The 60,948-nt window shown below is 34.7% G+C and overlaps 4 protein-coding genes across 12 annotated transcripts in view; 1 reads left to right on the forward strand and 3 right to left on the reverse strand.

Annotated features, from left to right (window-relative positions):
- Window positions 1–5,679, reverse strand: part of LOC118645861 — a 5,767-nt gene extending 88 nt beyond the window's left edge. Inside the window, exons 1-4 of one of the 5 annotated variants that reach the window (XM_036287659.1) lie at window positions 2,916–3,095; window positions 2,652–2,804; window positions 2,334–2,441; window positions 1–2,238 (exon numbers count right to left, since the gene is read on the reverse strand). The exon at window positions 1–2,238 is cut by the window's left edge and continues 88 nt beyond it. In XM_036287659.1, coding sequence (XP_036143552.1) covers window positions 2,006–2,238; window positions 2,334–2,441; window positions 2,652–2,804; window positions 2,916–3,063 — 642 coding nt within the window. In that variant the 5' untranslated portion in view covers window positions 3,064–3,095 and the 3' untranslated portion in view covers window positions 1–2,005. The other 4 variants (XR_004963495.1, XR_004963494.1, XR_004963492.1 and 1 more) reach the window with 4 other exon arrangements.
- Window positions 5,680–13,399: 7,720 nt separating this feature from the next.
- LOC118644810 lies at window positions 13,400–19,168 on the forward strand. Of its 2 annotated transcripts, none has more exons than XM_036284418.1 (6): window positions 13,400–13,822; window positions 14,447–14,530; window positions 14,609–14,668; window positions 15,218–15,474; window positions 15,664–15,754; window positions 15,845–19,168. In XM_036284418.1, exons 2-6 carry the CDS (start codon window positions 14,452–14,454, stop codon window positions 16,015–16,017), a joined length of 660 nt encoding a protein of 219 aa, XP_036140311.1. In that variant the 5' UTR covers window positions 13,400–13,822; window positions 14,447–14,451; the 3' UTR covers window positions 16,018–19,168. The 2 variants fall into 2 exon arrangements, with proteins under 2 accessions (XP_036140311.1, XP_036140309.1); XM_036284416.1 differs by having other exon boundaries at window positions 13,401–13,814.
- Window positions 19,169–19,421: 253 nt separating this feature from the next.
- Window positions 19,422–21,569, reverse strand: LOC105840757 (putative nuclease HARBI1). The gene is made up of 4 exons (XM_012687811.3): window positions 21,285–21,569; window positions 20,469–20,612; window positions 20,120–20,387; window positions 19,422–19,783 (listed from the first exon to the last, which is right to left on the reverse strand). The coding sequence occupies exons 1-4, from the start codon at window positions 21,317–21,319 to the stop codon at window positions 19,565–19,567; spliced, it is 666 nt and encodes a 221-aa protein (XP_012543265.1). The 5' UTR covers window positions 21,320–21,569; the 3' UTR covers window positions 19,422–19,564.
- An 8,381-nt stretch (window positions 21,570–29,950) lies between these two features.
- Window positions 29,951–50,162, reverse strand: LOC114253886. 4 transcript variants are annotated; one of them, XR_004962589.1, is made up of 4 exons: window positions 31,241–32,725; window positions 30,982–31,148; window positions 30,706–30,883; window positions 29,951–30,596 (listed from the first exon to the last, which is right to left on the reverse strand). XR_004962589.1 is itself a non-coding variant. In XM_028188935.2 (2 exons), exon 2 carries the CDS (start codon window positions 49,405–49,407, stop codon window positions 47,629–47,631), a length of 1,779 nt encoding a protein of 592 aa, XP_028044736.1. In that variant the 5' UTR covers window positions 49,408–49,550; window positions 49,793–50,162; the 3' UTR covers window positions 47,230–47,628. The 4 variants fall into 4 exon arrangements, 1 of the variants encoding a protein (XP_028044736.1); XR_004962582.1 differs by lacking the exon at window positions 31,241–32,725 and adding an exon at window positions 49,793–50,162 and having other exon boundaries at window positions 29,951–30,883; XR_004962583.1 differs by having other exon boundaries at window positions 29,951–31,148.
- Window positions 50,163–60,948: the final 10,786 nt, after the last annotated feature.

The following is a 60,948-nucleotide window of genomic DNA, read 5'->3' on the forward strand; positions in this document are numbered from 1 at the left end:
TTACTAAAGTATGTTTGTTTTTTCTCACTTTTTCAGCAATTGTTTTAAAAATTTTGGACTTTTTACTGATAAATAAACCATGAAATTTTTTAAATTCCGAATTCATTATTTCTGCCGTTTTAATCAATTCAATGGAAGGACTAATCAGTCCACCTTTCGAAATATAATTGATCCAGTCTTCATTTGAATTAGCTAGTAGTTTAGTAGGAGTTCCTAAAAATGGGTATTTATTTCGGAATCTAGATGCTGCATAACCGGCAATATATTTTAAACCTTCTTTCTGTATAACGTCGGATACATTTATAAAATTTTCAAACTGTTCTGGAGGAGGATGGGATTCTTGACGATTGGGTAAAACAGCTTGATATGTTATCTATGATATGTTATCAGAAACAGTAGTATTGACGATTATAATTATGATTAACAGTAAACAATATATGAATAAAAGAGTAAATATTAATACAATACATATATTTCAGTATATGCAGTCAATACAATTACAAATTTAATAACTTACCAATATTATTGTATTCAAATTCGTCGAAATCAATATTATTATCTGTCTGATTTTGTTCAGTGAATTCTTCCGAAATGTTGCAAAATTGTATTTCTTGAATGGTTTCGTAATCCAATTGATTATTGTTTTCTGCATTCTCTTCATTACTGTTAAATAATTCATCAGACATACTAGTAAGGTAAGTTTCATTGTCTGTCAAATTTTGCACAACAGTGTTACTCCCTTGAGTAAAAACGTCTGTCGAATGCTTTCCTAATATGTACCATCGAAATCTGTATCTAAGATCGAGTGCTGTCGGTCTGTCATTACAAGCTCCCATTGCTCGTATATACGCAAACAAATTTTCCACTACATCCTGATTGAGTCGAGTAGTCATTATATATGTAACGGGATACTGAGTATTTTCAAACATCATTTTCATATCATTATATAAGTTTTTTTAATGACTCATTACTTATTAAAATTCCTTTTTGAAATGGAAGTAAATTCTTCTTTTTTTCAATCCTCATATCTTTAACAAGTAACGAAACTTTAGCCAAGAGTTCATTTTGTTTCTCAATATTTATGCCATATGCATGCATTCCAGAATGTGAGCCGAATTTACTCGAAGAATTGAATAAATCAAACCAATCATTAAATAGTCTGATAAATTTTGCAGTTTCAGACCATTCTAAACAATCCTCCATAAATCTTTTCTCGCCACACCATTCTAAAGCGGTAGCATTTGTATTAGAAAAAACTTGTGTGGCAAGTTTGACGTTTTGTCGCTGCGTTCCCTTCACGTCTAAATGAAATCGTGACAATTTGTGTACAATTTTTAAATCATTGCCATTAATTTGAATTAGCCTTTCTAGACAGGTTTTACTTATGTAATGACCATTTATGTAAAATCCGGAGTCAAATAAATTACGTAACAATTTTATTAGGTGCGGTACATCAATAAATACGTATATTTTTATTTCTCCATTGCATGGATGTAGAAAGTATGTTTTACCTTAAATTTTGCACTATCAATATCCAGTTCATTGAGTAATCTTTGATTCGTTGGCCCTAAATCACTGGTTATCGCAACAACCATGTAATTGATTTCATACAATTTAGCTATTATAGTTGTTAATATATGTTTAGTCATGTTTTGATCAAATTCATAATAAACAGGTTGCTTCCATTTAGTAAACAAACCTCTGGCAACAGCAACCTGACATTTATTATGCGGTTCTATGACTCTTTCCTTTCTCCGTTTAATTCCTGCTTGATTGGATAGATGAATTTCATCAAAACATAACGTGGTTATTTTATCCATTTTAGTCATGTTCTGGCTTTTATGCTTCATAATAATAAGGAAAACATGTTCCAAAATACCATTATCAACATTGAATGTAGCAACCCATCTACGAAGTGTCGACAATGCAGGGAGTGGCACATTCCGTGCATTCTGTAAATATCTGTAAGCTTTAGGACTTACAGTGCGTAGGGATATTGCAGCAACTATATCCTCTGCAGACCAATTAGTTTTTTTTTTTTATTCGGATTTAACAACAATTTAATTTGTTCGGGAGTAAATATTGAACTTAAAATTTTTCGTATTCTTATGTCTGAATTTACTTTTACGCGTTTTTGTTGCTTAAAAAGTTCCCTTTCTAAATACTTATTTCGGGCTAATAATTTTTGGCACATTCTTTGTATATTTTTGTTCTGTTTTAAAGTTTTTTCTTTGGCATCTGAAATTTTATATAAGAAAATATAATATAAGAAAATAGTGACCCTAAAATCCTAATAGAAAATCGGTTTTGTGTATTTTTTTTACAATTCTTACTGGTATCATATGATTGAGAATAAGAAGAGTTATTATATTGTTCTACAATTTGATGTTCTACATTCGATTGCTCTTCTGTACAAATTGACTGAGCAGTTTCATCGGGTACTGAAATAATAGGAGATAAATAATATTTCATTAATACTATAAATAATTGTAATTAAATGAAGGAATAAACTTAATATTAAAAATATAGATGTATAATGTATAACATATATAAAATATAAAAAAAGTTTAATAGATAGTAAAAGAATACTCACATGTATTTTACGTGCAAAAATAAATACATTTAGAAACATACAAAAAATAAATTACTACCTTTATTTACAATTAATTTAAGATATTCTGTCGGAATTGCATCTGCTTTTAATTTTCTGGTTTTTTGGGGCGAGTACCCTTCTCCCAGAATAGATCGCATCCATGAAGCCTCTTTATATGCACTTGCATCAAAATGGATCAAACAGATCCGAGCTATACACATACAAAATCTTTATTATTATTGTTTTTGTTATTATTTCTTTGATTAAATACAATTAGTATTAGCAAATACAACGAGATAGAATAAATGTTTCTGTAACATACCATTTTTTACATTAAGATTTTCATTTTGGCAAATGACTTTCCACTGATCACTTAAAATGGGATCTATAGGAAATCTAAAAAACTTTAGATTTCCGGATCCCCTTTTCCCTGTATAATTTGAGCAACTTTTCACTGCACATGAAGGCATAGTGCTCCGATACTTAAACAGTATAAACCTACCTACAAACGTCAGAAATTAAGGTTAAATGCCTTCTGATTGCTTCTGACAGTTCTGACATAAACACAAGAATTTAAAAATGAAGGCCGCTGGTACAATGCGCAGAACGATACGAAAACGCGTCTTCAGTATGAGCACACCTTACTTCCTTCCACCATGGGGAGAACGCTACGTTACTATCAGACTGTTCGTGAAGTTCGCAAACGCTATCAACGCTAACGCTACCCATGCACTACCTCGAAAGGAAGTGCGTCGGTAGCGAGCAGTTATGACGTATAACGCTACCAGCAATGACGTCACGACAGCGCTTGATAGCGCTATCCAGCGTCTCCGCGAACAGCGGTAGTGCTGCGTAGCGCTAATAGCGAGCTCCCCGAACGCACCCAGAGAGGAACCTGAGAGCGGCCACTGCGGCCTTTTTCGTGCGACCTGTTACGTGTGAGATGCACGTAATGTGAGAGATGGATCGCACTGGTATTTTAAAGTGTTTATTCTAACGTTTTACAGACTTTCGTCTAACTTCTAGTGGTTTAGTACAGAGACTGACTCTAATCATCGAAAGGGATCCTTATATTAAAGTCGGAATAAGTTAGCATCATCCAATCATAGGAAGTGCTCGTAAGGCGGAAATAACTATTGGTTGATTTCTTAAAAAGGAGAGAATTTGATAATTGATATCTATGTCATAAAGAATAGTTTGGGTGGGATGCAGGATGTTTACAGGACGAGGAAACAAACAAATATTAAGTTTAAAAAGACCGTAGATAGAAAAGGTTATCAATAAGTAAGGATCTGGTATGATATATCGGGATAGTTTTAAGACATAGTTTGTACAGGGTGATTAGATAGAAATATTTTAAAGAAAAGAATTTTTATCGTGTCTAGGCACATAACACCTTCTCCCTTAAATTAAAGATCCTTCTTGATTTGACAAATTCTTATAATCTAGCGATATTACGATTACCCCAGATAGCCACAAATGTATGTATGAGCACAAATTGTTCTCATGTTGCTAATAAAGATGTTAGCATCTTGCTATGCATTTACGTCGTCCCTTGTGCTGTTATTTGCTAGCATTCGACACTGATCTTAAATAATGCTAGCATAATGTTTGAAACGTGCAAAGAATTTTATTTCCGACATCGAATGCTAGCAAACAACAGCACAACGGACGACATAAATGCATAGGAAGATGCTAATATCTTTATTATACCAAACTGGCTATCTGGGACGGTGACATGATAACTTAATCTATTAATGTTCATACATAATGCAGTTACACCATTTCAGATTGATACATAAATGAAATTAAAATTGAAAAGACTAATATATGGTCTTACGTACTAAAATCGCACGCAATAAAATTACACTAAATTTGTAAGTCGGCTATTACGGGAACGAGATCGACGCCTTCCACTATTCTTTTCACATTTTTCAGTTTCGTCGTTCTGGAAAAGTTCATCTGCCGTAGGTACTGCGGTGAAAGTCACTACATGTCGCGGGTCATTGTGACGAGTTGTAACATTATTGTTCAAACATTTATAAAAATACTGAACGCATCCTTCTTTTGGTACGCAACATAGTTTAAGAATAATAATAATAATAATGTCGATACATTTTGTTATTAATGAACATTTCGCAATTATTTATAAAATTACTAGGCCTGCAATGGTATATATTACATAGTAAAACCATCCTATAACTTTATGGTACAGAGTTTGAGTACGATGATGTTTGCCTAACTCTTCTGCTTCTTTAGAAATTTCATCTAGAGCGGAGCTTGCGGTTTTTAACACTTGCATGTCTAAATTAGGAGTTTTATCAATATTTAGTAAGTGAATATCTGAAATATTTATGTTATGTTTCTTGAGATCTTTGCATAATTTACTAGTATTTAATTTAACATCGGGAATATAATCCTTTTCGATAGTATTTATAACGCCTATGGTTTGACTGCGTAACAATGCATTATCGGAAATAGCATCACAATCTGCGGAAAACTTAATAAGTCCGGTTGAAAATAATTGTGTTTGTCGCGGCTTATTGTCTTTACATAAGATGTGAAGAGTTTCGTTACGAGGAGCTGTGTATATCCAAAAATTCGTAGTTTTTAATTGATACCACACTGTGTTGTGAATTTTCATAACTCGAACATCACATTCTTTTAATATGCTCTCTAATCTGGCTGACTTCAATAATTCTGATTCACAATTATGAATCGCTGAGACTTGGTATAGCAAATCCGTTTGTTTACAAATCATTGCGTTATTAATCTTTTTACATTTATCTATATCGCGTTCTGTTAAATGAGTATATAATTGTTTATCAGATCTAAGACCTAAATAAGTATAAATGAGGTTTATGAATGCATAAATGCCCCTCTCAACCTGCTTGATTGGTAACGGAATCACATGATATAAAATAAAGTTGTTTTGTTCGATTAGAGGTATTTCGATAACATAAATTAATCGGTGATTCTTATAAAATATGTTTATATCACTAACGTCTATTAGATTAGAATTGATCAGGTTCCAAAGGTACGGGTAACTGTTTATCATTTACTGCGTAACGGGTCTTTTTTAAATTATTAAACAATTCTTTGGGTGTAAGAATTTTTGGATGAATTAACCCTCAACGTGCTAATAAAATAGCATCGGTTAATATTTCTAATTCTAATCCATATTCAAGTAACATTTCAGAACATTCTATTAGATATGAATTAACCATAGTATTTAATTGTGCTTCATTTATTTTTTCTTCTTCTTCTTTTCATATAAGTTTGTGAAGTTCTCCTAAATTAAAATTTACTTCTTTAAATTTTTGGTTATTTTCCGCAAAAGCATTTTAAAAATTACCTATGGTTGCTTGAATAATACTTATTTGTTTTTTATACAAGTTCGTTACTTGTTTTGAATTATTATACGCAAGGTCTATCTGTTCGTTATAATATTCGGCATCGGATTAGTCTAGTGTACTAAAAAGAATTTTCGCTATTTGACCAACAAAATCAAAAACGCCCCGTTTCCATCTATGCTCATCTTTTATGTTATTAAATCGACCTATTAAATCGTTAATGGTTTCTCTATCAGCCTTTAAGCTTGCCAATCCCCGCTGTAAGCGTTCTAATTCTTGCAATCCTGAGCATGTTATATCATATCCGTACTTACTATAACATAAGAGGTCAATTTTATTTAAATAAAATTTTAATACTTTTTCTGTTTCTTCTAACGGTGTAAGATTAACATAATTTATAAATTTCCAATGGTCCCTAAAAATGTGTAGGTCCGCCAAATTTTCAAAATATATCCCAGCCAATCGTTCAAGTGGTTGGTTAACGAAAGTTTCTACCAGTTCTGTATTAATCCGAATCATCCTGTAACGGAAAATATGCGCATTTTAACTTGTTAATGTGTAAAATTTGATTACGCCTGCCTCTTTTAATCTCATAATTGACATCGTTTATCCGACGTATTATTTCGAATGGACCTTCATATTGATCCGTTAATTTTTTGCTACCTGTTCTAATTGTTTCATGCAATACATAAACATACTTTCCCGGATCTAATATCAAAGGTTTTACACGTTTATCGTAATATCGTTTAGAGGATTCCTTAGCTTTCTGAAGATTTTCCTTCGCATTTTTCTTTAAATAAGATAATCTATTAATTAAATCTTCGAGAAATTCTCTATGTGTAACTCCCTGCCGAGGTTCGACAAATGCTGAAGGTAATCGCGGTTTTCGACCGAATATTAACTCGTAAGGGGATATTTTCGTTCCCTCATGATATGAAGTATTATATGAGAACATTGCGGCGTCCAGAGATGAATCCCAATTATTCTGTTGTTGATTAATAAAAGGCTTCAAATATTCGGCTAGTACATGATGTGAGCGTTCCAAAGATCCATTTGATTGTGGATGATAAACGCTAGTTTTAATTTGTTTTATTTGAAAAATTCTAGCAACTTCTTTCATTAATTCTCCGGATATGTTATTACCTTGATCAGAGAGCAGTTCTGCGGGTGAACCAAAAGTGTAAATAAATTTATTGATAATTATATCGGCTATTGTTGTGCTACTTGTATCTGATAATGGATATGCCGTGCAAAATTTCGTTAGCTGATCTTGCGTAGTTAGTATATATTTATTTCCGTTTTCCGTTTCTGGTAGAGGTCCTACAATATCTATTGCAACTTTTTGAAAAGCTTCGCTCGGCGTATCGGTAATTAACATAGGAGCTTTCGTTTTTTCACGAACTAATTTTTGTTTTTGGCAATCGTGACAGGGATTCTTACATAATTCTTAACATCTTATTTCATGCCGTCCCATGAATAATATTGTTGTATTCGCTTTAAAGTTTTAGTGATACCTTTATGACCGCCAATTTTTGAACTATGTAATTCCTTGAGAATGTCCTGTTTCATTTTTGGATCAATAATTTCCTTGGGTGTGGACTTGATTAAAAATACTTGTATTGACGTATCCTTGAATAAATATTTAATCATTTGAGTTATTTTTGATTTATTAGTGATATTTCCTATGGGTGCTATTGATATTATTCTTTGATTGTGCGAAATAACATATTTTTTAAATTTAATTAAACAGTTAAATATTGTTTCTAAATTTATGGGTATTTGATTATTTTCTCGCGTAATAAAATTTATTTCAGTTGAGCGTTTCTTTTTTATTACGTTAATATTTCCTGGCGTAAGTGTTATATTTTCTACTTTATTTCTGTCTGTTTTTGATAATTTAATTTTAATTTTTGGAGAAGAATTTGTCTCTGTTACTAATAGTCCTTGTACTTTGCCTGAAATTTGTAAAATTATATTGTTTGTTTTTCATAATTCATCATTTAAAGCATGTTGCAAAAATAAACTGTAACTAGGATTTTTACTACTGCTAGTTGAAGCTGTGGCTTGTAAAATTGATATTTGTGGTATTCTAGAAAGAGCATCTGCATTAGTGTTTTGCTTTCCCTCTTTACATAAAACTTCGTAATTGTATTCCTCTAATTTTAATCGCCATTGCATTAAGCGAAATGATGGGTCTTTAACATTAAAAAGCCAAATTAATGGTTTGTGATCAGTAACTATTTTAACTTTTTTTCCATATAGGTACCCAGTGAACACATTTTATAGCGGCAATATAACATGGAAGTTACATGTAATTTAACATTGTTATTCTTGTGATATGTAGGTGCTATATGACATGGAAATAACCTGTTACGTAATATTTGTTATACGCAAGTGATATAGCTGTTATACATCGTTTTGGCGTTACAGTTATTCAACAAAAATTGTATAATCGTAACATAACACGTTCGTATCAATGTTATTACGGAACGATGCGTCGTAGTTGACTCAGAAATCAGACAACATTATAACATCCTAAATGACAGATCTATTTAATAATAAAAAAAATTATTATAAAGATAATGTTTTCAAAAATAACGGTTTGTCTACAATTACTGCATGCGCACAAAAAATGCACAAAATCTAAATTCATCATGTGCTGAACAAAAACAGAATAATAAATCCCAGCAAACACAGTTACATAACATCAATGTTGGCACAATAAAACGGGAAGTAACACGCAATATAATATGTAATTACAATTAACATAGACGTTACATGTAACGTCTATGTTAATTGTAATTTCCCACTCATACAATATTATAGTTATATTATATAAATATAACATGTAACTGAGATAAAACATAAATGTTATGCAACAATTATATTTTAATTATATGACTGTAATCTTATATTGAGATTAATGGTTTTATTAAATTTGCTATAAATTTGCAGACTAACCTCAATTTTGCAAACTGAATATCTGGAATGATCAATTACATATTATTGAAAATAATTACAAAATATAGCTGTACAATATTTTCTACTGCCAAATTGTAAATTTAGTAAAAATTTAATGGAAAAATAAAAAGGATTGCCTCGGATAAAATAGATCTTGTGTCTCATGCAGCAAGATACAGCGATAAGACTTCCTTGGGCTTGGTGGATGGTCTGGATCGCGCTGAAACTCAAAATCGTCGCACCGTCGCATTAATCACGATCACACTTAACAATTAAGTCAGCACCGCTCGAGTACACCGGCACCATCAGACTCGTTTTGCCAGAACACCGGCAGCGGATATGTATCGCGTCACGAAATGGCACTGCCAAAAGCTTTCTCGCGTAATTTAAATATAATATTAATATAATAAATCTGTATTGCGCAATACGAATATTATATAAAATATTATATAATATCAATATAACTTCAATATAAAATCCGTTATATAAGTGTTGTTATGTTACTATTATTTCAATATTGCGAATAAATAACAAAAAAATGTAAAAATTAATATAAAACCGTTATATTGTACTCGGATAACAATCTAGATTGCATTAACATGATTATAAGGTAACATTTGTTATCTCACATGTTATTTCTGTGTAATGTTGCGTCTATATTCTGTGTTTGCTGGGATGTATACTATTCAATTTTTCTTAGAATTACGATCTATATAGTTAACTATCTAATTAATCATTTGAACGCTTCAAAGATTAGTGCTAAATAGATTGCAATTTTCATCAAATTATTAAAGTTATGGAAAAAGATAAATTTAACAATGAAATTAATAAGTAAATAAATTAATGCTATTTATTTTTAATATGTTTTGTAAAATTTAATTGCTTTTATAAAAAATAATATAGTTGCGTCAGTTTATAACATATAGGTATATGTAGACAATAACAAGTACCCATATCGATGAGTCAAATTGGCGTAGCAGGTGGAGTACAAGGTTCGTAATCCTATTAAGTGTTAACCATCGCCAACGTTGCTTGACATCGATATGGGTACTTGTTATTGTCTACATATACCTATATGTTATAAACTGACGCAATTATATTATTTTTTATAAAAGCAATTAAATTTTGCAAAACATTAAAAATAAATAGCATTAATTTATTTACTTATTAATTTCATTGTTAAATTTATTTTTTTCCATAACTTTAATAATTTGATGGAAATTGCGATTTATTTAGCACTAATACTTCGAAGCGTCCAAATGGTTACCCAGTGAACAATATGTTGTCAAAAAGATCTCTAAAAGATATCTTGTTTCTGAAAATGATAACATAAAGAGACTTCTAAAAGATAACATAATGATGTCAGAATGTTAACCAATGCGCTGTTTTTTGAGAACAGAAAGATATCATAAAACTGATATCTAAAAGATTTCTTAAATCGGATATCTAAAAAATTTCTTAAATCAGATATTTTTTAACTGCAACTAAAGATAAAAAAATAAAATAAAAATTTATTTTTTTTTTTAAATTATTTTTATCAATAGTAACATACTAAATTTAGGACAAATTTTTATTGATTAATTAAATTTAAATTAAATTATTTTATTTTATTCTTACTTGCCGCTGGTAGGTTTGAACCCGGAACCTTAGGATGACGAACCTTATACTCTATCTGCTACGCCAATTTGACTTATCGATATGGGTACTTGTTATTGTCTTATACATATAATATGTTATAAACTGACGCAATTATATTATTTTTTATAAAAGCAATTAAATTTTGCAAAACATTAGAAATAAATAGCATTAATTTATTTACTTATTAATTTCATATTGTTAAATTTATTTTTTTCCATAGCCTTAATAATTTGATGGAAAATGCGATCTATTTTTAGCATTAATAGTTTGAAGCGTTCAAAAATGGTTAATTAGATGGTTTTTATTATTCTGTTTTTGTTTAGTACATGATAAATTTAGATTTTGTGCATTTTTTGTGCACAGTAATTGTAGGCAAACCGTTATTTTTGAAAACATTATCTTTATGATAATTTTTAAATAAATTTCTCGTTCAAGATATTATAATGTTATTTAATTTATGAGTCAACTACAACGCGCATGGACGGCTCAAAAATCGGACAGCATTCTGATATCTTTTATGAGACATCAAGCTGATATCACTTAGCTAATGTTATAAAGATAACATTTTCAAGAAACTTAAATGAGACTCTTTAATCAGATATCTCAAAGACCTCTTAGTGTTGTCTGATTTCCGAGTCAACTACGACGCGCATGGACGGCTCAAAAATCGGACAGCATTGTGATATCTTTTATGAGATATCAAGCTGATATCATTTAACTGATGTCATAAGGATAACATTTTCAAGAAACTTAAGTAAGACTCTTCAATGAGATATCTTAAAGACCTCTCTTACTAGACGTTTCTGGTAAATGTTACCATTTTGACATCATTTCCAAGATATCTAAATGTTTTCTTTAAAAAGTTCTCTTAAAGTTTTCATTCTGACAAGCGTGTTGTCTGGGTAATTAGATAGTTAACTATATAGATCATACATTCTAAGAAAAATTATAATACATTTATTATCCTGTTTTTGTACAGTACATGATGAATTTAGATTTTGTGCATTTTTTGTGCGTAGTAATTGTAGACAAACCGTTATTTTTAAAAACATTATCTTTATGATAATTTTTTTTAATATCTCTCATTCAGGAGTGTTGTCTGATTTCTGAGTCAACTACGACGCGCATGGACGACTCAAAAATCGAACAGCATTGTGATATCTTTTATGAGACAATAATAAGCTGATATCGTTTAGCTGATATCATAAGGATAACATTTTCAATGAGATATCTCAAAGACCGCTCTTAGTAGACGTTTCTGATAAATGTTATTATTTTGACATCATTTCCAAGATATCTAAATGTTTTCTTTAAAAAGTTCTCTTAGGCCAGTATTTATAATCGGATCTTAAATTTAAGATCATCTTAAGTACTGTCTTAAGATGCCATCAGCCAATCACAGAGTTGTATTAGCATCTTAAGATATTGCTTGAGACGATCTTGAAATAAGATTCGATTATGAATACTAGCCTTAAAGTTGAATCTAATATGCTTATATAATATACTTATGCCTTACGCCTTAAATCTCATTGTAGACACCACTTTAGACCGTGTCTAAAATACGTTTTAATGACGTCTTTATGTCCCGATCTTGGATGCGTGCTGTCTGGGAAAATAATCGTCAGATCATGACTGAAATATGATTTCGAAATGACGTCACATCATGACGTCAATTTTAGGCCAGGTAAAAAAATGATCATTTTGACGACATATGACCAGATATGACCATTTTGGGACGTCAAAATGACGTGGGCTTGCTACCTGGGCATGTTATTTCGCATATGTAAAAATCAGGAAAAAAACTGTAAATTTATATTTAGAGTGAGTCCCAGATGCGCACAGTAATAAACGGACACAGCAAGCTGAGTGAAACGGACACAGTAACAAACGGACACAGACAAAACGGACACAGTAATAAACGGACACAGTGCGAAACGGACACAGTACAAACGGACACAGACCAAATGCGCACAGAGCAAAACGGACACAGACCAAATGCGCACAGAGCGAAACGGACACAGTGCGAAACGGACACAGACCAAATGCGCACACTGCACATGCGCACGGACCAAATGCATACACGGAAAGTCGCAAACCCATGTGATGCAGTGAATGCTTTGCACGCACACACACACACGGGGGGGTGCAAGGGGGGCCTTTGGCCCCCCTCCCGCACCCACCCCGTCCAAGTCGCTAACCTATGTGTTTACTCTGCTTGCAATGTACATGGATTGCATTTGGTCCGTGCGCACGTGTAGTGTGCGCATGTGCAGTGTGCGCATTTGGTCCGTGTGCATTTGGTCCGTGCGCATTTGGTCTGTGTCCGTTTCGCACTGTGTCCGTTTCGCTCTGTGCGCATTTAGTCTGTGTCCGTTTGTTACTGTGTCCGTTTCGCACTGTGTCCGTTTCGCTCTGTGCGCATTTGGTCTGTGTCCGTTTGTTACTGTGTCCGTTTGGTCTGTGTCCGTTTGTTACTGTGTCCGTTTCACTCAGCCTGCTGTGTCCGTTTATTACTGTGCGCATCTGGGACGCTCCCTATATTTATTTATAAAAATATTAGTTAACTACAAGTTTCATGTTTCTAACATCTATTAAACTGATCTATAACAAATATATATGTATTCATGAGCATCAAGTGTTTAGGGATCATCACGAAGTGCTAGGTTACGTACGATCTTCGAAGTCAAGCAACGTCGACGGCGGTTCAGAATTAGATAGGTGACCGCGAAAATTAGGCAATCCCAGATGTGACCATGGTGTGGTGGGTAACGATGCTTGTTGAGAAACAACGTAAATTTTTTTTTTAGATTATAATTATGTTATTTCAATATTTTCCCAATGCAAGTACTGCATATGTAGAACATATACCCGAAATATTTTCTAAAACGTCAAAATAACGGCGACTTTTACTACCTGGGATAGTCATAAAAATGACGTTAAAATGTCGTCTTTATTGTGACGTCAACGGTCTGTGACATTAAACCGTCATTTTAGGGTGCATTTCGATATTCACTGCCAGTACTGACAGTGCTGTGAGTACGTTCCAAAATGCGCTGCAGTAAACTTTCGATGAACTTGTGAAAGGGTGTGACGTCATAGATTTTGTCATCACTTCCTGCTTTCGTTACTGCGGTTGGCGAGGTAAGGCATTCGCAGTAGAAAGATGGCGGCGCCCGACAACATGGAATGATTATCTTTAATAGACATTGAAACGAAGGAGGAATATGAAATAAAAGTAAGCAGCAAAGATGCAGCCAGAGCACGAGAAGGTAAAAAAGTAAATAATTTGATTAAGTAAATATTATTATGCAAAAGGGATAATAAAGGAATGTGACAAAAAATGAAATAATCAAATTATTCACTAACATCTATGCAAAATAATACAAACTTTACGCGAAGTTTGCAAGAAACTTAAGTCTTTGCAGAAAAATTGCGACAAGGTGTGTCCACATTAAGCTTTTAGTTTTTGTTGACAAGGCTTGTCGCAATAGCATGACACAAAATTTATGCAAATAATAGAGTAGGTACACCTTGCCGTATTCGGCAAAGCAAGCTGTTATTTGCGTGAATTTTGCATCCTATCGTGCCCTCTTTTTGTCACAAATTTGTAATTATGTGCAGCAAAGCTTATTTTGTTATTTGCGTGAATATTGCATTTCGTCGTGCCAGAACAAACATTGCTATAAATTGTATATAATAGCAATTTTTATATAATAGCAAGGACAAATCCTGTCATACTATGCATGGTAGGATTTGTCCTGTTTTATCTCAAAATTGCTATTATAGCGTGTATAACAAGATTCGCATATCTGTAAACTTGTATATACAATTGATAATTTGTATGTTTTTTCTTAGTGGAATATCCTAAATGTTAAAAACTATACATGTGTTTTATTTCTAGATATAATGTTTGCTACAAAATTGCTGGAAATAGCAAAACACTCAACCAAAGATAAATGTGTGTCACAATGTTCTTTGCCACAAGGTATGAATGATATGAATCGTGTTATAAATGTAAATGAGTAAAAAAACAATTAATGTAACATAATGTTAATAATTTTAGCAAGTACTAGTAGCAGTCAGCTTGAAAATGAACAATCGACAACTGAACAATGTGCAGAAAGTAATTTATTTACGTATAAATTTACATAGAATCTAAATATTTGTATACATAAAGAAAGTTGATTAAATTCGGGACTACGCTACAAAAGAAAACGTCCTTTGTGGCGCGAACCCTAATGTGGTCGACTTCTTCTATTAATTGAAGAAATATCTAATTCCTATTTACCCAGATAGCCAAGCGAGATTAAGCATATCGGGCAAATTAATGTACTGCATGTATGTTGTGAACTTGCCTACAATTTGCTGTCGTTGTAATTTAACGTGGAACGAAGTTAACATTAGGAGAGCAAATGACCTTCATGAGTTTATATAATTATAAGTGCATGCATTGAGAAATAATAAATTTGTCACATTGACAGCAATTGTGCATGCATATTGACAACTTGCCGTCAGTTTGTTGAATTCTAATGTAGAATTTTACATGATGTCAGAACAACAGACAGTTTGAAGAAACACCTTGGCTTTAGTTTGATAAAATTAATAGGGAATAAGTGACAGCAAAATAACAACACATTGCCTTTATTTGGCTATCTGGGTAATTATATTGCAGATGCACATGCATGGACAAAACAGGAAACATTATTATTATTAGAATTGTACCGTGAACATCAAACGAAATTTGTTGGTGGAAAAGGTACTGTAAAAAAACATTGGGACAATATTGCAAAACTCATGCAACAAAAAGGATATAATATTGACGGCTTCAAATGTTCAACAAAATTTCAATCTTTGAAGCGTACATACAAATGTATTGTGGATCACAACCAAAGAAGTGGCAATAGTAGAAAAGATTGGGAATTTTTACAGGTTACATTAAAAATTTTTTATATATACCTGAATTTATTGCAATATCTAAAAAGATCATTGGCCAGTCAAGTCGAAGAAAATGATTCGTTTATGTTATATATTTAATGCAATATGTTTAACGAAATTTTAACATTTCGGTATTATCGTCATACATAGATAATGCAAGAATTGTTTGGTGATAAACCATAGGTGAAACCTTTGGCAACAGCAGGATCGCACTTAGGTGAAACAGAAAACGACATCAATGTACAAAACAAAAAAGAAAATCTTCCAGAAAAAGGTAACTATATATATATATATATATATATATATATATATATATATATATATGCTTGTAGTAGATTTAATGTAATATATTGTATATTTACAGTTTCAGTCACTAAAAAGACCGAAGTAAATACTTTGATAAATGATTATATATTATTTAGCCAAGAAGAACGTGCTAAACGAAGAGAAGATCGGGCAAAACAGCATGAAGAGAAACTGCTTGCCTTTAAAAAAATAGAAAACTTATTAGAAAAATTGGTTGACAAAGAAAAGTAAGATATACAAAGAAAATAAGATATTTTCTTAAGACTCTTGGACTCTTGCGAAAGATTAAAAGTGAGAAAACTCATGTTAAGAAATCTTGCGTGCTATTAAAAAGGTAAACCTGGAAAATATTTTTTATTAATTCAGCACGCTTGTAAAATTGATCAAAAACTTTCCTTTTACTCGAACAATCAATAAATATTGCAAAATTAACATTGTCAAAATCATGAGAAAAAATATTAAAACGTAAGACTTCCTATCAAGTTAATTTTGCGATATTTATTGATTGTTTGAGTAAAAGGAGTTTTCGGCCAATTTTGCAAGTGTGCTGAAATAATTACAAATGTTATTTTTCAGGTTTACTTTTTTATTTGAAAATAATACACAAGATTTCATAGCATGCGTTTTTTCGTTTCTGACGTCATTAAACAAGGGCAGTTCTCATAAGGGTCCAAGAGCCTTAACTTCTGCCTTAATTTCTTATAAAATTGTCAATATAAACTTTAATTATATATTACGACTTTGTAACGAACCGCGTTTCTAAGCGGCTAACAGCGACCGCAAGGCCCGGCCGACCATCCGCCGGGCCAAGAAACAGGCCAAGAAACGGGCCAAGAAACGGGCAAAAGCGCGCCCATAAACACTCCACGCCACCGAGATGACGCGCATCTCGGAGGCGCTTCGCCTCCCTCCTCTCGAACCAGCATCCCGGAGATGTAACCGAGAGAAGGCCGAGGAGTCCCGAAGACTCCCGAGTCGCTGCCGGGGACCATATATAAGGCCGCCCGGCAACGACAAACTCCACTTCTCGTTATCCCGTCCGACACGTTCCAACGAGGAGACAAACCCTACGAGCCAGAAAAACGGTGGAGTGTTCTCCGTCATCGCCGAGAGTTCTCGGCCTAGCTCGCCTGACTTCCTTTCCTCGCTAAGCAGACAACGGAGGTAGAGCGTGCTCTGTCTCCGCCGAGAGCTCTCGGCAGCTAGCAGGGATCCTTTCCGACCGCATCCTCACGGCCCGGTAAAACGGCACGGAGTGTTCTCCGTCTCCCCCCGAGAGTACTCGGGACCGACGTCGTTCCCTGAAACCCAGCCGCCGTTCGGAGAATTGCCGTAGCAATTCATAGAAAAACTACGGGACGCGAGACACCCGTTTCCACGCCGCGCGCCCGCCGGCCACCGAGCCCGAACGTCGGGCTCGCTTCACGAGCCGCCCACCTCACCGCGTGCCGTCGACATCCCACCGTACCAGACAGCTGATCGGCTGGCTGTCACGCGCGCCGTTCCTGATCACCGGAAAGCATCGTTGTACATAGCCCGACCGCTGTATATAATTCCTTCGCGTTGTAAATATCCGCAAACTTCATTGTATTATAATAAAGTAATAAATTGTATCGTCTAAACTATCCGTTGCATTTCTGCTGTTTCTGAGCCTTTTTCGCCCTGGCCTTTTTTCCGACGAGCTAAGATCTCCGCGCGAAAACGGTCGTTACAACTTTATAAAAAATATAATGATATTGACCGGTATTCATAGCCTGTTTTTAAGACCGGCCTTTTTCAAGATCTTAAGTACAATCTTAAGGCCGGTATTCATAGTCAATTCTTATATTTAAGATCATCTTAAGTACAGTCTTAAGATGCAATCACAGAGCCGTATTAGCATCTTAAGACATTACTTGAGACGATCTCAAAATAAGATTCGACTATGAATACCAACCTAAGACACTAATATCTGTAATTGGTTTATGCCATCTTAAGATTTTATTTAAGACGATTCTTAAATATAAAAATGGATTATTGTGATATAATGCAATATACAGTACAAGTATTAATTTATGTATTTTTAATTTTAAGATCACATGTTTTCACAAATCATGTGTATTACTAATGAATAACGGTCATTGTGATATAATGCAACATACAGTGCAAGTATTAGTGTTTCTTTATATATGTTTAATTTTAAGATTACGTCTTCACGTATTATATATCTTATATAATATTGTGATATAATGCAACTGTGCAAATGCTTTAATTTCTTAAGTTTTTGTAGTTTTTGTACGTATGTAAGATTACACGTCTTTTATATTGGTTACTTTCCAGCTAGCGATATAAACATTATTTTATCTTTGTTTTAATCTAATAAGCAATAAAGACAATGATAGTGAGCATTGTTACTTCTTTCTAGAAGATTTTCTTTTTTGTTTTATATATTAATTTTATTTTCTATTTTATCTAAATGCTTGTGTCGATTTGTACTGCTAGCTGGAAAGTACTATTGTTTGGCTAGTAGGACTTAGACACAATAAAAAGAATAAGGAAAGAAATTAAATACAAGAAATTAGGAATAGAGAATTAAATTTCTATCAATGAGAAGTCATGCTTTCGTATGCGTTTACAATAAAAGAAGAAAAAATTGACATGTGGAACAGAAAGCATGGCTTCTCAGTGGTCGAAATTTAATTCTCTATTCCTAATTTTTTGTTTCTTATTTCTTTCATTGTGTCTGAGTCTTTACTATTATCTCTTGAACTAATAATTTTTATGAATCCCATCTATTGCACCAATACTATTAGGAAATCCATATTTTTGTTTAATTGATTTCATATTACGTTTAGGGCACATATTATGGAACTTTTCGAAATAAATTCCAATCAGAATTATTCAATTATTTCCTATATTTTTATTGTTTTCTAGGGAAAACAAAATAATTCCGATCGGAATCCATTTGATCCGAACAATTCCATAATACCTGCCCAGATTTCCAAAGTTGGTCAGCGAATAAATATTTAAGCGCAAATACAAAATTTTTAATGTAATACATATATGTACGTAATAAATTCAATTAGATATATATTACTTTATATAAGAAGTTTTATTATAATTTTGTTTTTTCTATTATAATCTTTGAAAATGTTTCTTCGAGAAATAAAAATTTATTTATTTTTATCGATTTATTCAGTTTGCCATATAATTAAGGGTAGAATAATAAATAATGAAATTGATTAAATAAATAAAGACAATATTAAATAAATCTAAATTTTTTATATATTATCTGTACATGTGTATTTATTACATACTTATAAATTAAATCTGTTGCTAATTAACTTGTATTGCACGAATTGTATTAGCATAAATAAAATTGTTTAAAACATTCAATTTTCGAGAATAAAAAAAAATAAAAATCTAAATAAATTCCATATTTTTCAAATAATATATCGCAAAAAATAGAATAACATATAAAATATAACATATAAAATATTTGAGTCTTATTATGATAAAAAATACATAAACGCGTTTCTTTTGTCAACACCTTCCCCTTGTGTATCTTCAACCGGTTCAGCTTGTACACAATTCTGTTCGTTAATAAGTACAGGAATATCTATCACATCATTTTGTAACAAACATATGTTATGCAAAACACAACAAGCGATTATATATTTAGGTATTAAGTCAGTTCTGTACATTGGAAGTGTATCCAAAAGGCTTCGGAAACGACCTTTCAAAAGCCCTATTGAACGTTCAACCATCATTCGAGCAGATGAGAGACGTGTGTTGAAAATTATCTGACGTTCAGATAGATGACCTTGTCTTTGAACGGTACCATAATATATTTTGTGAGACGATAAGCTGCATCACCCAGTATGTGACTATCATGCGGAAAGTTATTATCTGTACACATCGTTTCAAAACCTGATAGTCGGAAGACACGCATGTCGTGTACAGAACCTGCTTGTCCTGTATAGCAATGTATGAATTGCAGCTGTTCATTACAAATAATCTGTTGAGATATATATAAATTGTTTACTAATTATCATACAATTACCCATATCAAATTATAGATTAAGATTGAGATTATATTAAAATTTAATTTATCAGGACAAAATGTGCAAAATTAATTCAGACTAGTTATATTTGTTCTAATTGGTTAAATTCCAATTCAACCTCAATCTGAATCTATAATTTGATATGCACTTCAGACAAGCATTCGTGCATACATATATAATATATAATATGTATATTATGTGTGTGTGTGTGTGTGTGTGTATTCTTAAAGCACAAAGAAAAGTAAAAACTATCAATATTATAATACCAGAAATGTCACCAATTCTCCTACCTGTAATTGAATGGAGTGAAAACCTTTTCTATTTATATAGGAATCACTATTATCTCTTGGACTAATAATTTTTATATGAGTCCCATCTATTGCACCAATAACATTAGGAAATCCATATTTTCGTTTAATTGATTCCATACTACGTGCAGATTCTTCCAATGTTGGCCAGCGAATAAATGTTGCCACTTTTTTATATAAAGCATTCACTACTTTTTGGACACTTCGCCATGCTGTAGCTGTTCCGAAATCAAATCTGTCAGAGACACACCTTTAACAGAAGATTACTTGTATAATATTAATATATAAAGACATGTATATGTACATTTATATTACAAATTTTAATCTTTACCTATAAGAATTTGGTGTACTCATGAACCAGATAGCTATAAGTAACTGTTCTTCAGGAGATTTTGGGTGCCTTCCATATCTGTCTTGTTTACATAAATCGCCCCACAATAATTGTAATAAAAAGTTGAAAGTTCTTTGTTTCATGCTATAAAATAATAAATAATTATTGTAATAATTTTCTATTACATTACTCATATGTACACTGTCTGTCAATGATTCGTTCCATTCCCTTAGCGAATTTATATAGGATATATGTTACATCCTATATAAACTTGCTAGGAAAATGGAACAAATTATTGACATAGTGTACGTTATATCTATAGTACATTATTTCAATTGTGTTAATAAACATATTTTCTAATTATAATTTATCAAAATCTATTTAAAGGCATATAAAATAAAGATAATCTGTTATAAATATACAGGGTGATTCCAAATAACTATATGTCCTTGCATACACATATTCTTAGTAATATTCTGAGTCAACTTTTTCTTTCGCAAAAAATTATCCAAAGCTTAGATTTCTAGATATAATAAGAAATAGTTTACGTATCCTGAATCAGATACAAGAGGTAAGCAGGGGTGGCACAACTCACCGCTGCTCGCGGGCACCACGAGGCGTCTGCTGCGCTCAATAATCGATAATCTCAATTATCTTTAACGATGGTATTTAGTATTTTGAATCATCCGAATATTATGTAATAAAGAAATGAATAGGTGACAGAGAGAGAGAGAGAGAGAGAGAGAGAGAGAGAGAGAGAGACTGAGAGGAGAAAGAGGGGAGAAAGAACCTGTTCGAACCTGTTTACGCACGTACCATTCCGCAATCAATTGATTGTTCTCACGATCCATCCTTCAGTTTATCGGATTAAATCTTTCTTCTTTCTTCTTACATTTTATCACTTCACTCGTTTACACAGCCATACACACGCGCACACACACACACACACACTCTGTTCACTCACTTGATCGAATTTATTTACACCTCAAAAAAATAGTACGAAACATTTAACTATTAAACATTACTAATCACTCGGCACGTCAAAATTACTCGAAGAAAGAAACACGTATTTACTCGACGAACACACAACACGTGTTTACTAGTTACTCGTCAGCTGACATCGAGCTCAGCTAAGCAAGCAAACAACTGACTTTATTGGTTATTGTATGGTAACACTGTCGAATATGTGTCTGGGAACGCGGCAACTTAAAAATAAAAATATTGATTAATATTTGATTTACTATTATAATTTGTTGAAGAATATTGTTGCGTGAGCTTCGCGAGCGTGAGCTTTGCGCGCATTGTGAGCGCAAGCTTTACGCGGAAAAATCAATATATCGATTGCTTCAGTCAGCTGAGTCTATCGGCCCCGGCGTTGCTTAGTTATGTATAAACAAATGGTTTTGTTTAGAACTTCCTGAGACGTCAACTCGCGCGGACGTGCTCGGAATTGATGTAAACGTGTTCGCAGCTTTTAATAAAGTTCCTTGTTCGCCAAAAGCGTGTCTCCTTATTCCGCCGCGTTCGCGAGCGGAAGTGTGTGTGTGTGTGGAGGTGCAACAATATGTTGGAAATGCATACACGGAGACAAAAAATTTTACATTCTAGCAATCAATTTGAATATTCTACGTAATTATTTAGATGATAAAAAATTAATTTTAAATCTGTATTCAGCTGAATTATTAGATGCTGGAATAAAATTATTCTTTTTTCCGTGCACAATTTGTTTATTATTTATTAATCTTGTATGAAATGCTAAATTATTTGTATGAAAATGTAATTATTTTATTTATTTTTTAAAATGCGAACTTTGAGAGAAAATTCCCCGCAATAAATATTTGATTGCCCTGAAAAGGGCAGATTAATTAATTAATTAAATTTTTCAAGAGCTTTTTTTCTTTCTTCTTTCTTCATAACAGGTGTTCAAAATGACCACCGTTCATTGTAACACAAGCTCTCATGCGCCTTAGCAAATTTCTTTGCATTTTCTCCAAAATATCATTATCGATGGCCCAAACGGCATGATGGAGTTTGTCTTTCAAGTCTTCGATGTTTTCAGGAAGTCTTCTGTAAATAATTTCTTTGCAATAGCCCCAGAAAAAAAAATCCAACGGATTAAGATCGGGGGATCTTGCAGGCCAAGGTATTGGACTATATCGGCCCATCCAGCGTCCTGGAAATTGTTCATTTAAATAATTTGTGACGACTCTGGCATTGTGGGGTCCAGCACCGTCTTGTTGGAATATAATTCTATTCCTGTCTGCTAATGGAATTTCTTCCAAAAAATCTGGAAGATTTTCTTCCAAAAATTGTTTGTACGATGCGCCATTTATAATATCTGGCAGAATAACTGGGCCTAGTATGTTTGTACCCATAATTCCTGCCCAGACGTTCAATTTCCATCGTACTTGAAAATTTCTGAGTCGAGTGACACGCGGATTCTCGTCGTTCCAAATATGCATGTGAGAATTAAAATGTCCCTCTTGTGTGAATAGCGACTCGTCGCTAAACATCACACGAGAAGGAAATTCCGGATCCTCGTTTACTCTTCTCAGAAAATTTTCACAAAATCTCTTCCTGCGAGGATAGTCTTCTTCTCGTAGATGTTGCACACGGGTATAATGATAAGGGTGCAACTTTTCTTCGCTTAAGATTTTCTGTATTGTAGAGTAAGACAGATTGTGCTCTCGGGCAATGGTCCGAATACTAATTTCGGGCTCTTGTTCAACGGCACGAAGAACTGTCTCCACATTTCGCAAATTTCTTTCATTGCGATGTCTACCACAATCTCTTTTTCGTGGTAAGACGGTTCCAGTTTCGTATAAACGTTGAGCTGCTCCAAGTATAACGTTAGCCGGTGGATGTCTTGCTCGATGTGGATATAATTCTGCATATCTCCTTGCAGCGACGTACTGCTGTCCCTGGCATTCACCAAGTGCCATCAGCATATCGTAGTATTCTTCATTCGTGTATTGTGCCATATTTCTTTCTTTACTTCTAACGCTTCTAATAACCAAGAGATTATTGATCTACAATTGATCGTTTCGCTGTACTTATACGATCTTCGCGGTGAGTCAATGCCCCCACCACACCACCCTCCGCAAATGAATGCCTCCCACGCTTCTTCTTTCCCTACCACACCACCACCCGCGAATCAAAGCATCCCACACGGGACGACCCCCCGCGAAGATCGTATAAGTACAGCGAAACGATCAATTGTAGATCAATAATCTCTTGGTTATTAGAAGCGTTAGAAGTAAAGAAAGAAATATGGCACAATACACGAATGAAGAATACTACGATATGCTGATGGCACTTGGTGAATGCCAGGGACAGCAGTACGTCGCTGCGAGGAGATATGCAGAATTATATCCACATCGAGCAAGACATCCACCGGCTAACGTTATACTTGGAGCAGCTCAACGTTTATACGAAACTGGAACCGTCTTACCACGAAAAAGAGATTGTGGTAGACATCGCAATGAAAGAAATTTGCGAAATGTGGAGACAGTTCTTCGTGCCGTTGAACAAGAGCCCGAAATTAGTATTCGGACCATTGCCCGAGAGCACAATCTGTCTTACTCTACAATACAGAAAATCTTAAGCGAAGAAAAGTTGCACCCTTATCATTATACCCGTGTGCAACATCTACGAGAAGAAGACTATCCTCGCAGGAAGAGATTTTGTGAAAATTTTCTGAGAAGAGTAAACGAGGATCCGGAATTTCCTTCTCGTGTGATGTTTAGCGACGAGTCGCTATTCACACAAGAGGGACATTTTAATTCTCACATGCATATTTGGAACGACGAGAATCCGCGCGTCACTCGACTCAGAAATTTTCAAGTACGATGGAAATTGAACGTCTGGGCAGGAATTATGGGTACAAACATACTAGGCCCAGTTATTCTGCCAGATATTATAAATGGCGCATCGTACAAACAATTTTTGAAAGAAAATCTTCCAGATTTTTTGGAAGAAATTCCATTAGCAGACAGGAATAGAATTATATTCCAACAAGACGATGCTGGACCCCACAATGCCAGAGTCGTCACAAATTATTTAAATGAACAATTTCCAGGACGCTGGATGGGCCGATATGGTCCAATACCTTGGCCTGCAAGATCCCCCGATCTTAATCCGTTGGATTTTTTTTTCTGGGGCTATTGCAAAGAAATTATTTACAGAAGACTTCCTGAAAACATCGAAGACTTGAAAGACAAACTCCATCATGCCGTTTGGGCCATCGATAATGATATTTTGGAGAAAATGCAAAGAAATTTGCTAAGGCGCATGAGAGCTTGTGTTACAATGAACGGTGGTCATTTTGAACACCTGTTATGAAGAAAGAAGAAAGAAAAAAAGCTCTTGAAAAATTTAATTAATTAATTAATCTGCCCTTTTCAGGGCAATCAAATATTTATTGCGGGGAATTTTCTCTCAAAGTTCGCATTTTAAAAAATAAATAAAATAATTACATTTTCATACAAATAATTTAGCATTTCATACAAGATTAATAAATAATAAACAAATTGTGGACGGAAAAAAGAATAATTTTATTCCAACATCTAATAATTCAGCTGAATACAGATTTAAAATTAATTTTTTATCATCTAAATAATTACGTAGAATATTCAAATTGATTGCTAGAATGTAAAATTTTTTGCTCTCCATGTCTCCGTGTATGCATTTCCAACATATTGTTGCACCTCCACACACACACACACTTCCGCTCGCGAACGCGGCGGAATAAGGAGACACGCTTTTGGCGAACAAGGAACTTTATTAAAAGCTGCGAACACGTTTACAGCAATTCCGAGCACGTCCGCGCGAGTTGACGTCTCAGGAAGTTCTAAACAAAACCATTTGTTTTTACATAACTAAGCAACGCCGGGGCCGATAGACTCAGCTGACTGAAGCAATCAATATATTGATTTTTCCGCGTAAAGCTTGCGCTCACAATGCGCGCAAAGCTCACGCTCGCGAAGCTCACGTTCGCAACAATATTCTTCAACAAATTATAATAGTAAATCAAATATTAATCAATATTTTTATTTTTAAGTTGCCGCGTTCCCAGACACATATTCGACAGTGTTACCATACAATAACCAATAAAGTCAGTTGTTTGCTTGCTTAGCTGAGCTCGATGTCAGCTGACATCGAGTAACTAGTAAACACGTGTTGTGTGTTCGTCGAGTAAATACGTGTTTCTTTCTTCGAGTAATTTTGACGTGCCGAGTGATTAGTAATGCTTAATAGTTAAATGTTTCGTACTATTTTTTTGATGTGTAAATAAATTCGATCAAGTGAGTGAACAGAGTGTGTGTGTGTGTGTGTGTGTGCGCGTGTGTATGGCTGTGTAAACGAGTGAAGTGATAAAATGTAAAAAGAAAGAAGAAAGATTTAATCCGATAAACTGAAGGATGGATCGTGAGAACAATCAATTGATTGCGGAATGGTACGTGCGTAAACAGGTTCGAACAGGTTCTTTCTCCCCTATTTCTCCTCTCAGTCTCTCTCTCTCTCTCTCTCTCTCTCTCTCTCTCTCTCTCTCTCTCTCTCTCTCTCTCTCTCTCTCTCTCTCTCTCTCTCTCTCTGTCACCTATTCATTTCTTTATTACATAATATTCGGATGATTCAAAATACTAAATACCATCGTTAAAGATAATTGAGATGATTATCGATTATTGAGCGCAGCAGACGCCTCGTGGTGCCCGCGAGCAGCGGTGAGTTGTGCCACCCCTGCTTACCTCTTGTATCTGATTCAGGATACGTAAACTATTTCTTATTATATCTAGAAATCTAAGCTCTGGATAATTTTTTGCGAAAGAAAAAGTTGACTCAGAATATTACTAAGAATACGTGTATGCAAGGACATATAGTTATTTGGAATCACCCTGTATATTGTTTAAAATATACATATATTTAATTTAATCCATAATTCTTAAACATGCCTCCGATTTTATACGTAAATATATTTATATATGTATTCTATGTTTATTCTATATATATTTTAAATATAAACTTTATATAGATCTTATATACTTACCGAAAATGTTTTTTAAACTGCTCATCTGTAAAAGAACGAACGATATCGATATAATTTTTACACCGCGGTATTGAACGCACTGGTGTTATGTATTTTTGGAGATAAAATAATATAATTTCGTCTTCTTCTTCATCTGTTGAATCGTCTGATTCAGATGAATTTAATAAATCAATAGCATGTATTATTGTAAACGGTGTAAGGGAATTCAGGAGAAACTTAAGTTACTAGGCGAGTTAGAAACGGAACTTTGTTTTCCCTGGATTGGCAGTAATGGAAGCGAGGTTTAAAACGAATACGCAGGGAGCGACTGGCGTCTTTTGCCCGCGAAAGTTGCGTCCGGTTGGAGCAGGTGCTCCGGTATTTTCGGAGTGCGTTGTCCAGGAGTTTGTGCGCGTAGAAGTCGCGGTGCGTCAGGTTTGCGCCCGGACTGATAGTACGACGGCGAGCGGACTGGAGCGGTGCGGTAGTGCCGGTTAATCGGAGCAGCGCCGGGTTTGTTCGGTCACGACCTATTTGCGTGATCGCGGAGACCATTTTGAAATTGTCCAACGGCCGCGTGGTCGGCGGTCGAGGCGAAAACCTTTGTGGAATAAAGCGAAATTAAATTAATTTAGTGCTGAAGAGCTCTCGACATTTTATTGGTAGAATCCCTGCTTCTTCCTCTGGAATTGCCGCCAAATTCAAGAGATTTAAATTCATCGTTTACAACGGTATCAGAGCCATATTTGCTTATGTTATTCACCGCCAGTACTGTGATTGTCGTTCCGTTATAGAGCGAAGAAAGTGTTATAAGCAATTACGGAACGCATCGCCAACACTGCTTTACGACGTCACGTTGTCAGTACTGGCAGTGAATATCGGAATGCACCCTAATGTCATTAAGACGTCAATTAGTGACGTCTGCTTCGTCATAAAATGACCAAAAAATGACGTCAATTAGACGACACCTTGCTACCTGGGAAATGTTCCACTTGAATGAACAACGCACCGAATTTCTGTTTCACATTTACGACATATAGTTATAACATCAACTGACGGTTATATTAATTTTCCACGACTTTTTACACTTCTCAAATTATTTTTTCCATCGTTACGTGCTGTTAATGCACTTACGCAAACATCACAAATTAATTTTTCTTTTAATTGCATTACGACATAGCCAGCAATACATTCGATGACATTCTTAAAAAATTCCAAAATTTACCGAACATCTGGAATGTAGTTATGATTATTAACTAAGTTTAATGTTTCAACATTATTATTTTTATCCAATTTATCATATAATCGTAATAATCGTGATGTGGAATTTATAATATCTTCAGAATTTTCTACCCAGATAGCCACAAATGTATGTATGAGCACAAATTGTTCTCATGTTGCTAATAAAGATGTTAGCCTCTTGCTATGCATTTACGTCGTCCCTTGTGCTGTTATTTGTTAGCATTCGACACTGATCTTAAATAATGCTAGCATAATGTTTGAAACGTGCAAAGAATTTTATTTCCGACATCAAATGCTAGCAAACAACAGCACAACGGACGACATAAATGCATAGGAAGATGCTAATATCTTTATTATACCAAACTGACTATCTGGGTATTTTGCCAGCAGATGATACGTGTAAAATTGATATTTCTTCTAAAGGAATACAATTGCCAGTCCTTGAATTACGTAAATCTGCATGAATAAAAATTTTTTTATAGCCGCTTTGAATTGTCTGACAGTAGGATTATTATTTCCTCCGCCATGATATCTAAGACATCTAAATAGCAATTCTATATGATCTTGACTGAGTTTATAAAAAAGAATGTATTTTAAATAATTATTTTCTATACAAAATTCTTTAAATAATGTTAACGCACTTTCCATACAAATAAGAAATCCTAAAAAACCAGTGTTTCGACGAGAATAACATAATAATTCACCATTTTCTCTTTTTAATGATAATATGTAGGATTTAAATTGTTCAAATTCATTCGTTACTAATTCTATATTTTTAGAATTTAATGCTTGCTTTAATCCAATTTGTTTTATGTTTTTTGAATTTAATATATCGAAAAGATCATTAAAAATTAATAGAAATTTAATTGTTTGCTCGCAACCTTGAAATTTTTCCAACAATAAATTATTTTTACAAAATAAAAGTGAGTCCGCGACTGATTGACTAAAAATTTGAGCGGCTAACCGAACTTTTATTTTTTGTTTATTATAATTGATGTGTTCACTTCTTAAATTATTGCCTAAATGCATACCTTCTAGTTGTAACTCATGAAGGTTATTTAAGTATGACCATCGTCCCAGATAGGCATAAATGTATGTATGAGCACAAATTGTTCTCATGTTGCTAATAAAGATGTTAGCATCTTGCTACGCATTTACGTCGTCCCTTGGAGTGAGTCCCAGATGCGCACAGTAATAAACGGACACAGCAGGCTGAGTGAAACAGACACAACAACAAACGGACACAGTAACAAACGGACACAGTAACAAACGGACATAGTAATAAACGGACACAGTAATAAACGGACACAGTAACAAACGGACACAGACCAAATGCGCACAGATCAAACGGACACAGTAACAAACGGACACAGACCAAATGCGCACAGACCAAACGGACACAGTAACAAACGGACACAGTAATAAACGGACACAGTAACAAACGGACACAGTGATAAACGGACACAGTAACAAACAGACACAGACCAAATGCGCACGGTCCAAATGCGCACAGTCGCAAACCTATATGGTGCAGAGAATGCTTTGCACACACACACACACACACACACGGGGGCTTCGCCTCCTCCCGCACCCATCCCGTCGGTAGAGGTGCCCGAAAAGTCGCAACCCATGTGGTAAGTCTGTTGGTTACTATGTCCGTTTGGTCTGTGCGCATTTGGTCTGTGTCCGTTTCACTCAGCCTGCTGTGTCCATTTATTGCTGTGCGCATCTAGGACGCTCTCTAAAATATTGCAGATCCCCAAAAGTATTTCGCACTAGTTTTAGCATATGACTGGGATCGAAAAAAGCTACTATTATTTCATTTGTAACAGGGTGAAAAAACGATATCTGCAACGAAGTTATATCATTAAAATTGCACCCGAGATTTTTAAAAACAGAAAAGTTTGTAGATGTTCCATTACAAGTCAAAAATATTATTTTTAAGCCAGTTTCATGCACAGCTTTTAAACATTCTGTTATCAAATGAGTTTTCTCATCTGCAGACATTTCTCAAGTAATATGGAATTGGAATTTCCCATGCACCATTTATGCAAACAATCATAAAAACTAAAACTTGATTTGCTAAGATAGTATCTTCACAAGCAATGTTTTCTCCCAAATCAATGTAACCGCTAAATTTTGAATCATCATATTTTAAATGTTCTCGAATTGCCATTTCATAAAATAGTAAAGAACCAAATAATGTATAATTTGATTTTTTTACACGTTCAGTGATGGAATATAACGTTTCTGAACTAATACCAGGTTCCCCATTAACAGTTCTGTATCAAGAAGAAAGAGTTTTTACATGTGGTAAGCATTTATTAAAGTAATCATATTCATAAGCTTATGCAGAATAATAATGTAGCGTTAGTGCAAATGAACGTATTTCCGACGAATATTGTTTAGGTACGCAAACATTTTTCTTTCGCATAATTAATCGCTTAAAAATCTCACCTATTGGTTTATCTAACATATGTCCCACACAGCACAGGATATCGCAATCCACCAGATATCCGAGGAATATCGCAATAACCGTAGAACATCCATGGGATGCAATATGTCCAATTGGATATCTCGATAACCTGGGGATATCCTCGGGATAAAGCGTGCTGTGTGGGGTATGATGTCAATTTGTATTTCATTCAACAATTTATTATTCTTTAATTTGTTTAAAATTTCTTTGCGTGTGATCACTTGATTCTTATACCGTCGTATTTTTTGTTGCGCAAATCGCATTTTTTTTGCATGTTGTACTTCCAAGAATTTAATTCTTTTCCGTAATCTAGATTTTTCTGGAGAATTATAAATGCATGTAGATGATACCATTGTTATTTTAGCCACTTTAAATACCGATTGTGCTAAAATAATAAATAACAGTAATTATATCAGATTAAAAATTATTAAATTTTATTTATTAATTCTATTTCTTTGAAGGTAGGTAGAATATGTATGAAAAATGATTTTTACGTGAACAAATATTTGTTATGGGTGAAGGATCCATTGATTACATCTATTGATTCTGTTGGAACTATTGGCGAATAATTTATTTCTTGTGATACCGTTTCAATTAATAAATACGTTTTCATTAATAAATTGTTCAACAGTATATAGATTCCAAAGATAATCGCTGCATTGTAAGTGTTCTCTAGAAAAAAAAGAATAGATCTATGAATATATTAATGAAAAATAAACATTATAGTGTGAGATATAATATATATTATAAAAACATTAATTGTTATTTACACTGAGCAATGCATTTGGCCTAAGTCGAATTATTGAACATGTTCTATTAAAAGATTCTTCTTCAAAATGAATGGAACAAATACGAGCTGTAGTTAAGATAGATGATGAACTCATTCCCAAAATATCCAACCATAACTTAATTGCGAGTAGTAGAATTTTTGGGAAAACTAAAAAAGAACCATATTATTTTTAACAAATTATATTTTTAAAATAAAAAAATATAATATTTTAATGTTTAACATAATGAATAATTTAATACCTGTGAAATGTTATTTTTATATTGTCATTTATACTGTTATTTCTTTTTTTCCAATTTTGAAAATCAGAATTCTTACACGACTGTACAAAGCACTGTACCATTTTTCACTTACAAAAAATATTTGTTATAATGTAAAACCCTGACACAACCTATTTATCTTTTATTTATTTTTTAAATGTCACGTTGTGTTACGTTGATATTTTTTACACTGCGCTTGCGCCAAATAATAACCAATCAAAAGTAGGCACAGTCAGTTTTCTCTCAATGGCTTCTGCCCTACAACGTTATACTTCGTACCTATATTCCTAATGTAAGAGAATTCAGGGGAAGCTTAAGTTACTAGGTGAGTTAGGAGCGGAACTTTGTTTTCCTTGGATTGGCAGCAATGAAAGCGAGGTTTATAACGAATACGCAGCGAGCGAGTGCCGTCTTTGCCCGCGAAACTTGCGTCCGATTGGAGCAAGTGCTTCGGTATTTTCGGAGTGCGTTGTCCAGAAGTTTGCGCGCGTAGAAGTCGCGATGCGTCAGGTTTGCGCCCGGTCTGGTACGACGGCGAACGGACTGGGGCTCGATTCTTGAATTTATTCGCAAGAGAAACATATTCGCAAATTCTGTTCTTACAGAAAAGTTAGAAATTTATTGGCTATCGTATAGCTATTAACCAATAAACTTACAACTTTCTGTTAGAGCGAGTATTTGCGTATACGTTTCTCTTGCGAATGACTTCAAGAATCGGGCCCCTGGAGTAGTACGGTAGTGCCGGTTAATCGGAGCAGCGTCGGGTTTGATCGGTCACGGGCTGTTTGTGTGATCGCAGAGACCATTTTGAAATTATCCAACGGCTACGTGGTTCGGCGGCCGAGGCGAAAACCTTTGTGGAATCAAGTGAAATAAATCTGTTTAGTGCTGAAGCGCTCTCGACGTTTATTTGGTAAAATCCCTGCCTCTTTCTCTGGAATTGTCGCCAAATTCAAAAGAATTAAAAATCTTCGCCTACACTATGTCTATGGATTAAACGCACAAGCTTTGTCTACGTCGGGTGCTTTCCATTTAGTAACACAAGTCGACACAAGCATCGTTCTACCTTTTTTTATGTTCAATGAGTAACGAAGATAGAACGACACTTGTGTCGACTTGTGTCATTAAATGGAAAGCACCCAGTTACGACTACGACTGTCTTAATCATAACGCCATGTTGTGCTTCGTCGGCCCGTCAAATAGGTTACACGCATGGTGGAAGGATATAAGGTGTGCTCATACGCATATGCTTTTTAACAGCCAATGAAAAGTTGCTTCCAGATACCGCCATCTTGCCGCGGTATTTTCAATTTGTTATATCATAATAGTACCTCAATATCATCCAGACCAGAGTATTCAGACTCCAATTCTCAATAATTCGGAAAAAGGCCTTATTCTAAATAATTACAAATTATTAGAGATGAAAATAATTGAAGGTGATAGATGGGATAAAAATAAAGAGACTAACTTTTTCATAATAGGGCCTAAACACAATGCCAGACAACAGGCAATATATAGGAACAGAAATAATGAAAGAGAGAAAGGATCTCTTTTCTCTTTCTCTCTTTCTTTAAAATGGCCGCATCTGAAATCTGCGCAGAACCGTACCGAAATTCGTCTTGAGTATGAGCACACCTTATATCCTTCCACCTAAAGATACTATAACAGAGATTCGCCGATGCGTTAACGATTTCTGATTGGCTCCCGTCGCTTGGGGTATAACCGGAAGTATGAGAGAGAAAGATAGATATAACTGACAGAGAAAGCCTAGCCGACCTAACCTGTCACCTGTCAAAAGAAAACAGAGTGTCTACGTGTCTACCAAATAGAATATAAAATCAGAGAGAAACCTGAGGTTGCACATATTTTTCTACGAGTCTAAATACAATGCTTACATTATATTTATAATACATAATGTGTATATAAACATAATATGTATTTATATATAATAATATATAATTTCTTAATAATCAATTTATATTACTTAACCTTACATGGGAAAATTAATGAAATATGCCTAAACCTTTTTTTTAAATATATTGTGTTTTAATATTTATTTTGTTTACGATTATTAAATATCAATAACTACAAATAAAAATATATATATTGTATTCTTGCATTTACAATCAAAATAAACCGCCATCGAAAACGTCATATCCGATATCCGGTTTTACCCCAAGACGGCACATTGGCGAATCTCTGTTATATGGTTTGTTCGCGTCGCCATGCTCCGACATGCTCCTACTCACTCCAACGCATTCTAATAGGTTGGCGTCATCGGAATCAACGTATTGGAGTGCGTTGGGGTGAATAGGAGCATGTTGGGGCATGTGACGCGAACAGACCCATAGTATCTCTACTTCCATGCCCCCATCCAGTCATCAGTATGGGTACAAGATGGACAGACAAGAGTCACGCTTTGAGTATATATACATGGAGGAGGAATGCCAGCACTGAAAGTGTGTCCAAGATCTGTGCGAGAGAGAAAGGTATATCATGATACTTGCTCTCTCTGCGCATGCGTCAAACGCTATATGTACAATGGCTGGCATTGTATGTTTCACACACACATACAATTCGTAATTAAGTACAAAAGTGCACAAGAAGTGTTGAAACTGCGGTGCAGATAATGATATTAACGCATGCGCAGAGAAAGCGAGTATCATGATATACCTTTCTCTCTCGCACAGATCTTGGACACACTTTCGGTCTACATGAAACCATAGCAATTCCTCCTCCATGTATATATACTCAAAGGAGTCACGGTGGGGAGCCATTGGCGCATCTTTGATTGGGTGCTTTCCATTTAGTGACACAAATCGATACAAGTATTGTTCTATCTTTGTTACTCATTGAACATAAAAAAAGATAGAACGATGCTTGTGTCGACTTGTGTTACTAAATGGAAAGCACCTATTATAGGTCTTTAGCATAAACCTTATAGATATGGACTGGCAATACCAAGCGAAACCGTGACCTAGTTTACATCGTGCATTTGATACGCGTATCAAATAGTAAATAACTAGTGAATGTGTTTAATCATTGGCTGATCAGCTTAAATTCACTACTTGATACGCGTATCAAATGCACGATGTAAACTAGGTCCGTGTCCATACTTCCCTCTCTAAAAAATCCGGAAATATGTTTCGCGCATGCTTGCACATATTATACATTGAAATCCAATGATTGGTCACGGATCTAGTCACATGTTTTAACTTAATATGTGTATATATATGTATATACATATGTATGCATGTGCGCTGACATGCGCGATAGTTATTTCCGGTAACTTTAGAGAAAGAAGTACTAAAAAGTCTGTTTCTCTCTCGCATCTCTTCTGGACACCGTTTTCTATACACAAACTGTAGGCAATTGCCGGTCCATATCTATAAGGTCTATGGTCTTTAGGCTATACCAGACCATAGAGATATATAATATAGAGTCAACCTTCTGTGAGCAGAGCTGTCCGCATCTTCTATGGGATAGAATGATATGTAGTAAGGTGTTGTCTTCGTCACTCAGCTAGTCTGGTGGGAGATTCAGAGGCGCGCTCCCCGCTCCCCGTACCTCACGATGTCGTTTGTACCCCACGCACGCTTCGATGTACTGGGAGCGGGGAGCGCTCTCCCACCAGACTAGCTGAGTGACGAAGACAACACCTTACTACATATCGTTCTATCCCATAGAAGATGCAGACAGCTCCGCTCACAGAAGGTTGACTCTATGGGTGTTACGATATGGCTATCCGAGTAATTTTCTCTAGGACCGAAATATATGATAAGCACAGCCATCTACTACCATCATGATTCGTGACAACTCAATGCTGTCTAGTATAGCCAAATCAACATCACGAGCAAGTTGCGAGTTGCGAGTTCCGTGAGTTTGTAGCAGGTAATCTAAAAAGTACGATATAAATATTATAAATAATTTGATTGATTATTACAATTAAAAATAATGTTTTTAATGTATGATAAGATTATTAACTTTATTAAAATAGTAATTATATGTAACATAATCATGTATTTTTAAAGTATTGTCTAAAGTAATATTAAAGAGATTATTTTATTTACAAATATTTTTTCTGTCTATCAAGTTTCTATCATAACGGTATTATTTCAAAACCTAATATAATATTTTAATTAAACATTGATTCTCAATAAATGTTATTATTTATTATTAATAACTAACATATATATTAGAAGAGTCATCTTTTATTAAACAGATGGTGTTAACACTTTAAAGCAAATGAGATAAATGATGTAAAATTACTAAATAAATCATTATTAATAATATTTTTTAGATTACAAGTAAAATAAAAATTTAAGTATAAATATTTTTCTTTCTTGTAACAACTGTTAATGATAAGTTGCATGGTGTTATCATTATTTTAAAAAATTATATATCTTTATGTATAAATATTATGCATGAATATTTCACTAATGTGAAACTAATAATAATGTTTACAATAAATTTTTTTAATTTGTAATGCAAGTGCATAGTAAATTAAGATATACTGTATTTATAAACACATGTTTATAAACACATGTTTATAAATACGTTTAAATAAAATAACATTTATAACATTAATAACATTTATTAAGAATCAATGTCTAATTAAAATTTTATATTAGGTTTTGAAATAATATCGTTATAATAGAAACTTGATAGACAAATAAATAAATAAAATATTTGTAAATAAAATAATCTCTTTATATTACTTTAGACAATACTTTAAAAATACATGATTGTGTTACATAATTACTATTTTAATGAAGTTAATAATCTTACCATACATTAAAAACAGTATTTTTAATTGTAATAATCAATCAAATTATTTATAATATTTATATCGTACTTTTTAGGTTACCTGCTACAAACTCACGGAACTCGCAACTCGCAACTTCTTCTTCTTCTTCTTCTTCTTAAAAGGCCCCTTATGGATTTCCGACCCAATGAAGGGTCACAGTACCATGCGTTAATCGGGTTTACAACCCAAAACTAACCCCTGAGGCAATTGAGTTAGTTATAATCCAATAAATTTTATGATTCTTGCAACTCATTGCTTATTGATCATAGTATAAGTAGGGATCACTCTTATCGATCCCTCCAATTTACCGTCAGAGTAGAGAGATTCAATAAAATGGATTTCGATGATATAATGTTAATTTATTGTATATCTTTATTAAAATTTAGAGATTTAATTTATTATCTGTAATAAATTTAATAATTAGCTTAGCAATATTTCTGTTTATATTTGATATCAAATAGTTCATAGACAAAGGAGACTGCAAGCCATTAGCAAAAAGAGCTTTTACAAATTGAACTCTATTCACATGCAATAATGGACAGGACCAGAAAATATGATTCAAATCCTGCTCCTGAGTGCCACACTCACACATTGGGGAGTTAAAGACCCCTATTTTAGCCAAAAATTGATTAGTGTATGCATATCCTGTAACTATTCTGTTTAGAATGGTGATCTCTCTTCTTTTAAATTTACACTTTTTCTTCTTTAAAAAAGATATGTCAATATCTGAGAGAAAATTCATGAAATTATTACCGGTGTTAACATTAATTTTCAGTATAAAATTTGAATCTATTAACATGTAATATTCCCTGAGAGAAAATAATACCTGCTTAAAATCTACCTTATTAGATGGTATTTTATTTAGTTGAGCTGCATCCTTGGCCGCTCTGTCCGCTGTCTCATTTCCTAAAATGCCCTTGTGAGCCGGACACCATGTAAACCTAATGTTTTTGTTCAATGTTGAAGATTGGAGTAATTTAACTTTTATATCCCGAACTAAATGACAAAGAGGAAATGGTTGAAAGTCTTTAAGTTCGAGAGCATTCAGACAGCTCAAAGAGTCCGTGCATATATTAGCACAATTAAAATTACTGTTATTAATAAACTCTATTGCTTTTAAGATGGCAAACGCCTCAGCTGAGAAGGAGCTAGAAAATTTATTTAATTTAAATTTGAGTGTTATACCAAGTTTAGGTATCCAGATTGAGCATCCCACCTCTGGTATTTTATCCGTACCAATAGAGCGTGAGCCGTCAGTATAAATCCTTAATTCATCAATTGATAATGATTCAGAATTAATTAATCTCAAAAAAGTACTGTTGGGATCGCCACTTGTTAAGGCTTGATAGCCTGAACTATTGTCCACAGCAATATTAGTCTGATTCAGATTGAGTGGATATGATAGTGAAGGATGAAAATTCCATATATATAAATCTTGTTGAAATTTAAAGATTTCCGGCCATCTCTTAGAAATGAATGGAATATTTCTCGGAGCAGTTCTACGCGACTGTATGAGATATGCTAAATTTTTAAGTTTTGAACATATAGTTTGTTTGTTTAATTGAATAGCTTTGCAAATAAATCTGTCACATAATTGGGTTATTCTTCTTTCTAACGAATGTTGGTTGCTAAACCTCCATGTAACTCGATTAGGAGTAAATTTTGATAAACCTATTGCTATCTTATATGACAAACCTAACAGTCTCTCCAACTCACCAAAATACGAGCCAGCTGCATTAACAAACCAAAACGAGCCCCACTCAATTTGAGCCCTTATTGTGGCATTAACAAATCTTACGCAATCAACAGGGTCTATACCCCAAGATCCTGCGATCCATTTCAAAATATTAAAAAATTTCTTAATTTTTAATTTTAGAGTTTTTAAATGAGCTGTCCATCTCAAGCCCGAATCCATTACCAGACCAAGATACCTTATATGTTGACTTAATTTAATTGGTAAGTTTTTAAAATATACAATATCCGGTATAATCAAGGATTTTTTCCTATTAAAAATTATAAATTGAGTTTTTTCTATTGATAGTTTAAAATTTATTTGGTCAAACCAAAGTAATAAGTTAGAGAAAGCTTTATTTAGATTGGCTATTAAAGTATTATAATTTTTATTAATAGAATAAATTACAAAGTCATCTGCGAATTGTAATGAGAAGCTATTATAATGAATCTGTTGTAAACAATCTTTAATATATATATTAAACAGCAAAGGGCTCAAAACAGAACCCTGAGGAAGCCCTTTATATAGAATACGTCGACATATAAAATTTCCCGATTCATAGAAATCTACCGTTCTGGGGCCAAGAAAACCTCTAAGAAAGTTCTTATATCCGATTGGAATTCTAAATTCATTAAGATGATTAAATAATAATTGTGGTATCACATTATCATAAGCTCCTTCGATATCCAAAAAAATTGCTCCCAAAAGCTCATTTTTTAAAAAGGTTCTATAAATATCCAATCCCAGAATAGATAAACAGTCATCGCAAGAGCGTCCTTTCCTGAAACCAAACTGAGATGTAGGAAGTAACAATTCCAGTTCCACAAATCTATTTAATCTTTTTATTATGAGTTTCTCAAAAACCTTGCAAACAACAGATGCCAAAGCTATTGGACGAAATCCTTTTTTACCAGGTTTTGGTATCAAGTTCACATCGTAAAGTTTCCAAGATGGAGGCACAGAACCATCCAAACGTATTGCATTAAAAGAATCTAATAATACTTGAAGGGGTCTAGAAGGAAGAAGTCTTAAAAGAGTGTTATCAATCAAATCCGGACCAGCAGCTGAATTTATTTTAGATGATAAAATTGCATCCTTCAACTCATATAATTGAAAAGGGTCATCAAACAAAGCAAGATGTTTTAAATGCTTTATTTTCACAAAGGGAGGATCGCACCATGAAGGAGCAATCCTATCAATATTTAAATTTATTAAATCCTGATTAGAAATGTTTGAAGGAGTAATAGGATTAAAATAAACACTACTTTTAAGTTTACTAATAGTTTCCCAAAAAGTACCAATATTAAAATTGTTATTAATTTCTTCTATGAATCCCTTAAAATTTAGCGATTTCCTTCTATTTAATATTTTTCGTGTATTATTTGAGGTTTTTCTATATTCTATAAGATTATGTCTACTAGGGTTAGTCATACAGTTTTTGAAAGCTTTTAATCTATCTGTGACTGCCAAAGCACAATCATTATCCCACCATGGTTTATTAAACTTCTGTAAGGATTTTTTGGATTTAATTGAAGTTAACATTTTAGATGTAGAATCAAAAGATTTTATGGATCCATTATTTTCATAAGACTTGATACCAGCCTCATATGCACAACTAATAATTCCATTGTACCAATCGTTATATAAAGATATACCATCTGTAGTGGAGGGATTATAGTTCTCAAAAAAAGCATTACATTTAATAGAAAAGATCTTTTTATCAAAGGATTTATATAAAAATTTTGGGCGTTTGCCTCTATCTATTTTAATATTAAATTTATTCTTAGAGATAAGAATATTGATAAAAATGGGAAAATGGTCACTACCCCAAGGATCTTCTGAGAGAGACCATAGACAGTTAGATGCCAAATTAGAAGAAACAATAGAAAGATCTGGTGCACTAATATGATTAGGATTAATAGAAATTCTAGTAGAAAGCCCCTCGTTAAGGTAAACAAAATCAAGTGTTGTAATACTATCGGCCAATGCTCTACCATTAAAGTTAGATATACTTGATCCCCAAGAATTGTGTTGAGCATTGAAGTCTCCACATATTAAAAGATAGTTGTTTGTACTTAAATTATCTAAATAATTAAAAATTATATTCCAGTTAGATTTGTTTATATTGATATTTGGAGGATTGTAAAGAGAAGCTATATATAAAAATTTATTATTTACTGAATCAACTTTTATTTTGATAATAACGAGTTCTATTTTATGATTTAATGGAATTTTGAAGTTAACAGAAACCGGATCTAAAGTTTTAGAACATACTATTGCAACACCACCACCGATAGTATCGTTAGGTCTATCAATTCTAAACGTAATATAATTTTTAAAATAAAAATAATCCTTAGGTCTAAGCCAAGTCTCCTGCAAACATATAATATCATAATTTAATATAATATTAGAAATCTCTGAAAATTTGCCGTGGGCACCTCTACAATTCCATTGAACTATTTTAAGATTCATTTTTTAATATAAGAAGCAGGAGATCGATTCCTTATAGATAAACAAATATCAAGCAAATCGTTAAAGATTATTTTAGAAAATCAGATTTTGTAATGTAAAAATTGTATAAATAATCCAGTATTTCGTCTTTCATACGGGAGGAATTTTTATTTTCTTTAGTTATCATATATATGTCATTTAAAATTATACCTATAATGGGGTTTTCACTAAAATTACTTAAATTATTAGCTTGATTATGATCAGAGTCTTTACTCTGCTGAATATGTGAAAATTCATTCATTAGATTTGTATCTAAATCTTTGATTCGATTATAGTTTTGATTTTGTTTAAGATCAATTAAATCACCCGTTATATTTTGAGTTGGAGATAAATCCAATATCTCTTTTTGCTGTAATTGAGAATATTGATTTGCTTTAAAAGGTATCTGATTATAAGTATTTTTTGGTGTAAACGACATATGTTGACTAATTGGTGGATCGCTATTAAATCTTGTTCTCTTAAGTCTATTTATAGTGTTTAAATTAACAGGATTAGAATCATTTGCTGGACTGCGTTTCAAGTGTTGCCTTTCATTTGAAATATTCAAAGATTTAGGAGGATAGGAATTTATATTCGATGACTGAGTGGATTTTAATGTATCGATAGACCATCCTCTGAAAGCAGAGGATTTAAAGATGTTTCGAACCATCAATATAGATGTTATATTTTTTGATTTCATTAGTCTATTTGCTTGAAATCTGTCGACATTACAATAAGCCATTATTGTATTGATCAACTCAAACCTGTGAAAAACAGGACATGAAGTATCAAAAGAGCGGTGTCTACCATCACAGTTTACACATCTCAATGTCAAACTGAAACATTCCTCCGTTTTATGTTTATCACCACATCTAGAACAAGTTGTATTACCTCTACAGGCCAAAGCCGAGTGGCCCCATCTGGAGCATTTGAAACATTTTTTCACTCTATTAACAAAAGGAGAAGTAGGGCATCTCACCCTCCAAATATATAAGAATTCCGGAAGAAGTGGAGATTCAAACCAGACCTTTATTGAAAAGGAATTTTTAAATAATTCCGGATTTTTTGGATCTCTAAATTTAAGTCTCTCTATTTTATGTATTGGAATAGGGTTATCTGGCCAGGTAATTCCATCATAAATATCCTGGACAGTGAGATCAACATCCACATTGCGGACAATGGCAGTTCTAAATATATATAAGTCTGGGATATAGGCAACAGAGCCTTCAAATAAATTACTTGATGAATCAACGAATTTATTGGCTTCTTCAAAGGACTTGAAGTTAATCTTTGTGATGTTTCTTCCTAGTCTTTTTATTTTTTGTATATTTTCAAATTTGGAACACAGTCTTTTTCCAATAGCCATTGGATGTAGATTACCAATATTTAGGTTGGAAGATTCATTATTTGGTATACTTTCCAAATGTACCGAATAAGGAGAGAGGTGAGACTGTTTATATCTATTAGCCTTTTGAGATTCTACATATCTCAAACGAGATGCTATACTTGATTGGTCCTGGAGACGTGGCTCCATCCGACTCTGAGTAGTCGGATTGACAGCAGAATCATTCAAAACCGTATCAGTATTATTATCATTAGTAATTATCAATAGATCCCGATTCGAAGCAGTATCAGTTTTATTTGATACATTATCCATAGAATCGGTTGATAGTTTTTCCTGTTCAGGAGAGGATCCCCCCTGTTCCATTGGATTAATTACTGGTATATTCCTATCATCATTTTTACAGTTAGAACTCGAAGGGTCTGTATCATATGGTTTAATATTTGTAGTCGGGAATTTTTTATTCTTATGTTTACCCATGTTTAAAATTAGAGGATATAAATCCGGCCAATAAATTTAATTTAACAATAAAGTATTGTTAAATATATTTAAGGTTTATATTAATTCTTTGTATTTAGTTAACACTCAAATTTAGATTATATTTGGTGAATTAAGCATTAAGAAAATTGCAAATAGCCTCAATCCAGAAGTACATCACCATACAAAAGTATAGAAAAGTAATCCGGACTGGAAAAGCTACACAGGTACTTAAAAAGAAAATTTATACTTTACGTGGATATTAACACAATTGAACAATAAATTTAATATAATGCACTTATCCTAAGCAATACAGAATGTAAAATTGTTTAATATATTCTCAAATAGCATAAATCATAATAAATTATATGAGAATATAAAATCCATACTTATATGAAGGAACACCATACATATATATCAACTGTTCAGGTTTGAAATATACAAACAACTCAAGGGCAAATTCCTTGTAACGGCAAAACAGATATAGCCAAGGAATGTCAGGGTTATTAGAACCAACAGTGATACAATCTTATTATCAATAAGTTCTAAATAACTTATCAATTATTTAACACTCTTCACTTAGTTAAATTTAATAGTCTGTTGTAATCCTTAATTAATACATATTAAAAGTGATAAATAACAGAATTCATTAATTAATGGGTAACCTATATTAAGTAATAATCTTTTAAATTAAGAATTAAGAAATTTATATTTTTGCGTGGACATTAAAACAATTAAACAATAAATCTAATATAATACACTTATCTTAAGTAATACAAAATGCAAAATTATTTAATATATTCTCAAATAATATAAATCATAATAAATTATATGAGAAAAGAGAATCATACTTATAAGTATGAATATTATACATATACCTCAAACTTTCAAGTTTGAAATATACAAAAACTCAAGGGCAAATTCCTTGTAACAGCAAAACAAATACAGCCAAGGAATGTAATGATTATTAGAACTGACAGTGAAACAATCTTATTATCAATAAGTTCTAACCTATCAATTATTTAACATCTCTCAATTAGTTAGATTTAGTAGTCTGTTGTAATCCTTAATCAATACACGCTAAGAAAAAAGATAAACAATAAACCGCATTAATTAATGAGTTACTCACAATTTGCATGGACATTAACACAATTAGACAATAAATTCAATATAATACACTTATCCTAAGCAATACAAAATGTAAAATTGTTCAAAATATTCTCAAATAATATAAATCATGACAAATTATATGAGAATAGAAAATCCATACTTATAAGAAAGGATATTGTACATATGTATCAAACATACGAAGTTTGAAATGTACAAAGACTCAAGGGCAAATTCCTTGTAACAGCAAACAAATACAGCCAAGGAATGTCAGGGTTATTAGAACCGACATTGAAACGATACTATTATCACCAAGTTCTAACTTATCAATTATTTAATAACTCTCAATCAATCAGATTTAACAATCCATTGTAATCCTTAATTAATACATATTAAGAAAAGAGATCTTTTTTTTTTTTTTTTTAGCTTTTCCTTCCTTGTGAGTGGAAGAGCGCCTTCAGCTAGCTTGAGCTATATAGCGCAGATGTCCTTTTCCTTGTAGTCTTTAAATAATTCTGTTCGTTTTCTTGATGAACTGGTAGATAACTTGCATTTTTTTCCAATCTTCTCTTTGTAAAATTCTTACTATTGGTTCTCTGTGTCCTAACCTTTTTTCTCGTAGCAGCGCCAACATGTACTCTCTCTCCCTTGCATATCTTGTACAGTCCCATATCAAATGGTCCGCGTCTTCTCTCTCTGCTCCGCATGTACAGTCCGCTTCAGCAATAAATCCTTTTCTCTCAAGTGACTCGTTCAAATTATAGTGGTTAGCTCTAAGACGATTTATTAATGTGCAGAAATATCTGTCTTCGTTCTCTTTGGAGAACCAAGGTTTTTTAGTATCTTTGTAAAAATTATTAAAGTATTTTACTCCTTTATATGTGCCTTGTGCTTTTATAATTTCTTGAGTACTCTTCCATTCCTCCTCTTTAAATTTTTCTGTGAAGTCAAAAATTGGGACTTCTATGTTTTGATTTGCTATTCCGATTGCTCCTTGTTTTGCTAATTTGTCAGCTATCTCGTTTCCAGCGAAGCCTCTGTGTGCGGGTATCCAGGTAAGTATGATTTTTATTTTGTGTTTTTTCCAGATTTTTATATATCTTTTTTTTATTTCTAAAATGTAATTATTTTTATATACTGTTAAATTATTATTTGCAATAGCATTAAGAACACTCTGACTATCCGAAAATATAACCACCGAATTATTGTTTGGGGGATCATTGTCGTACCATTCCTCGACTAGGTCAAGTGCTGTAAGAATGGCATATGCTTCCGCCGAGAAAACTGTACATTCTTTGGGCATACTAGCTTTGACTAGGTTTGCTTGTACATCACAGACAATTCCTATTCCTGTTGATGTGCTCTCTTGAGATTTTGAGCCATCCGTGTATATAACTATAGGTGTTTTTTCAATTTTATTCTTTTTGCAAACCTTTTCTATGATTTGAAAATCGATTTTTTGATATGTGTAGTCCTCTATTTTTCTGTTGTCGTCATCTTTCTTTTCTCTATGGCTAAATTCTGATCCTGTTTCTAAATCTATTTTTATTATCTTTGTAAGTGTTTCGTATTCTATATTCCATATTTCGTACTTCTCTTTCTTCTGTCCAATTTTGTTTCTTACCTTGCAGATCCTGTCCCATGCTTTTGTCAGTGTGCTTTGCTTGTACATTGGATTTCTTAGTCTCTGATTTTTTTCTTCTTTACTTAGGTCCGTAAAAGAGTCCCTGATGTCCTGTGGTCCAAATTTCAGTATTTTGATGCAGAACCTCTTAGCTAATAGCATTGCCCTGTCTTCCATTGATGTGATTTTTGACTCAGCAATTATTATATTTGTTGGTGTCGAGTTGCGGTATCCCATAGCTGTTCTTAGTCCTAGGTATTGACCCCTTTCTAACTTAGTTTTGTAGTTTTGTGTATTTGGGGAATAGATAAAGCTTCCATAATCCGCTACCGATCTAACTAGGCTTTTATATAGCATTAAGGCCGTATTTATTTCTACTCCTTTTGAAACTCTACTAACATATTTGAGCACAGAGTTAGCCTTTTCCATTCTACTTCTAATGTGGATGACGTGATCATTAAAGTTTAGTTGGTTGTCAAGCCATATACCAAGAAACTTTACTCTCTTAGCATTTTTGATCTCTATTCCCTCTATATTGATGTTCATTTTGGGGTCAACATAACCGCTTTTATTAAATTCGATTAGATTAGTTTTCTTCTGCTCTAGCCTTAGACCTAAACTTTTTAGATTGTTTTTTATAGTTGTAATTGCTTCTTTAATTTTTTCTCGGTTTCTGTTCCTATCATTCCCTTTTACATAGATGGCAATGTCATCTGCGAATTGTAATATAGTGACCTCTCTGTTAAGATTCTTCGTTATATTTTCAGTGTATAGGTCGTATAATATTGGGCTGAGGACCGCTCCCTGAGGAAGACCCTTTTTCACGTTCTCTATTACCTTGTTTTCGGCGTTAATTATGAACTCCGAATCTCTGCATTGTAGCCAGTTCTTGACGAATTCCGTGATTCTCTTGGGACAATCTAGCTCTATCAGTCTCTGCACCATGGTGTTGAATCTCACGTTGTCGTATGCTCCTGTTACATCCAAGAAGGCCGCCAGCACATATTGATTTTTTAGGTTTGTGCATTTTACATCCGCGGTTATTTTGCTGAGGTTGTTGATACAGGATTTGCCTCTTCTAAATCCATTCTGTGACGGGTGCAGACGGTTTGCGTTTTCAGCCCACCATATCATTCTCTCGTTCACCATTCTCTCCATAATTTTGCCTACGCATGAGGACAGTGCTATTGGTCTGACCTTCTCCTTGCCTGGTTTGTCAATAAAGAAGATTTGATATTTTCGCCAATCTGAAGGAATAGTGCCAGAGAGCCAGATTTCGTTAAATAGTTCCAGCATAATTAGTCTCGCTTCGTATGGTAATTCCTTGATCATTACGTAGTCAATGTTGTCCCTTCCTGGTGCGGAGTTTCTTTTTGTCATGCCTAAAGCTCTTTCTAATTCGTCCATAGTAAGCTTGTCATTTAGGGGTAAATCCTCGACTCGTTCCATCTTCTCGATGTTGTTGACCTCCTGTATGCGTTCTTCTTCTTCAAAAAAAATTATCTTATTGATCTCCTGTAGTATTACCTCCTCTCTATCCTTTGTTTTCCACGTGTTCCATGGTACTTTGGCAAATCTGTTTTTTAGAATCTTCATTGTGTTCCATACATATGTCACCCCTGTCCATCTGTTAATACTGTTGCAAAAGTTTGTAAATGCCTCTTTCTTTTTTTCCTTGATCTTTCGTATTGCCCTGGCTACGCTGCTTTTGTATTCAATGTAGGTTTGCAGGTCCTGTTTTTTCTTATATTCTTGTAGCCTCTCTTTTCTTGTTTTGATAACTTCTTTACATTCTGCGTCCCACCATTTGTTGGGATTCTTGATTGTTCTATTATTGTCTTTTTGTTTTACGTTCTTTTTGTTGGAACGTTTTAAGCTTTCTGTTGCTTCTATAACTCCTTGTCTCATTATGTCTGTGATGGCTTTGTTTTTGTTATTAATTTCTTCTTGCTTGGTGTTGCCTTTAATATCAGACATTACTATTTCTTTTGTTTTCTTTTCTACTTCTTTTTTGTACTTATGCCAGTCTGTATTTTTAGAGCTTAATCTATTGGATACTTTTCTGTATTGGCTTTTATTAATCTTCAAATTTAGAATGATAGGAAAGTGATCCGAGCCCCACGTGTCTTGTCCTTGATTGTAAGTTGATTCGTCAATTAGATATGGGTTGATAAATATGAGGTCTATGTTCGTGCCTCTTTCGTCTGGTCTATTGAGTCTTGATTTTGTATCATAGTTTAAGCAGATATAGTTGTTGTTGTACATGCTGTTTAGTAGAGTTTCTCCGTTTCCGTCCGTGTCTTCGCAATTCCAAGCTTGATGATGGGCATTAAAGTCTCCCATGATGATTGATTCTAGTCCTTTTTTATTAAATTTATTAAGATTATCCCAATTTCTTTTATTTTCAATTCCGTTTGGTCTTCTGTAAACCGCTACCAAGTTAAAGTTTTTAGATAGATTTTTAGTTCTTATGCCTATTACATCTATGTTATCGTTTCTTTCTACTAATTCTTTGATTACCTCAAATCTGATACCTTTTCTTATGTATATAATAACTCCTCCGCTATTTCCTCTGCTGTCTCTTTTTACTTCGTTGTATCCAGAAAATGAGATTGATTTTTTCTCATTAATTTTAGATTCTGTTATAATTATTATGTCGTAAGATCCTATGTGAGTTTTTAATTCGTCTCTTTTCCCTTGTAATCCTCTTGCATTCCACATTATTATATTTATCATCTTAATAACCTGTGCGTTATATGTTTTGTAATATTATATTTTTATTTGTGTTTGTTTATAGTCTTATATTGTGTAACTGATTATAAGTGTTTTTTCCGATTTCTCTTTGCACTTTTAATTTTGAGTGTCCGTAGTTATTTCCTTTCATTTCCTCGTTTCCTATTCTTCTGTAGTGTTTTTCCCAAAAGGTGTTTTCATAATTTCGTCTCCCATCGCTTTCTTTTTTTCTGAAGGGGTGTCTTGTGTAGTTAGTGTTTTCTTTGTTTGAGTTTTCTGTCTGACTGTCTTCTTCTGAACCACTATATTTTTCTTTTTCGTAGATCCTGTCCTTGAATACTATGCCTCTCCTATCTTTTCTAATGTCCCATTCTCTATTGTCAAACCTCTTGTAATACTCTGTGTTTTCTTCCCTATTTCTGTTGTGTGTTCTTTCTATTGGTCTTTCCTGAGCTTTTTCTTGTCGGTATATGTTCCTGTGTAGTTCCCTGAGTGGTTTTTTATTTTCTTTTTCTTTTGTTTCCTGATTATCTTGGAAGTGTATCTTATCTTTAACTGCGGTAGCGAATGATCTTGACAATACTGGCCATTGTTCTACTTGTTTATACCTACTATATTCTAGTTTATTTGAGCTTGTATCGTGACCTATAAGTATTTGTGTCGCTTCGAAGAATGTACAGTTGTTGTAGGCCATTATTTCTTTAATCTCTCTATTTTTCTTATAGTAGATACACGTTTTGTTGACCGATTTGTGTTCGCCTCTGCAATTTCGACATTCTGGGACTCTCTCACAGACTCCGTGCTCCTCTTGGCCGCAGATCATACATCTTTTTGTGCTTTTGCATTGCGTTTTAATGTGACCGAATCTAAAGCAGTTGAAGCACTGTCGGACTCCTCCTACAAATGGGCGAACTCTCAGGCAGCTCATGTCATTATAAATACTTATCTTATGTTTAATTGCCTTACCTTTAAACGTTACTAAAATATTATCAGTCCCTCTCGTTTTCATAATTTTTGTGTTTTCATCCCATATTCTTTTCTGCATTCTTTCCATTTTGACTATATTTTCTTTTTCATCCATTGCCTCCCAAAGTTCCGGAATGCCGTTAGGCCAGTCTGATACTACGCCTATACTGGTGATTTCCGTTCTTTCTATGTTGGCAGAGATTATTCTTGGGATTTTGAGCGCATCCTCAAGAAATTTATTAGCTATCTTTCTATTAATAAACCTAACACTAGCACCACTAAAGCTGGACATCTTGATTTCAGTTTGTTGGTACCCCAACTTGTGCATCAATAATACTATTTTCGTCATATTCTTTCCTTTTTTGGTCGTTGTCATTTCTTTCTTCAATCTGCATGTTATCGTCGCTGATCCCTCTATTCCCTCGTCATAACGCTGGTATTCTTTACTTTCTATTTCCCTTATTATTTCTTTATCCTCTTTTCTTACCACCTTTAGGTTACCTTTGTCGTTGAAGTAGATTACTGATGGTTCCTCCGTAGAGTAGTCTATGGTCGTGTTTCCCATTTTCAAGATCCTGTATAGTTCTTCCTCATTGATTTCCTTGTGTACTGTTTCATCGTTTTTGTTTGTTTCTTCTAAGCTGAAATTATTAGCATTGTGCATCTTTCCATGGAATTTCTTTAACTCTTCTCTACTCTGATTGATTTTTTCCATCCAGTTTCCCTCTTTTCCTTTACTTAATTTTGATTTGGGTTGTCCCTCCATTATTTCTTGTGCTTCCCTCTTTCTTTGTTTTTCTTCTTCAATTTCCATTTCTGTCGTATTCCTTTCTTTTTCTATGTTTTCCATATTAACGTCTTCACTTTTCATGTTGTATTAACACCGATTCCCCTTCCGAGAGGGGAATCTTTCGTTTTGCTATCAACCTCTTTATTCTTTATATTACTCCTATTGCTGTAATTAACGAATCTTATTCGATTATCGAAACCTATTTCTGTTTTCTAACAGATAACCTAAAACAACCGATAAAGTAGGTTATGCGACTGACCTCCACCTCGGTCCGAGCGCCACTCCAAGAAAAGAGATCACCAATTTTAAGGTTAACAAATGCATGATTAGATTCTCCCAAATATAAAATCAAAATGAAAATTAGAAAAATTGCCAAGTTCAAATTTATTAGAATGAAAATCATTCAGAAATGCAAGCAACATGCTATATGTTTAATACATCCAAATCCATATAAGAACTCACCCACCTGAGGTATAACCAGAATCATGGTATTCTCAAAAGAAGCTCTCCTTCATTTAAACTCCCAAAATATTAAATGTCAAAGTAGCTCAATAGATTCACTGCTCAATCCATGTAATAGTTGATGGTAAATGGATGCCAGTGCGTCGTAGTTCAATTCGCAGACAATCTCAGAATTTGATTCTGTCTAGTTCCCGATCAGGCTGTGGTACAATGGATGAAATTTTAGGAAGATTCCTCCAGAATTTAGAGTTGTAAATCAAGCCGATCCTCTTCAAAAATAATTGTGAGTGTGAACGATAAACACTAAGACGTATTATAACTTAACTAGAAGGATTCCACGTCCTATCAGATCGGCGGTCGCGACGAGAATCCAACTCGCAACAGACAGATTTTGCTGCGTGCCGCACGTGGCGCGCAGCGTTACGGTTTAAGGCGTATCACAACTGACTCTGTGACTACACAGGTCAGTAAGAGTGAATGTCAAATGTCACATTTTCTGTAATCATTGCAAAAATACTGGTACCGAGAGTACTGGCCCGCTAAGGCCAAAACACATAACTGTTTGCCATCATACACATGCGCGGCTTGACCCATGGCGGGGGGTCTGGCAGCACTGCTCGCAACTTGCTCGTAGTGTGATACGACGAATATGTCACGACACGAGTAGATGCTGTCTTATATTATTTGTCTGGAAATTCTCGGATAGCCATTATTGTAAACACCCATTAGGAACAGAAATAATGAAAGAGAGAAAGAATCGCCTTCTCGTTTTCGCGGTCTTGTTAAAGGCCGCATCTGAAAATCTGCGCAGAACCGTACCGAAAGGCTCCTGGAGTATGAGCACACCTGTATTCTTCCACCATGGTTACACAACTCCCATAAAACTAGACGGGGAATTGTTGGTAGTAACGAAAACCCCTAGCCAACACTATGTTCATGTATACATTGCAAGCTATAGAGCTTGTATTAATAGAGAGGACCTGAGAGCGGCCACCGCGGCTTTTTTCGTGCGACCAATATTTGACTAGCATCAGCGCCAAACGTGGATGTAAAGCCCGTTCTACATTAATTGCAGTCGCCAGTTGCAATTTGCAACACCCAATAAATGTCGAGCTTTAACTAGAAACTAAGCGCCTATTGGATGTCAAGTCGCAACTAGCTGCTTGCGATTAATGTAAAACAGACTTTACATCCACGTTTGGCGCTGATGCTAGTCAAATATCGGTCGCATGAAAAAGGCCGCGGTGGCCGCTCTCAGGTTCCTCTCTGGTATTAATGGAGGGGCCATTGCTATATGCCAGAGTCCGCGCGGGGAGAATCGACAGAGACATGAATATATTCTCATATATTTTGTCTCTTATACGAGCCTACTTACTTGTGGTTTGTTCGCGTCGCCAGGCCCCGACATGCTCCTACTCACTCCAACGCATTCTAATAGGTTGACGTCATCGGAATCAACGTATTGGAGTGCGTTGGGGTGAATAGAAGCATGTCGGAGCTAAAGATCTATGGTTTGTTCGCGTCGCCATGCCCCGACATGCTCCTACTCACTCCAACGCATTCTAATAGGTTGATTCCGATGACGCCAACCTATTAGAATGCGTTGGAGTGAGTAGGAGCATGTCGGAGCATGGCGACGCGAACAAACCAATAATCAAAGATTCGCCAATGGCGAACACAATTTTGATTGGTCACTTGAGTCACATGGTTTATCCGCCATTGCGTACCCATGCTGGGCGAGGAAGAGGGGAGAGTGCTCTGTGTTGAGCAGTATAGGTTAAAGGAATATGTGTCAGAAATTATAAGGTAATTTAATCTCTGCACTCTCGAGGGTCACTATATTTTGACGATACACTCAGGAAGAACAAGAAAAATTAAATTTGCATCTGTTATATGGCTGCGTACAACCTTGGAGCAGGCTCGCATTGTTTACTATCTCCACTACTCCAGATCCCAGCCCCAGACCCCAGCCCCCGGCCCCAGCCCCCATCCAGTCACCGTATGGATACAAGATGGTGGATAGCAGTCATGGTGGGGGGCCATTGACGCATCTTTGATTATAGGTCTTTAGACCCTTGGTGTCTACTTGGGCCGTGGGCTGTTAGGCTGAAATCACATGGTGTGGAATAGAAAGTGCGTCATAGAAGCAACCAATCCGAGCTATTCCGCATTTTCTGTTCCGCAAATGTTTGACCGGCCTGTTCCCATGGTGCATCATAGACGGGCAATGACGCATCCGGAATGAAAATTATAGATGTAATACAACTTTTATTAAAATAAATCAAACGTTTTTATAAAATGTAATATTTGTAATAGCAATAATAATCATTAATATAATATTATATGAAATTTTGTATTGAATATTAAAAAGTTGAAAACAATATTTTTAAATTTTTGAACTGCATTGACGCATTCTTGGTCATTTTTCTGCACCATGTAAACAGGCCGGTCAAAGATTTGCGGAATGCGTGATGCGTGATGTAGCCTTGGTCGTACACCATGCAATATTGTTAACCTTTTTTGCTAAAACTTTATTTTTGTCAGAAAATAGTAAAGGTTATGAATATGGAAAATAAAATAGTGATGATTCAAGAGTCTATTAAAATTTTAATGAGAGTATACATGAGAAGAACTCCAATGCTCCGATTCAAAAGGAAAAAATCAGATTTGCTTTAGTAAAATTATGGCTATTATATACAAAATTGTCAAAGCAGAAATTCAAAAGAAGGATGTGGGTCAGGCCTATTTATTCAATTGAGCAGCGTTTCTCTCAAGGAGATAGTGACAATTTAGTTAATATGTTACGAATGACAGATCCTTCTCTATATTTTAATTATTTAAGAATGGATGTTAGCATCTTTGAAGATCTACTATTAATAGTAGGTCCCGAAATTGAAAAACAATTAAATATTAGAGAACCAATTGCTTCATACACAAGACTGCAAATATGCTTAAGGTATTTAGCAAATGGAGATAGCATAAAGTCTATTGGATATGCTTTTCGAGTCGCATCAAATACTGGGTGCGTTCGAAAATAGCTTTCGCTGGTGCTGGGAGAAAAAGTTAAGTTGGTAGTATTGAGAATTTCCAACGCTGCGTTCGTTTTCTCCCAGCTGGGAGCTAGGAGTAGATGGAGACCGATCAAATGGGTGCATTTAATGCAAATAGCAATGAAATATTATGTCAGGCGCGATAACGTATGCATATATTTTATATAACGTAAAATTTATCAGTCAATTCAAGGTAATGTTTTTTCTTTGTTTAATAATACTTAAATATAAAATATATATGAACTTTATTGAATCCCCTTGGGGTTTACAATCTCATCATACTTATTCTATCTTAAACTACTTATTTCTATCTTAAATCTAATTCCTGGTTGCTTTGGCAGCCGCTGCTGCCTCTACAACCTATCCTCCTACGCACACACACACATCGCCTATCTGTGGACTTCCGTTTCCTCTGCCCTTCTTTCAATTAAATAACCATTTTTCCACTCTTCATGCTATCGTCGCTTCTCTCTATCCCCTCCCTCTCTCTCATCAATTCTCTAATCCAACTCTCTCCCTCCCCATCTGCCCCTAAAATTCTTCCTACCACCTCCTGCCAACTGTCTCTGTCTAAACCCCAATCTCTACACTCCTCCCATACATGCTCCCACGTCTCTACGCTACCTCCACATAATCTGCATCTTTTCTTTTCCTCCTCCTCCCAATATTTATTGCTTCTCATCTCGTTACCCAATCTACATCTTATAATTCTCCTCCACCTGCTCTCTCCCCACCCTTTTTTCAAGTATCCTGGTATGCCCTCCTCCTTCACCATTTTATACCACCTATTATATTCTGAACCTACAATTCTCTCCCATCTTTCCTCTCTCTGCATTTTTTTCTCCTTAATAAATATCGCTTCTACTCTATCCTCCTCTCTTTCCTCGCCTAACTCTACCAAACTCACTCCCCTGTCCTCCCAAAAACTCCTTCTTTCCCTTTCCCAGTCACTTCCTACTTTTTTTGTCCTACACCTCGCTTTTATTTCTTCTAAACACATTCTTGCCAACTCGCTACCTCCGCCCTCTTCTAACCTCCTCTCATATTTCCACGCCCTTCTTCCCGCTTTCCCTCTCAATTTATCCCTTAGTATCTCCTCTCTTACCATATAACCCGGCGTGTGCCAATCCAAGCCTAGCATCCATCTCAGATACCTCTCCTCTAGCTTCTCCATACCGTCTCTCTCCTTCCAACCCCAAATTTCCACCCCGTATCCCATAACCGTCCATACCAACCTGTCAAATAGCCACACCCTTCTTCCCCAATCACCCCCGTACCTTCTCTTCCCAATTCCCCAAACCTGACCCATCACTGCCGCCGCCCTTCTTACCCTATCTTTTATCTGCGCTTCTTGCCCCCCGTTTTTTTGGAACACATACCCTAGATAGCAAAATTCCTTTACCTCCTCTATCCTATTTCCTTTCCACCACCAACTTCTTCTACTCTCCCTACCTCCTCCCTTTCTAAACCTCACTATTTTCGACTTCTCTGCATTTAAAACTAAGTTCTTTTCATCTAAGTATCTTTCTAGCCTTTCCAACATACTTCTCATCTGATCCTCGTCTTCCGCTATTAACACCAAGTCATCCGCATATGCTAACGTACACACCTTCACACCTCCCACCTTCACCCCTCCCCACTTGACCCTCCCCATTACTTCTTCTAAGTCTGAGATCAATAGATTAAACAACAACGGACTCAGTGGGCAACCCTGTCTTACCCCCCTCCCCGTCCAAAACTCTTCCCCCGTCTCCTCCCCAACCCTAACTCTACTCTTCGTTTCTCTTAGTAAGCCTTCTACTCTCTCTATTAAACCCTCTCTAATCCCCCTCTCCCTCATCGTCTTTATCAAAATCCCTCTATCCACCGAATCAAATGCTGCCTTTAAATCTACGAATAACGCTACTAATTTTCCTCCTTTTTTGTCCACACTTCTATTTACTACGTAGTTCAATACAAAAATATTATCTATTGTCCCTCTCTTATTCCTAAAACCTGCCTGATTTTCTGGGATTATTTCCTTCTCCTCAATCTCCTCCTTTAACCTTTCTGCTAAAATTTTTGCATATACCTTATAAAGCGTGGGCATTAACGTTATTCCCCTATACTCCTTCACCTGCTTTCCCTCTCCCTTTTTAACAATCGGTACTACTACTCCTTCTTTCCAATTCTCCGGCCATTCCTCTCCCCTCCATACCCTATTCAAAAAACCCCCTAACCACTCCTCTAACCTTCCTCCCCCCCACCTCCATACCTCATTCGGAATACCATCTATTCCTCCCGCTTTTCCTACTTTTAGATTACTCACCACCTTTCTTACCTCCTCCTTGCTTATACCCTGTTCTACCTCTCTCCTACCACTCTCTCTATCCTTTCTCTCGTCTCCTCTAACCACTCTTGTCTCTACTCCACCTAACAAACACATAAAGTACTCTTTCCACTCCTCCATTCTTATTCCTTCGTTGACCCTCCTTTTCTTTCTCCTATCCTTATTTACTATCTCCCACACTTCACTCTCATTCCTGGCCTCTTCTGCTTTTTTCTCCCACCTCCTATTCTCCTCCTCTTTCTTTCTCTCACAAAGAACTTTGTATTCTCTTTTCAGCCCTATATATTTACTCCTATCCTCTAGTCCTTTTCTCCACCTCCTTAATTCCCTCCTCACCTGCCGCTTCACTCCCTCACATTCTTCGTCCCACCAGCCTCTTACTACCTTCTTGCCTTTCCTTCTCTCTCTCTCCGTCTTCCCCATTGCATCCTTAATTTTACTCCGCATCCTATCCCACTCCTCATTTACCTCCTGTTCATATTTTTCCTCTATCTCCCCCTCCAAAACTCTCCTGAACAATTCCCTTCCCTCTTCATCCCAGACTCCCCTTATCTCCCTGCCTCTCCTTACATTTACCTCTCTCCCCTCACTCCTCACCTCTGCCACTACTGGAAAATGATCCGACTCTACCTTATCTATTACCCTCATCTTTTTTATTCTATCTTTCGCTTCTCTATCTACTAAAATATAGTCTATCACAGTGCTTCCCCTGGCTCCTACATACGTATACTCTCCTTCCTCATCTTCTACCATCCTTCTATTGAACATTTCCCATCCACATTCACTTATCAGTTCTATTAGCTTTCTTCCTTCTCTATCTACCTTACTATCTTTGGACATTCTCCTAGTCTGCTCTTCCCCCTCTTCACCATCCGAATCCTCCCCCCAACCTCCTCCTTCTCTACCGGTTCTCGCGTTGAAATCGCCCCAATGATCACCTTCGCTTCTCCATCCTTTGATTCCATCATCTGTCTCAGTAACTGCATAGCTCCTTCCCTACCTTCCTCTTTTATATACACCCCTACAATCCTCCAACTTTCCTTTCTAATCTTAATTTCCACCAACACTAACCCTTCTCCTATTTCAACTATTTTACTTTCTCTATCACTTAACTCTTTTCTTATTCCTACCACCATTCCCCCTATTGCTCTACCTTTTCTATTTTTTCTACTAGCCTTCTGTACTCCCCACTCATAACCCTTTGGTACCCTGTCTCTTATCTTTTTCCAACCCCTTGTGTCCGCCCATGTCTCCGATAAAAACATTACATCCCATTCCTTTAAATTATCCCAAAAATCTTTATCTTTATTTCCCAGCCCTGCCACATTCCAAAAAGCTATTTTCAAGACCCTCGCTTCTCTCGACTCCTCCTCTCTTGACTTACCCTTCACAATCTTCCTACATTCTCTTCCTCCCCTTCCTCTATCCTCAACTCTCCTTTCTCATTCCTCAAGACTTCCTCTTCTTCATCCCACTTCCACCAATAATCTCCTATCCTGATCCTTCCATATCCTATCCATACCCTATTTCCCTTTTCCTCTTCTACTCTTGCTATTTTTTCTAACCTCCATCTCATCCTCCTCTCCTTCCAAGTCCAATCTTCCAAGATTCTTTCTTCCCTACCTTTTAGCGTCTTCTTCCTACTCCACACTTCTTTCCTCTGTTCTTCACTCTCTAACTTCACCCATATCATCTCTCTCCCTTTTTTGTTCCCCTCTCCTATTCTCCTAACTCCCTTCACAGTCACCTCTGCTCCTATCTCCCTGAACACCTTCTCCACCGCCTCTTTCCTACTCCCTTCCTTGACCTCTACACCTTTAATTAATAGATTCTTCCTTCTGTCCTCCCTTTCCTTCATCTCTAACCTCCTCTCTATCTCTTTTACCTTTTTTCCTACTGCGTTATCTCCTCCTACTTCTATTTTCTCTATCTTTCTCTTTAACTCTTCCTGCACCACCACTAACTCTTTTCTTTCTCTTTCCCATCTATATTCTCTTTCCTTGAAATCATTAATTTCTTTTTTCAACGCATTTATCTCCTCTCTCAACTTTCTACCCTGCTCCTCCATAATCTCCTTCAGTTCTTCCTTCATCTCTAATTTAACCATCTTTAAGCTACTAACAATCTCCTCTTTCCAATCTCTTAATTTCCTGTCCCATTCCTCTCCGTCCTCTCCCGCCGGCGATCTAGCTACTCTCTTGCTACCTCTCATGCTATCAACCGAAGTGCAACTGTCGCTTCTGCCTCTATCCGCCATTTTTGTCGCGTCTACTGAACCCGCCTTAACTCTATATTACCTCTCTACTCTGTCACTATGCGGCGCTCCTGCTCCCCCACTCTCACGTCTTCTCTATACCTGCTCCCTGCTTTAACCCTGTTATTCCCCGAGACACCTAATTAATACGTTAACTCACTCTTATCCTCTCTTTCTCCACTCACCTATCCACCCACACTCTCTCTATCGCTCTCTTTCGCTCCCACCCGACTATCCTACCCTCTCCTACGCTTTCCAACACCTCTTATTACACTCAATTCACTGCTTGCAACTACACACGTCTAACTTACTCTGGCCCGGAAACGGAAGTCCTAATACTTAAATATAAAATAAAGTTTAACATTTATATTAATAAATAAAAAGCAAAGAATGAAAGGAACATTAAATTTTATTAATATTTTTTATTGTAATGTATGGCATGGTGGAAGAATGTAAGGTGTGCTCGTTCTTGAAACGAATTTGGGATAGTTCTGCGCAGGGTACCAGGTACGGCCATATTTCAACGTCACAGGCATGGCTGCGCCCATGCCGCCCATGGTTGGACGTTGCACGTCACACATGTCGCACGTCGCGTAATTAATAAAATCGCGTATGTTACGTATGCTGCCGCATCTCCAGGACAGAGAAAGGCAGAGTAAGGTAGAGAAAAACGTAAGTCGTACATGTCGTAGTATACTATTCTAGACTCTAGAGTTGTAGTATATTACAACTTACGTTTTTCTCTGCCTTACCCTACGACTACGACTACGACACCTACGTCTCGTTCTCTGCCTTCAGCCTTAATATTTCTTAAATCTCGTCAGCATTGTGCCATATGTTTTCCTCTGGCTGAAGTAAGTTTAATCTCTATTCCATTATCTTAAATTTCAAGTTATTCTTATTCACGTGAGGTTGCATTATGAAGTGGAAACAAGAAAGGATGAGAAAAATTACAAATATAAAAAAATAATGCAGACCTTGGAATGTAATTTGTTAAAAAAAATAATCCTTTTATAATGATAAACCATAAAATACATAGAAATATGTATAAAAATATTTTTACAAAAATTTTGTATAACTTGTATAGTTCTTTTATATTATGTTTGAATATTTATTCCTCTGAATTTTGTATAATTTTTACTTCTTTATAAAATAAAACTTTTAACTTTTTATTTTTATGTTTATTTTATTTCTGAATTTAAATATTTAAAATTTAATTCAAATATTTAGATTCGTTTATATTTTGTTTGTTGTAAAATATATTTTTACTTTTTTTCTACTATTTTTAATTCTACTATTACAATGTATTTTTACTTAATTAAATTAAAATTAAAATGTATCAAATGTTACTACAAAAAGTCGCAAATAAAATTAGATAATTTTATTTTAAAAAAATTACTTTTATTAGTTTATAATTATTTTTTATAATTTACATGTATATTTTAATCTACTTTTTATTATTAAATATCAAAATTAAGTATAAATTTAAAAATTTTGAACTAAATATAGTTAATATTATAGTTTATAGAATTAATTTTATTACATTAAAAATTGTATGAACAAAAAACCAACTTTATCAAAAATTATGTAAAATTAAATTAGAAAGTAATTTTAAAACGCATTATTTATATTAAATTAGAATATTGTAATTTTTTAAAAATTATCTTATAGTAAAAATAATGAAACAATCACAATTTAAACACAAAAATAAGTTAAACCAATAATAATATGTATGCCAAATTCAAATTGCCGCGACAAGATGGCAGTATCTGGAGCACATTTCTTATTGGTTGTTAGACCCATATGCGCAAGAGCACACCTTGGGTCTGTTCGCGTCACATGCCCCAACATGCTCCTATTCACCCCAACGCACTCTAATACGTTGATTCCGATGACGCCAACCTATTAGAATGCGTTGGAGTGAGTAGGAGCATGTCGGAGCATGGCGACGCGAACAAACCACTTGTATTCTTCCACCATTGGTCTGTTCTTTCTAGCTGCTCTGTTGCACCGGTGCAATAAGTTAAAGTAAGATAAGTATATTTTTTCTCATTCTAACTTATTGCACCAGTGCAACAGTGCAGCTAGAAAGAACAGGGGCTCGATTCTTGAATTTATTTGCAAGAGAAACGTATTCGCAAATTCTGTTCTTACAGAAAAGTTGAAAATTTATTGGCTATCGTATGGCTTTTAACCAATAAACTTGCAACTTTTCTGTTAGAGCGGTTATTTGCGCATACGTTTTCTTGCGAATGAATTCAAGAATCGAGCCCCTGACCACATGATGTATGGTTGCCGTCTATGCCCTATAGGCATCGACATATAGAATGGACTGAGCATTGCGATGGGCAAGCGCGCGCCTGCTTTAGAGTGAGAGGTACTACATCTGAGGCCTATTTTGTCTCTCTTGCAAGCTTCTGATTTGTTATTTCGTCCCCCTCCATTCACGGAGGAGGACGAAATAACAAACCAGAAGCTTGCAAGAGAGACAAACATAGGCCTCAGATGTAGTACCTCTCACTCTAAAGCAGGCGCGCGCTAACCTATCGCAATGCTCAGTCTATTCTATATGTCGATGCCTATAGGTAGCAAAAATAGAAGGTACAACCGTATGTGAATAATAGTTCGATAATTCTTCATGTATTATAACTTAATTGCTACAATGTGTTCCAAATAATTTTTTTTTTTGGTACGTTTCTCCTTTCATCTCGTGTTGTTACTGAACAAGATATTTTGTAATTCTTCATCGTCGTCATCACTGTTATTAGACGATAAACTATACTAGAAAAATCAAACATGTTTTCGAGTAAAATATTCTTCAATAATAACTTTTCCATAATAATAATAATTAATATTGATTAAATTTGTATATTCTTTTTATTGACTTTCGTTTCTTGTTCAACAATACAAAAAGAAAGAGCTTGTAAATACATTATATTAAATAATTATTTATATATTCAGTAATTTTTTATATTGATTAGTTAATTTACGAAAAGTAATAATTTATGAATTTGCATTAAGAAAATATTTTATTTCAAGTAATTTGTTAAATTTCATGTATGCGTCACAACCACACATAACAATAAAAGATATTAAGAGAATTTTTATGTTCCTCTTATTTCTTGCTTTTTATTTATTAATAACGTTATTTTACATTTACTCTATTTTACATTTAAGTGTTATTAAACAAAGGAAAAGGATTACCTTAAATTTCCTAAATTTCAACAATCGTAGGTATAAGTTATACAGGGTGTAATGTAATCGGAAGCCATCCCGTAATGGAAAGATAGACGGGATCGAGATGAACATAAAAGTCCAATATTGTCTTGGGTTAGGTCTATCAATAATCGAGATATAAATTTTTCAAATTGTACGAATGAGAGCGCGCCGTGTGAAGAGCCGAGACGCTCAAGCTGTAGCGCGGCCCACTGTGTCGAGCATTGGCTGCCGGCGGCGGGGGGAAGAAGGAGAAGCGGTGCCGCTGCCTGTGCTTCGCCGCCCTCGCGTCTCACTGCACCGCGCCAATA

The sequence above is a fragment of the Monomorium pharaonis genome, chromosome 1 (genome assembly GCF_013373865.1).
Source record: "Monomorium pharaonis isolate MP-MQ-018 chromosome 1, ASM1337386v2, whole genome shotgun sequence".
In the NCBI taxonomy this organism is placed as follows: Eukaryota; Metazoa; Arthropoda; class Insecta; order Hymenoptera; family Formicidae; genus Monomorium; species Monomorium pharaonis.

Bases quoted from the DNA above. Each gene is read 5' to 3' on its own strand.
- LOC105840757 (XM_012687811.3), bottom strand. From the start codon at position 21,319: ATGGATCGTGAGAACAATCAATTGATTGCGGAATG. The intron at 20,613-21,284 runs GTACGTGCGTAA...ATTATTTTATAG, and splicing joins AATCAATTGATTGCGGAATG to CATGAAACAAAGAACTTTCA. The intron at 20,388-20,468 runs GTAAAGATTAAA...CTTCTGTTAAAG, and splicing joins AGTACACCAAATTCTTATAG to GTGTGTCTCTGACAGATTTG.
- LOC118644810 (XM_036284418.1), top strand. From the start codon at position 14,452: ATGTTTGCTACAAAATTGCTGGAAATAGCAAAACACTCAACCAAAGAT. The intron at 14,531-14,608 runs GTATGAATGATA...TAATAATTTTAG, and splicing joins ACAATGTTCTTTGCCACAAG to CAAGTACTAGTAGCAGTCAG. The intron at 15,755-15,844 runs GTAACTATATAT...GTATATTTACAG, and splicing joins AGAAAATCTTCCAGAAAAAG to TTTCAGTCACTAAAAAGACC.
- LOC114253886 (XM_028188935.2), bottom strand. From the start codon at position 49,407: ATGAAAAGTGAAGACGTTAATATGGAAAACATAGAAAAAGAAAGGAAT.